The sequence below is a fragment of the Nerophis lumbriciformis genome, linkage group LG12 (genome assembly GCF_033978685.3).
Source record: "Nerophis lumbriciformis linkage group LG12, RoL_Nlum_v2.1, whole genome shotgun sequence".
NCBI classification, from domain to species: Eukaryota; Metazoa; Chordata; class Actinopteri; order Syngnathiformes; family Syngnathidae; genus Nerophis; species Nerophis lumbriciformis.
This window is the reverse complement of record NC_084559.2, coordinates 28,472,396-28,544,484: the sequence shown is the minus strand read 5'-3', so window position 1 is coordinate 28,544,484 and position 72,089 is coordinate 28,472,396. Positions and strand designations below refer to the sequence as shown.

The window sequence follows — 72,089 nt, the reverse complement described above, 5'->3', positions numbered from 1 at the left end:
AGGCAAAATGGAAAGAATCACAGTTTGTGAGTGTAAAATGTGCCCATAGTGGGGAGGGCATATGCAGCGTGGGGCCCCCATAGAGGGATGGAATATGGGTATGGATAAATGAGAGCGGAAGGAGACGGGCTGCCAGGAACATGGCGGTACATGAGCTGGGACTGAGGTATTCTCACCCTGGGGAGGAAGGCTCGCTGGTGCAGCACTGTCTGCTGATGAGAGTCTGATTTGTCAAAAAGGGGCGGAGCACAGGCGGAGTGGGCGGAGCGGGCTAGCGTCTGCTGGGCGGCAGGAACCTTTGCAGGCGGCGGCCTGAGGGCGTCCCACTTCTCAGTCTGATAGAGCCACGGATGCTGAGGGATGTTTTTCAGATGCGTCAAAGCGGCCTGTTGGCTTCCGTAACCCGGTCGGATAGGGGCGGGCCGTGCGAGTTGCGTCGACTTCGGAAGAACTTTGACGAAACCCGGGTCGGATGTGACTTTGATAGACGAGTAAAAAGGATGCATGAGGTTGATGTCGCCTCTTTTTGTCTTCCGGTCTTTAATGTAAGCTTTGACTTTTTGAGGGCTGAGAGGAGCTCTGCTTCTGTTCTCTCCTGCTGCGTCCTCGCTTCGGTTGACTGTGCTGAAGGAGGTCAAGTCAGGTTGGCGTTCACCACCTGCAGGGGTATCCTCTGATGAGACGGAGCACGGGGAGGCGCTCCGGGAAGACGAGGAGGAGGACGGAGGGTAAGGCGAGCCGTCGGAGGAGATGCACTTGTGGCCGGAAGAGGACGGGGAGCAGCGGATGACAGAAGGCCGGTCTCTCTCCTCTCTGTCCTCGCCCTGTGGAGTCCCTTGAAGGCTGGCCTGGGCTACTCGCTTCTTTTTCTCCAGAGGAGAGATGACCTCTCCGGCCGCCGATGACAAGTTCGCGGGCCAGGGGGTCGCCGAAGGGCCGTGCACCAGGCGGGGAAACGTGTAAGAGGTCAAGGGCCGGTCTGGCTGGGAGGAGTCCAAATGGTGTCTTTCGGCGGCACCCGGCCAGGGATTGGACTGATGAGGATGACTGGCGGCCTCTGGAATCCTCTGTAAAACAACACACTTATCATCAGAGGAGGGATTCATGGCTCTCTCCAAGGATCTTTGAAGAGTCGTTCAAAAGGCCGGCTCTTGTTGTGTTTCTTTGTGAGAATTTTGTTCACAAGTTACAAGGTTTTATCATCACTGATAGCAAATACCGTATTTTTCGGACTATAAGTCGCAGTTTTTTTCATAGTTTGGCTGGGGGTGCGACTTATACTCAGGAGCGACTTATGTGTGAAATTATTAACACATTATCGTAAAATATAAAATAATATTATTTAGCTCATTCACGTAAGAGACTAGACGTATAAGATTTTATTGGATTTAGCGATCAGGAGTGACAGATTGTTTGGTAAACGTATAGCATGTTCTATATGTTATAGTTATTTGAATGACTCTTACCATAATATGTTACGTTAACATACCAGGCACCTTCTCAGTTGGTTATTTATGCCTCATATAACGTACACTTATTCAGCCTGTTGTTCACTATTCTTTATTTATTTTAAATTGCCTTTCAAATGTCTATTCTTGGTGTTGGGTTTTATCAAATAAATTTCCCCCAAAAATGCGACTTATATATGTTTTTTTCCTTCTTTATTATGCATTTTCGGCAGGTGCGACTTATACTCCGGTGCGACTTATACTCCAAAAATACGGCACATTGGGCGCTGAATAATTCTAATATACTCCAATTTATACTATATTTGTGGGGAAATATGATTAGAATTTACCTGGATTCTGGTTTTATTGTAAACATTTCACAAGGTGGTACCTTTAACAGAGAGACAGGGATATGCAAAGTGCAGCTCGGGGGCCATTTGCGGTCCACAGCTATTTTTTTTTACCAGCCTGTGCCACATTCTAAAAATACTATTACTAAAAAAAAACATTAAAGATAAAAAATTGGAACAAAAGAGCAAATTGGAGTTATGTAACAAGAAAAAGTTGACGTTAACTACACAAAGTTGACATGGAAGCAGTTTTTTTTCTTTAAAAAATGTACAAACTATTCGTTTTGAAAATGAAAAATATCATAATGGGCTATGCATCATTAGTGGGATAAGTTTGGACATCCCTGCAGGGAGGTTATTTTGAAATGTTTCTCACCTAAGAAACTTTGTGGCACATTAAAAATCTACACACGCTACAGATAACCTCCATACAAATACATTTTACTGAAATGAAAAATAAAACAACAACCTCAAAGACACTTTTTACAGGTTTAGAAAAAACAACAAATATGAGTGTAAAAAAAAAGTGACTACAACAGTAAAATAAAATACAACCAAAAGAAACAGACAACAGTTGAAAGATTATAACGTAATGTATTGCTGACTGTGAAAGTTAGAGACGTGCCGATCAGAGTCGGACAATTTTTGTGAAAAAATTGACTGATGCATTTTAATGTCGATCACAAACAGTAACACAGTTGTTACTTTTAGTCCCCCTGCTGACAAGCCACTCGCAGCTAATTATGTGTCTCCATACACAGTGTGGAGCCGCTACCTTAAACCAATAATAATCACCTGCATTTCTTAGCATATTAAGAATCATTTTCATGTACATTATCACCGGAAGATGAGGCTAAACATGTGAGCGTAAGCCAGAAGCTAAGCTAACAGCTAAACTAGCTTTAAACAACACCAATGAATAAGTTAGTAAACTTTAAGACAGGCCTGGGCAATTATTTTGACTCGGGGGCCAAATTTAGAGAAAAAAATGTGTCTGTAGGCCGGTATATTTGATTTTTAAGAACACTAATACAAAACCTCACAATAATGTCTGATTGAATGCTAAAAACATTATGACAAACCACCTTAAAAAACAGAATGGAATTTTTTTTTTTTTTTTACTAAATGAGACACCCAGAATGTACATGAAAATAAAGAATGTGGGATTTACAATATTAACTATGAACGATAAAACACTGAATATTGACAACATATGAACATATATACTACATATTTTACAATCGAGCGAAACGCAACAAAAATGCAATAAACACCGCGAAATATGAACGCAAAGGGTAAAAAAAAACAATCTGATATATCTGATACATCTCTAAGCTTTAGAACTTTGTTGTAAAAATCTCCTTCCGTGTCTGTCCCTGGCACCCGCATTTCAGGCTGGCTGCTCTGGAAACACTCTGTGGAAACGCTCCCCACCCACACTGCTTGGTGCCTCGTCTGAGCTGCTGTGACGTAGATTACCATAGTAACTAATTAGATTACCATGGTAACTACTATATCATGCAAAAGCGCAGATTCCAACCATTGAAAAACTTTGTATAGTTCAAGACTTATGGTAATTTGAAAACATGACTGCACATCATAATGGCAGCTACAGTTTCCATCTTAAAGATCTAAAAAAATTATTTAGGAATGTCCGGCGGGCCAGATTGAAAAGCTTAACGGGCCGCATGTGGCCCCCGGGCCTTAATTTGCCCAGGTCTGCTTTAAGAAGTTTAAACTGTGGAAAGTAAGCATTTGTCAACATGAAGTTAACATATACAAACCCCGTTTCCATATGAGTTGGGAAATTGTGTTAGATGTAAATATAAACGGAATACAATGATTTGCAAATCATTTTCAACCCATATTCAGTTGAATATGCTACAAAGACAAGATATTTGATGTTCAAACTGATAAACATTTTTTTTTTTTCAAATAATCATTAACTTTAGAATTCGATGCCAGCAACACGTGACAAAGAAGTTGGGAAAGGTGGCAATAAATACTGATAACGTTGAGGAATGCTCATCAAACACTTATTTGGAACATCCCACAGGTGAACAGGCAAATTGGGAACAGGTGGGTGCCATGATTGGGTATAAGAGTAGATTCCATGAAATGCTCAGTCATTCACAAACAAGGATGGGGCGAGGGTCACCACTTTGTCAACAAATGCGTGAGCAAATTGTTGAACAGTTTAAGAAAAACCTTTCTCAACCAGCTATTGCAAGGAATTTAGGGATTTCAACATCTACGGTCTGTAATATCATCAAAGGGTTCAGAGAATCTGGAGAAATCACTGCACGTAAGCAGCTAAGCCCGTGACCTTTGATCCCTCAGGCTGTACTGCATCAACAAGCGACATCAGTGTGTAAAGGATATCACCACATGGGCTCAGGAACACTTCAGAAACCCACTGTCAGTAACTACAGTTGGTCGCTACATCTGTAAGTGCAAGTTAAAACTCTTCTAGGCAAGGCGAAAACCGTTTATCAAGAACACCCAGAAACGCCGTCGGCCTCATCTAAGATGGACTGATACAAAGTGGAAAAGTGTTCTGTGGTCTGACGAGTCCACATTTCAAATTGTTTTTGGAAACTGTGGACGTCGTGTCCTCCGGACCAAAGAGGAAAAGAACCATCCAGGATTGTTATAGGCGCAAAGTTGAAAAGCCAGCATCTGTGATGGTATGGGGGTGTATTAGTGTCCAAGACATGGGTAACTTAAACATCTGTGAAGGCGCCATTAATGCTGAAAGGTACATACAGGTTTTGGAGCAACGTATGTTGCCATCCAAGCAATGTTACCATGGACGCCCCTGCTTATTTCAGCAAGACAATGCCAAGCCACGTGTTACATCAACGTGGCTTCATAGTAAAAGAGTGCGGGTACTAGACTGGCCTGCCTGTAGTCCAGACCTGTCTCCCATTGAAAATGTGTGGCGCATTATGAAGCCTAAAATACCACAACGGAGACCCCCGGACTGTTGAACAACTTAAGCTGTACATCAAGCAAGAATGGGAAAGAATTCCACCTGAGAAGCTTAAAAAATGTGTCTCCTCAGTTCCCAAACGTTTACAAAGTGTTGTTAAAAGGAAAGACCATGTAACACAGTGGTGAACATGCCCTTTCCCAACTACTTTGGCACGTGTTGCAGCCAGGAAATTCTAAGTTAATTATTATTTGCAAAAAAAAAATAAAGTTTATCAGTTTGAACATCAAATATCTTGTCTTTGTAGTGCATTCAATTGAATATGGGTTGAAAAGGATTTACAAATCATTGTATTCCGTTTATATTTACATCTAACACAATTTCCCCAACTCATATGGAAACGGGGTTTGTACATACACGCGCGTATTTCATTTTTTAAACTTGATTTTACTTGGAGGGGGAAAAAACAAAATTTGATTTATTTGTGTTTACTTTTGTCAATTGTCTGGGAAAACCCAATAAATAAATGTTTAACAAAAACACACATAATGAGCTGTTAACATAATACCTCACAATCGTTTCCTCTGTCGGCCGGGTTTCTTTTCCCCTTCCACTCCACTTTGTTCATCTTCCCTTCCGAATTCCTCTTATAAGGCTTCCTTGGTTTGCTGAGAAGCAGAGGTTTGTCATCTTCTCCTTTCAGGTGCCTTTCAAAGGGCAACACCAGCCTGCAGCATGACCCACATTGTCTCATAAACCATTTTATTTCATGATAAAAGTCATCAGCGTGGAAGAGATGAATGCATACCTCTCGTAGTGTCTGCGGGTGCACGTAGCCGCACTGGTGCTACCAGGACTCCCGCCCAGCTCATCGTACACTTTCTTCCACAGGCGCCGTGCCGTCACCTGTTGATGACATTACCTTGTCAAAAACGTCACCATGTTTATCAAATAAGCATTCGTGCAGTACCTGAATGCACCATCATAAAAGCTCACTTATTTTTACACTTAAAATTAAATATTGATGTTAGCGTATGTTTTTTGTTTTTTTTTACACTTGTATCATGGCCTTCTTAAAAGGTTTTTGAATGAAATGAAAGGTGTTAACAGTTTGATCCTCGGTTGGACTTGAATATAATTTCCCTTCGGAAAATTAGTTTACGGGAAAAAAAAAAAAAAAGAAAATCAACCGTCAAGGCAAGGATTGTGTTTGACCTTAAAGCTACTATATATCTGTCGTCTACAGCAGTGGTTCTCAACCTTTTTTCAGTGATGTACCCCCTGTGAACATTTTTTTTAATTCAAGTATCCCCTAATCAGAGCAAAGCATTTTTGGTTGAAAAAAAGAGATAAAGAAGTAAAATACAGCAGTATGTCATCAGTTTCTGATTTATTACATTGTATAACAGTGCAAAATATTGCTCATTTGTAGTGGTCTTTCTTGAACTATTTGGAAAAAAAGATATAAAAATAACTAAAAAACGTGTTGAAAAATAAACAAGTGATTCAATTATAAATAAAGATTTCTACACATAGAAGTAATCAGCAACTTAAAGTGCCCTCTTTGGGGATTGTAATAGAGATCCATCTGGATTCATGAACTTAATTCTAAACATTTCTTCACAAAAAAAGAAATCTTTAACATCAATATTTATGGAACATGTCCACAAAAAATCTAGCTGTCAACACTGAATATTGCATTGTTGCATTGTAATGAATGGAATAGCCTACTTGATTTGATGTTCAGTTTATGAACTTACATTCATATTTTGTTGAAGTATTATTCAACAAAATTCAGGATTTTTTAATTGTTGCTATTTTTAGAATATTTAAAAAAAATCTCACGTACCCCTTGGCATACCTTCAAGTACCCCCAGGGGTACGCGTACCCCCATTTGAGAACCACTGGTCTACAGTAAATGTCAAACTAATGTGCTCATTTAAATATGGTATATAGTGTGTAAATAAATGCCTCCCAGCATTCAAAAACACCACAAATTGATCATAAATGAAAGTGTAAATGCATATATAGGTATGTCCCACTAATAAAGACAACAAGAAATATGAAGTTAAAATGCATCTGATGGTCCACAAGCCATTTCCCACTTGCAGTATCCTTGTAAACCCAGCAGATGGTGCTGTTGTAGCACAAACAAAGTACTTTTTCTTTTGGTGTGTAATTAAACTAGTTTTGGAGGGAGGTGCCTATTGTTTGTCTGTTGACTTCGATTGATTGATTGAAACTTTTATTAGTAGATTGCACAGTGAAGTACATATTCCGTACAATTGACCACTAAATGGTAACACCTGAATAAGTTTTTCAACTTGTTTAAGTCAGGGTCCACGTTAATCAATTCATGGTAAACTCTGTGTCCTGTTCTCTATTGTTGGAGGCAACACAGCATTCCACCCCAAGTTACTTTGAATAAATTGGAAGAACAAAAAGCACATAAATAGACTGCAAGAGACAAAAATACTGTTGTTTTTCTGGTATGTATAGTACCGTGCAAAAAGGCCACAGTGGACACATACAACTAGAGTGCAGACCTTTGCCAAGACCAAACTGTGGACGATGTGCAAAAACAAAACAAACCGTGAGTGTATTTGTCTGCGTGTTAGTTAGTTAGCACACTACTTACTGATTTATGGAGATTGTGACATTTTAATTCTTGTAGTTGACCATCCTGACTCAAACAGAACAAACCGAATTTGCTACTTTTACAGGTACCGACCAAAGCCGGTCAGTACTACCGCGTACCGACTCACGTAAAATCTAATCATATTTTGATACTTTTGTTTGTAAACTCGGCTCAAGCACTTGGCCGGGGAACAAGCTGCCATTCAAGAGCATACTTGCCAACCCTCCCGATTTTCCGGGGAGACTACCGAATTTCAGTGCCCCTCCTGAAAATCTCCCGGGGCGACCATTCTCCCGAATTTCTCCCGATTTCCACCCGGACAACAATATTGGGGGCGTGCCTTAAAGGAACTGCCTTCAGCGTCCTCTACAACCTGTCGTCACGTCCGCTTTTCCTCCAGAAAAACAGCGTGCCGGCCCAGTCACATAATATATGCGGCTTTTACACACACTTAAGTGAATGCAAAGCATACTTGATCAACAGCCATACAGGTCACACTGAGGGTGGCCGTATAAACAACTTTAACACTGTTACAAATATGCGCCACACTGTGAACCCACACCAAACAAGAATGACAAACACATTTCGGGAGAACATCCGCAACGTAACACAACATAAACACAACAGAACAAATACCCAGAACCCCTTGCAGAACTAACTCTTCCGGGACGCTACAATATACACCCCCCACTACCACAAAACCCCGCCCTGCCCACCTCAACCCCGCCCCCCACCACCTCAACCCTGTCGCCCCCCCATCTCCCGAATTCGGAGGTCTCAAGGTTGGCGGACTCAGCCGGACTGCCTCAAGGTTACAATTTTCCATGCCAACAAAGCAAGAAGAAGGCACTCAAAAGTACAGTAGGGCTCCACAAAATGTGCTAGCGCGATTTTAACTTACATTGAATTCGCCATAGACGTGATAAAGTATGCTATATTAGCCATTTTACATGGCGATTTCAACACAAACAAATTTGGTCAAGAAAACTACAACTAAGATGAATGTTAGTGTGTATTAAATACGTACAGTTTAATCACTTGTAAGACTCAACAAAAGAAGAGAATGGCACATTCAACTTGATGGCAAAGACTACTTTCTGACTAAGGCAACACACTGTAGCTTATTCAATACTGCCATCTCAAGTCTTGGAATTGCAAATGCATGCAAAGTCTACAATATGATACTGCACAGTACAGTACTTGCAAATGAGACACAGAAGTGTAAGAAAATAAGATGATAAATGGACAGAACAGCTCAATGTTAAAAATAAATGGACAGAAAAAAAAGATTTTTACTTTTGTGAACAATTAATATTTATTAGCACATTTGAACACTGTAATGTAGCAAAAATGAATACGGTTGTGTGCCGGTATCGATTCCCATGTACCGGAAATCTGTACCGTATTGATTCAAATGCAAATGGTACCCATCCCTGATTCCTAGAAGTATATTTATCCACATCCTCATTTAAATGATATTGACAGGATCTGACTATGTTTGTGTTGGACACCAATGCAACAAGGTAGTCTAAAATAACTTAAAAAAACAAAACATTTCTATTCTATTTAACTTATAAAATCAAGATGCTTTGCGATGAATGTTGATTAAAAATCAACAGCACATAGTCTGTAAATAAAAACTAAAATATTATCATATTTAAATGCATTTTTCTCAAGCTGTCCAATGTAAGAGAACAACTTTTTTGAAAAAACAACAACAACAAAAACGCTGAAGAAGACTGCAGATGATGATTTTAAATCTCTCTTAAAAACATACTTTTATTCCATGGCTTTTAACACTGAGTGATATCCATCCTGCTATGGTGCCCCATAATACACCTGCTGTGAACCTGTTTTTATGTTCTATTTATTTTAGTTAGTTATTTTTTATCGTGCTCTGTTTGTGTTGTGTTGTGTTTGCTCGGTTCTCGTATTATCTTTTAACCTGCCCATTGTACAGCACTTTGGCTACACCTGTGGTAAATTTTAAATGTGCTTTATAAATAAAGTTGATTTGATTTGATTTGATAACAGTCGAAACATGTCAGGTTAAAAATTCCATCTAATTTACAGAAAATATTGTATGACTAAAAGAACATTTAAAAAGTATATAAAACTACTTTTTGGACATGTAACTAAAAACAGGAAGTACGGGATGTATAATATTGTAGCAATATGCATGTTCAAAATTAACTCACATTTTCACTGCAAAAACTGAAATCTAAGTAAGATTAAATATCTCAAATAAGGGTTATATTTGTTTATTTTCTGTCTGATAAGATAATTCTTCTCACTAAGCAGATTTTATGTTAGTGTTTTACGTGTTTTAAGGGTTTTGGTCCTAAATGATCTCAGTCAGATATTACAGCTTGTTGCTGAGATTTGATGACCTATATTGAGTAAAACATGCTTGAAACTAGAATATCAACTGATGCAAAGCTGTGTCATCAACACTCACAAGTATAAAACTACTTTTTTAAAGTAATAATTTCTTACTTCAAGCATGAAAAAAAATCATGATGCCGAGCGCATATAATTATGTCAAGATAATGGCACTAGCATTTACTTAATTTAAGAATATTTTTCAATATATAGAGAAAAAAGATCTGTTTTTTTTCTACCAAGAAAAATGCACTTTTTATTAGTGAGAATATACATATTTTAAGGTATTTTTGGGTTCACTGAGGTTAGCTAATTTTACTTGTTTTGGAAAGTCTTGACAAGCCAAATTTTCTTGTTCTATTGGCAGATCATTTTGCTTAGTTCAAATAAAATACCCCTAATTTTTGTATTTTTTTTCTTGTTTTTGAACACTGACTTTTTGCAGTGTTGGGAGTTGTCAGAAATAATACATAAAAAAAAAAAAAAGATGTTCCATGCAGGTGAGTTTGAGAACAAGAAGTGGTTACCTGTCACCGAAACAGCAATGTCATGCTCTTTATGCAGACTATTGTGTTTAAAAATGTGAGGAAATAAATACAATGGTACTCGCACATGCATTGAGAGGTGAAAATGTGTCTAAGGTTGTTTGCTGCAGAAAATGATACACCAACACATGTGACTTTCATGATCTACTTACTGAATTGTAGCCACCTAGTGTCTCAACTGCCTTGTAGATCATCCACAGGTTGACTGAGAGTAGAGAAATACATAAGTAGGAACATAAGTATAGATTGTGTCTTTACTGTGTTGATCTGACTTACTTTGTTTGAAGCCCAAATGTGGGATCCTTTCAATGGGCGAGCCTCTTTTCTTCATGAAAGAATGCAGACTCGATACAAACGACTTCTCCTCCATCTGCTGCACGCCGCCTCGCTGTTCTTCCTCACATCCGTCATCCACCTCAGGAGGCGTCTAATTGGGAGAAAGCGTTAGGAAAGTTTTCTAAACTTTAAACAACACATTGCATGAATGAAAGAATACAGGGCATTGGCACAACATTTCATAGTTCTGGACCTAAAAATGATGTCTCCGGGTAAAATGTTCCCCAAAGTAGACATAGTAGGGATCTTAGGCTTTCTTTTTAACGAGTTTCAGCACATTTTGGAACACCAGCTTAGAGCTCCAAAAGGTGGGCTGGCCCGCATCAGCCTGCTGGCGTCACCTGCAGAAGACTGGAGGGCAATTTCATATTACGTAGTTTGCCTTTTGGTGGCATCTTCATGCCAAATCCTGGTACCGTATAAGTCGCTCCGGAGTATAAGTCGCACCGGCCGAAAATGCATAATAAAGAAGGAAAAAAACATATATAAGTCGCACTGGAGTATAAGTCGCATTTTTTGGGGGAAATGTATTTGATAAAACCCAACACCAATAATACAGTGTTTTTCAACCACTAGTGTGCCGCGAGCTACAGTCTGGTGTGCCGTGGGAGATGATCTAATTTCACCGATTTGGGGTAAAAAATATTTTTTGCAAAGCAGTAATTATAGTCTGTAAATGATGTGTTGTTGTTGAGTGTCAGTGCTGTCTAGAGCTCGGCAGAGTAACCGTGTAATTCTCTTCCATATCAGTAGGTGGCAGCAGGTAGCTAATTGCTATGTAGAAGTCGAAACAGCGGGAGGCAGCGTGGAGGTAAAAGGGTGTCTAATGCTTAAACCAAAAATAAACAAAAGGTGAGTGCCCCTAAGAAAAGGCATTGAAGCTTAGGGAAGGCTAAGCAAAACGAAACTAAAACTGAACTGGCTACAAAGTAAACAAAAACAGAATGCTGGACGACAGCAAAAACTTACTGTGGAGCAAAGATGGCGTCCACAATGTAACATCCGAACATGACATGACAATCGACAATGTCCCCACGAAGAAGGATAAAAACAAAGTAGATGCGGGAAATATCGCTCAAAGGAAGACCTGACAATGCTCCAGGAAAATACCAAAAAAAGAGAAAAAGCCACTAAAATTGGAGCGCAAGAGAAGAACTAAAACACTACACACTGGAAAACAGCAAAAAACTCAAAATAAGTCACGGCGTGATGTGACAGGTGGTGACAGTACACCTACTTTGAGACAAGAGCTATATTGATGCATGCTTGGTTATGCTTTAAAGTCATATCCAACAATTGCGACAACGACTTTTTACTGTCAACTGAGTTTCGTTGTTTAATGATTTCTGCTGGTGGTGTGCGTCCGCATTTTGTCAACACAAAAAATGTGCCTTGGCTCAAAAAAGGTTGAAAATCACTGCAATAATAGACATTTGAAAGGCAATTTAAAATAAATAAAGAATAGTGAACAACAGGCTGAATAAGTGTACGATATATGAGGCATAAATAACCAACTGAGAACGTGCCTTATATGTTAACGTAACATATTATGGTAAGAGTCATTCAAATAACTTTACGGTAATGTGTTAATAATTTCACACATAAGTCGCTCCTGAGTATAAGTCGCACCCCCGGCCAAACTGTGAAAAAAACTGCGACTTATAGTCCGAAAAATACGGTATTTACACGCACAATTTGGAGGCATTCGCAATATGTCTGCCAAATGCATTGTTGCATGTTGTAGCATTACAACTAAAAAAAAGGGGTCAGCCTGCATACATTTTCCAATATGAGGAAAGTAAGGACCTCTCCTGTCAAATTGACCCGCACAAAAAGGGACGGACCAAGCGAGAGAAGTGTAATTTGCTAATATTTGAATGATTGTGACTTCAAGAATAAGTGTTTCAGTCGGAGTCAGAATGGGAAAGTTTGAAAAGACCCAAGAGCATCCTCCAGGGGAGAAAGACAGAGTCAGAACCTGTTGAAAAACTGAGAAAAAAAGAGCAGAAGGTAGTAAAGAACAGGGATGTCCGATAATATCGGACTGCCGATATTATCGGCCGATAAATTCTTTAAAATGTAATATCGGAAATTATCGGTATCTGTTTCAAAATTATCGGTATCGGTTTCAAAAAGTAAAATTCACGACTTTTTAAACGCTGCTCAGTACAGAGCGCTAATAAACCTTAAAGGCACTTCCTTTGCGTGCCAGTCCAGTCACATAATATCTACGGCTTTTCACACACACAAGTGAATGCAAATCATACTTGGTCAACAGCCATACAGGTCACACTGAGGGTAGCCATATAAACAACTTTAACACTGTTACAAATATGCGCCACACTGTGAACCCACACCAAACAAGAATGACAAACACATTTCGGGAGAACATTCGCACCGTAACACAACATAAACACAACAGAACAAATACTCAGAACCCCTTACAGCACTAACTCTTCCGGGACGCTACAATATACACCCCCCGCTAGCCCCCACACCCCCCGCCCACCTCAACCTCCTCAAGTCCCAAATTCCAAGCTGTTGTTTTGAGGCATGTTAAAAAAAATAATGCACTTTGTGACTTCAATGATAAATATGGCAGTGCCATGTTGGCATTTTTTTTCCATAACTTGAGTTGATTTATTTTGGAAAACCTTGTTACATTGTTTAATGCATCCAGCGGGGCATCACAACAAAATTAGGCATAATAATGTGTTAATTCCACAGCTGTATATATCGGTATCGGTAATTAAGAGTTGGACAATATCGGAATATCGGATATCAGCAAAAAAGCCATTATCGGACATCTCTAGTAAAGAAAGTAGTATTCTATTTTGCATCCTCTTCTCCTGTTGTTTTCCTCAAGATGCTTGAAGAAATGCTGAAAGAGCGCGAGGAAACACGGGCTACGGTGTCTATGGAAGAGAAGGTGGAAGGTGATTTTGTTATATTTTTTTGTTTTGAAAAATGTAACTGGGAGCAAGTTGCAAAGAGCACCTTCAAGTGATCAAAATAATGTCTTTATTATTATGAGAAATGACTACCGGATTAATTTTTAGAAGGAAAAAAAACAGCATAAACGCATCCGGACGCTATAGGTCCTTAAATGTGAGGGAAGTGTCTTGGGGCGGTATAGCTCAGTTGGTAGAGCGGCCGTGCCAGCAACTTGAGGGTTCCAGGTTCGATCCCCGCTTCCGCCATCCTAGTCACTGCCGTTGTGTCCTTGGGCAAGACACTTTACCCACCTGCTCCCAGTGCCACCCACACTGCTTTAATGTAACTTAGATATTGGGTTTCACTATGTAAAAGCGCTTTGAGTCACTAGAGAAAAGCGCTATATAAATATAATTCACTTCTCTGTAAAAAAAAAATGCTCTTATTTTTCTATATTATATTCTTGCTGCATCTTTGACACATTTTAGGGCCCTCAACTCTGGGTACTAAATTTACAATGTCACTATTTGTGGTTGGCAAGAAAGGAGAAATGAAACAAGGAGATCTTGCAGAAAATAAAACCCTCTTCCTTGAAGAGGCGCGTCGAAATGAAAGTGCACAGGTCATTCCGAATGTGAGGCCGCGGCAAGTGTTGCCGGGCAGAGATGAGCATCTTTGACCGTCAGTTATGTTGCTATAGTGAAAAAGGATGACAATATTCAAACACGAAACCTCACATCGCAAATCAGATCGTCACTTTCGATTGATTGGATGTCTGAAAAACCGCCGTCGATATTTTCGTTTGACTCAGCTCATGCAGACTGTTTTTTTTGTGTGTTTTTTTTTTTTGGCTTCTATGGCTGCTCAAGGTGGTTTCATCTTGAATCAAGTTCCTCTCTGTGGTTCCTGGTTCCGAGAAGTCGGCCTGTGCAGTGAGTAATAGCGAAGGTGCGGGCCGCTGGCCGTGCTTCGACTGAGTCAGCCGTCATCTGCTGTTTCCAGCTTTGACGTTTCACTGTTTGAACCCTTTGGCGGTGCTTTTCTCTCACGGCAGATGAAGCCTTCTCTGAGAATTCTCTTGTGGTCTGCTCGCGAGTGTGGAATAGTGGCTGTGAAACCGTAATTGTGTGTATTTGCATGTTCTACACCAGGTGGACTTCTGTTTCCACTCATTGATTTCTCATCAGATTCACAACGTTTCCTGTCACAGCGCTCCTTCATTTCCCGTCCGTTTATCAATCCATCTATCTGTTGCTGCTGCATCATACTTCACTTTCAGTTGATTCGTGTATACCGAAACAAATTGTTCAATTATCTTTTATTATTTGCACATCATGATTTGATCGCAGTACGACGGTGTACCAACACTGTGCGCCACAACAAGATTATTTGGGGAAGTTTGACATTATATTTCTACCAGTGATGGAGCAGGAAGGAGCCAAGAATATGTTTGCGGTTAAAAACAATAAGTGCATTGTCATTCATTAAAGACATTTTAGAGGCGCTTATTCTCGCAAAAAAAAGGGAACCTCACAGATCGCTGCATCTGTCCATCCATTTATTACCTTTAAGAACGACGACCGAATTTGGTACTAATGTAGGGACGAGTGTTGTCCCGATACCAATATTTTGGTTTCTTTTCAGTACTTTTCTAAATAAAGGGGACCACAAAAAAATTGCATTATTGGCTTTATTTTAACAAAAAATCTTAGGGTGCATTAAACATATGTTTGATATTGCAAGTTTGTCCTTAAATAAAATAGTGAACAAAACAAGACAACTAGTATTTTAATAGTAAATAAACAAACAAAGGCTCCTAGTTAGTCTGCTGACATATGCAGTAACATATTGTGTCATTTATCATTCTATTATTTTGTCAACATTATTAAGGACAAGTGGTAGAAAATGAATTATTGATCTACTTGTTCATTTACTGTTAATATATGCTTACTTTCTCTTTTAACATGTTCTATCTACACTTCTGTTAAAATGTAATAATCACTTACTCTTCTGTTGTTTGATACTTTTCATTAGTTTTGGATGATACCACAAATTTGGGTATCAATCCGATACCAAGTCGTTACAGGATCATACATTGGTCATATTCAAAGTCCTCATGTGTCCAGGGACATATTTCCGGAGTTTATAAACATAATACAAGAATTTAAAAAACGAAAGAAGATTTTGTGATGCTAAAACATATCAATGTAATCATAGTAGTATCGACTAGATCGGGGGTCGGCAACCCGCGGCTCTAGAGCCGCATGCGGCTCTTTAGCGCCGCCCTAGTGGCTCTCTGGAGCTTTTTCAAAAATGTATGAAAAATGGAAAAAGATGGGGGGGGGAAAAATATTTTTTGTTTTAGTATGTTTTCTGTAGGAGGACAAACATGACACAAACCTCCTTAATTGTTATAAATCACACTGTTTATATTAAACATGCTTCACTGATTCGAGTATTTGGCGAGCACCGTTTTGTCCTACTAACTTTGGCGGTCCTTGAACTCACCTTAGTTTGTTTACATATATAACTTTCTCCGACTTCTTAGGACGTGTTTTATCCTTTTTCTGTCTCATTTTGTCCACCAAACTTTTAATTTTGTGCATGAATGCACAAAGGTGAGTTTTGTCGATGTTATTGACTTGTGTAGAGTGCTAATCAGACATATTTGGTCACTGCATGACTGCAAGCTAATCGATGCTAACATGCTATTTAGACTAGCGATATGTACATATTGCATCATTATGCCTCATTTGTAGCTACATTTGAGGTCATTTAGTTTCCTTTAAGTCCTCTTAATTAAATTTATATCTCATGACACACTATCTGTATGTAATATGGCTTTTAATTTTTTGCGACTCCAGACAAATGTGTTATTGTATTTTTGGTCCAATATGGCTCTTTCAACATTTTGGGTTGCCGACCCCTGGACTAGATATATGCTACTGTACTTGGTATCATTACAGTGGATGTTAGGTGTAGATCCACCAATGGCCGGAAGAGTTGGTGCTGCAGGGAATTTGTTCTGTAGTGTTTATGTTGGGTTGCGGTGCAAATATTCTCCCGAAATGTGTTTGTCATTGTTGTTTAGTGTGGTTTCACTATATGGCACATGTTTATGACAGTGTTGGCGTTGTTCATACGGCCACCCTAAGTGTGACATAATACTACCACCAGGTAGGAATGGTGTTCCTGGGATTAAATGCGTCACCTTTTCTCTTCCAAACATATTGCTCGGTATTGTGGCCAAACACCTCAATTTATGTTTCATCTGACCACAGAACTTTCCTCCAGAAGGTCTTATCTTTAACAAAAATTGAGCTGTTTGGCCACAATACCCAGCATTATGTTTGGAGGAGAAAAAGTGGGGCCTTTAATCCCAGGAACACCATGCTTACCGTCAAGCATGGTGGTGGTAGTATTATGCTTTGGGCCTGTTTTGCTGCCAATGGAACTGGTGCTTTACAGAGAGTAAATGGGACAATGAAAAAGGAGGATTACCTCTAAATTCTTCAGGACAACCTAAAATCATCAGCCCGGAGGTTGGGTCTTTGGCGCAACAGGACAATGACCCCAAACACACGTCAAAAGTGGTAAAGGAATGGCTAAATCGGGCTAGAATTAAGGTTTTAGAATGGCCTTCCCAAAGTCCTGACTTAAACATGTGGACAATGCTGAAGAAACAAGTTCATGTCAGAAAACCAACACATTTAGCTGAACTGCACCAATTTTGTCAAGAGGAGCGGTCAAAAATTCAACCAGAAGCTTGTGGATGGCTACCAAAAGCGCCTTATTGCAGTGAAACTTGCCAAAGGACATGTAACCAAATATTAACATTGCTGTATGCATACTTTTGACCCAGCAGATTTGCTCACATTTCCAGTAGACCCATAATAAATTCATAAAAGAACCAAACGTCATGAATGTTTTTGGTGACCAACAAGTATGTGCTCCAATCACTCTGTCACAAAAAAATAAGAGTTGTAGAAATGATTGGAAACTCAAGACAGCCATGACATTATGTTCTTTACAAGTGTATATAAACTTTTGACCACGACTGTGTGTAATTCTCTACATGTAATTATTGCTTTCCTGTTACGCAATATTGTCCGAGGTTGTGTATGTAGGGGGAACCACACGCACAGGTGATGTCAGTGCGAAAGGTGGATGCCACTGACAGCTCAGATGTCGCCACTGAAACCACCTGCCTGAGAAAGGTAACGTACTAATCTGCGTTTCTCACATTCAGTCAGCAAAACAACAAGTCGTTTTGCAGATCAAATTGTTCAGTTAAGTTTCAGTTTATTTCAAACATGCATATACAATACACTAGTGCATCACACAATTACGGTTGTTTCAATACAGCACGTCCGAAAAGGAGTAGGAAGAAACAGAGCTTATTCAATCCTACCCCTTTTTCATACCATAGCAATTTTATCCTATTTCCTTGTTCTCTGTAACAGAACAGTGAACAATAGATAATACATAAATAATATACCATAGTAAGCATACAAATATTTAAATAATCTTCGTCTCAATAAAAAAAGGGGTAAAAAAGGTTTCAAGATGTTTATCATAATTCTTGTTCTGTGTACTTTATGAACATTTGTAGTTTGAACAGTCTCTTAAACTTAATCATATCGGTGCTTTGTTTGATTTCTTTACTTAATCCCTTCCATAATTTAATTCCACATACTGATATGCTAAAGGTTTTAAGTGTTGTACAAGCATACACATGTTTTACATTAGATTTTCCTCTAAGGCAAGTGGTTCTTAACCTGGGTTCGATGGAACCCGAGGGGTTTGGTGAGTCGGGCTCAGGGGTTCGGTGGAGGTCAAGACACACCCGACTCATCGTGTAAATAAAAACCTTTCCCTATCGGGCGTATTACGGATACGGCAACAGCAGAAGTCACACTGATTTGCAGGTGTGTAATTTGTTGTGAGTTTATGCACTGTGTTCGTTTTGTTCTTTGAACAAGGTGATGTTCATGCACGGTTCATTTTGTGCACCAGTAATAAAACATGGTAACACTTTAGTATGGGGAACATATTCACCACTAATTACCGTATTTTTCGGAGAATAAGTCGCACCGGCCGAAAATGCATAATAAAGAAGAAAAAAAACACATATATAAGTCGCACTGGAGTATAAGTCGCATTTTTGGGAGAAATGTATTTGATAAAACCCAACACCAAGAATAGACATTTGAAAGGCAATTTAAAATAAATAAAGAATAGTGAACAACAGGCTGAATAAGTGTACGTTATATGACGCATAAATAACCAACTGAGAACGTGTCTGGTATGTTAATGTAACATATTATGGTAAGAGTCATTCAAATAACTATAACATATAGAACATGCTATACGTTTACCAAACAATCTGTCACTCCTAATCGCTAAATCCCATGAAATCTTATACGTCTAGTCTCTTACGTGAATGAGCTAAATAATATTATCTGATATTTCACGGTAATGTGTTAATAATTTCACACATAAGTCGCTCCTGAGTATAAGTCGCACCCCCGGCCAAACTATGAAAAAAACTGCGACTTATAGTCCGAAAAATACGGTAGTTGCTTATTAACATGCAAATTAGTAACAAATTGGCTCTTAACTACCGTATTTTTCGGACTATAAGTCGCAGTTTTTTTCATAGTTTGGCCGGGGGTGCGACTTATACTCAGGAGCGACTTATGTGTGAAATTATTAACACATTACCGTAAAATATCAGATAATATTATTTAGCTCATTCACGTAAGAGACTAGACGTATAAGATTTCATGGGATTTAGCGATCAGGAGTGACAGATTGTTTGGTAAACGTATAGCATGTTCTATATGGTATAGTTATTTGAATGACTCTTACCATTATATGTTACGTTAACATAGCAGGCACGTTCTCAGTTGGTTATTTATGCCTCATATAACGTACACTTATTCAGCCTGTTGTTCACTATTCTTTATTTATTTTAAATTGCCTTTCAAATGTCTATTCTTGGTGTTGGGTTTTATCAAATACATTTCCCCAAAAAATGCGACTTATATATGTTTTTTTCCTTCTTTATTATGCATTTTCGGCAGGTGCGACTTATACTCCGGTGCGACTTATACTCCGAAAAATACGGTAGTCATTATTAAGTACTTATTAATGCCTTATTCGGCATGGCCTTATTATAACCTTAACCCTGGCTCTAACCCTCTAACCCTAACCAAATAATTCTAAATTAAGTCTTTGTTACTTAGAATATGTTCCCCATACTAAAGTGTTAACAAAAACATATACCTTTGTCTTGAATTTGAAAAAAAATAACATTTTATTTTTTACTAAAGAAGGGTTCGGTGAATGCGCATATGAAACTGGTGGGGTTCGGTACCTCCAACAAGGTTAAGAACCACTGCTCTACGGTTATATTTCTCCTCTTTTGTTGAGAAGAATTGTTGTACATTCTTGGGTAGCAGGTTATAGTTTGCTTTGTGTATAATTTTAGCTGTTTGCAAATGCACCAAATCATTGAATTTCAATAATAGTGATTTACTAAGTAAAGGGTTTGTAAGTTCTCTATTGTGTATTTGTGTCATCAAAAAAGAATCATTCTCATTTCACAAGATCAACCAAGGCGTATGGTCAGTGCTTCCAATTTGGACACTTGAAATTGGGCAAAAAGGGAAATGAAAATGTGTGTGTGTAGTCATGTCCAACTGTAAGCGATGGAAATAAGGACAACACAAAACTTCTTTTTTTTTATTACCTTGTTTGCAGTCGGCCTGTCGTCTTCTTCACTGACCACCGTGGCACTGGGGTCCTCGGGAGCTGAACGACAACAACCACATGCAATAATGTCAAATGATACAACAGTAGTTGTCGTAACATCCCCATGGCTGAAGTATGAACATATTGTCGAAAGCCTCTGATATGAAACCACATGTATGAAACCACTTCCTGCTCTTGAACAAATGTGCAGCACTGTATGATATTTGGTATATTCATTCAACGCAGCACGTACACAATGGATTATTTATGAGTCAATACCTTTATCTTTGATTGACACTGTCACTTATTTTATTTGACATTTGTGTTTTTGTAGTTGTTTCTCGATCGGACATGCAGACTATTCAAAATACCAGTGGACCAAATTAAGGGACAGGGAAACAATGTTTTTCTTTGGATTTTAAAATGAATACGTTTTTTTTTTGTTTTTTTTTGAAGCGTCGCCTCCTGCTGCGGTATTTCTCTATCGTTTGTGCGTAAAACCAATATGCTCCTTTTGAGATCGCTTGCTTCCTGTGCTGCGGCTTCAAATTCAAATTCTGCTTTCAATACAACCGCCGACTTCTCTATTTCATGTACACTTTATTATAGATATACTAAATATATTTCACATGCTGACAGACGTCTCGTGCTTAAATGAGACCGATTTCAATCATCTATTGTATACTGTAACAAACCATGTCAACTTTGTTGATTTATTCTTATACTTAGTGTTATCAATTGAGTACAGGAACCGAACAAATGTGTTCATTAAATAAGCTCTGCTTCTTCCTACTCCTTTTCACACATGTTGAAATGGGGAACTGTAAATATGTGATGTACCATATTCTAATACATGCATGTTCAAAACAATATAATACCATGTATTTTTTTGAAATAGATATAAAAAAAATTACATTATTGTGCAGAATTAGTAAAAAAAAATTGCATTTATCCAAATAATTTTTTTTTATAAATACAGCACTCATGACCAAACATGTACACACATGTTAATATATCACACAGTGTAAGTCAAGCTTTTCTTAGAACACAATATGTTGTGATAATGATATTTACTGTTCATTAGTAAGTATAGTTCAATTCAAAGTGATTCTTACCCATCTCCAGAGGTCTTGTAATGGGCGGCGTCTCTTGGTATTGTGACAGTAATTCAAGTTGCTGCATTGACAGACGCACAAAAAAGTGCTTTCCCCAAGGCTCACTCCCATTGGCTGACAGCACTCATACAATATGACATATTATCTCATGACATGATTTCCTTATATTTTGAATTCCTGCACTCTCTATACACCGACATGCTAAGACAATTTCCTTATTTGTATTTCACATGCTTTGGTAAAAAATTTTTTTGCATGAAATGAAATAATAATAAGGCTGTGAATCTTCGTGCAGAAAACGATTCGATTCTTGGGGTAACGATTCAATTAAGAATCAATTCTTAATTCAAAATCATCCATCCATTTCTACCGCTTATCCCTTTCGCGATTGTGGGGGAGGCTGGAGCCTATCTTAGCTACAATAATAAACAATACTTTTTTAATAACATTGGGTGCCAGTTCTATGATTAACTACTAACACAACTGGTTTTGTTTGATAAAAAATTCTACCCAAACATTGGCTGGACAGGACAGATTGTATTTGTTTTATATATATATATATATATATATATATATATATATATATATATATATATATATATACACGCATATGTATATACACACAAATATATATATATATATATATATATATATATATATATATATATATATATATATATATATATATATACACACACACATATATATATATATACATGTATATGTATATATACACACATATATATACACACACAAATATATACATATATATATATATATATGTGTGTATATATACATATGCGTGTATGTATATATATATATATATATATATATATATATATATATATATATATATATACATATGCAAATGAATACTTAGGCTTGCCAAAAATTGGACAGAACTAAAATATTACCAACCAGCCTCTGGTCCAAAGTCAGCATTCACGGTATAGAAAATGGATGGATGGATAACATTACCATCATTTTATTAATAATAAATTAGCAAAATGAATGCAGATCAATCCATCATCATTACTAATATGATTAAATATTAAGCATTTCCGTATAATAATAGCACATGCACTATGAACAAAAAATGAGTAACATGTCCATATTATTAGGACAATATTACACAATACATAAGATTTATTAACTACTACCAATCACTGGGATCAATGATGAATTTTAAAATTAAGTAAAATATTTTTTGACCAGTATATATATTTACTCTTAATGTGCTTGGTTTTTTTTGGTTTTTTTACACTTTAAACTATTTATTGAAATCTATTTCCCCCCCAACACTTTACTTTCTTTCTTTCACACAGGAAGTGAGCTTAATTTAAACATGTAAAAGTTATGGTGTGGATCAATTAGCATTAAAAGACACTGAGAATGGAATTGTAAATATGTGCAGTGCCATATTGTAATTACATGCATGTTCAAAACAAATTAATACCATACAGTTTTTAAATAGATACAATATAATATTATTTTTACATTACTGTGCACAATTACTGTATTTTTTTTGCATTCATCAAAAATACATTATTTTAATAAATACTGCAATACAACATGTTGTGATAATCATCTGTGCTGTTAGTAATTTCAAAGTGATTCTTACCCATCTCCAGAGGTATAAACATTGCTTCTTCCTACTCCTTTTCAGATGCGTTGAATCGTGCAAACATACCCGTTAAAGGTGTCTGAAACAAAGTATAACCATAACATTAATGTGGATGAATATTTAGAAATAAAATTTTTTTGATAACATTAACATGTTCAAGGTGTTTAATAAAAAAAATAAAATTAAAAAATATAAAAATAATAGCATATATATATATATATATATATATATATATATATTAATATATATACGTACATATATTTTAGTATATATATATATATATATATATATATATATATATATATATATACATATATATATACACACACATACACAGTCGTGGTCAAAAGTTGGGTCTTGGGCGCAGTTGGGTGTTCCAACAGGACAATGACCCCAAACACATGTCAAAAGTGGTAAAGAAATGACTAAATTAGACAATGCTTAAGAAACAAGTCCATGTCAGAAAACCAACAAATTTAGCTGAACTGCACCAATTTTGTCAAGAGGAGTGGTCAAAAATTCAACCAGAAGCTTGTGGATAGCTACCAAAAGCGCCTTATTGCAGTGAAACTTGCCAAGGGACATGTAACCAAATATTAACATTGCTGTATGTATACTTTTGACCCAGCAGATTTGGTCACATTTTCAGTAGACCGATAATAAATTAATAAAAGAACCCAAACTTCATGAATGTTTTTTGTGACCAACAAGTATGTGCTCCAATCACTCCATCACAAAAAAATAAGAGTTGTAGAAATTATTGGAAACTCCAGACAGCCATGACATTATGTTCTTTACAAGGGTATGTAAACTTTTGACCACGACTGTATGTATGTATGTGTGTGTGTATATATATATATATATATATATATATATACCGTATATATATATATATATATATATATATATATATATATATATATATATATATATATATATATATATATATATATATATATATATATATATATATGTGTTCTGTATTAAATCTATTTTTAGATTTAAAAAGGAATACATTTAATTGTGATTAATCTGATTAAAAACATTTGACAGCACTATTATTAAAGGGGAACATTATCACAATTTCAGAAGGGTTAAAACCATTAAAAATCAGTTCCCAGTGGCTTATTTTATTTTTCGAAGTTTTTTTCAAAATTTTACCCATCACGCAATATCCCTAAAAAAAGCTTCAAAGTGCCTGATTTTAACCATCGTTATATACACCCGTCCATTTTCCTGTAACGTCACATAGTGATGCCAACTCAAACAAACATGGCGCATAGAACAGCAAGGTATAGCGACATTAGCTCGGATTCAGACTCGGATTTCAGCGGCTTAAGCGAAATTGAATAAGAAATTGAAGCTATTGAGCCATACTGGTTGTTTACTGGTAGTTATAATCTGCAATTAAAGTGAACTACGGTAGATTATATTTATATAGTGCTTTTCTCTAGTGACTCAAAGCGCTTTAACATAGTGAAACCCAATATCTAAGTTACATTTAAACCAGTGTGGGTGGCACTGGGAGCAGGTGGGTAAAGTATCTTGCCCAAGGACACAACGGCAGTGACTAGGATGGCAAAAGCGGGAATCGAACCTGGAACCCTCAAGTTGCTGGCACGGCCACTCTACCAACCGAGCTATACCGCTCTTCTGCTCTAGGTAAATATAATTTGTGGGTTTAACTACCGTATTTTTCGGAGTATAAGTCGCACTGGAGTATAAGTCGCATTTTTTGGGGGGAAATTTATTTGATAAAACCCAACACCAAGAATAGACATTTGAAAGGCAATTTAAAATAAATAAAGAATAGTGAACAACAGGCTGAATAAGTGTACGTTATATGAGGCATAAATAACCAACTGAGAACGTGCCTGGTATGTTAACGTAACATTATTATGGTAAGAGTCATTCAAATAACTATAACATATAGAACATGCTATACGTTTACCAAACAATCTGTCACTCCTAATCGCTAAATCTCATGAAATCTTATACCTCTAGTCTCTTACGTGAATGAGCTAATTAATATTATTTAGTATTTTACAGTAATGTGTTAATAATTTCACACATAAGTCGCTCCTGAGTATAAGTCACACCCCCCGGCCAAACTATGAAAAAAACTGCGACTTATAGTCCGAAAAATACGGTACAGTCCAATTATTTAAATCCTGGGGGGTTTTTAATCGTTTGTTCTTTCTCGAAAAGGCAAAACATTGTGACAACATGCTTTCATTTTGTCGCCTTCAAAAGCTATATTTGACACAGGCTGACTGCTACCAGAATTTATGTCTCCTATTTTTAAGGAAGAGAAAATGATCACTTCTTTAAAAAGTCTTTCAACAGGCCTTTGTCCAAAGGCTAAAAATATGAGCTCAGGACAATGCAGAAGCAGCAATTTGTAATAAAAGCATTTTCACTGTCGGGCCAGAAAACCTGCAAGGATGTCAGCTTCGGAAGAATCAGGTCATTTCTGACAGGCCCTAATGTTTTAAATCCAGATTTTTCTCAAGACCACAACGAGCTAAGGCACGCACACACACGCACACAAAAAAAGCACATATTTCCTCTGCATGCGTTTGATCTGTGACAGAAAGGGGATGCCCTCTACTGCAGATACACAGTGACATTTCAAATTAATCATATTAGTCAAAACCATACCAAATTTGTGTTGTATCAACCATCTTACAGTAAAAAGGGGTTTTTCTTTCTCACTTGTTTTGGTGATATTTTCTGCACAAGCATGCATTTATATGACATTCTTATTGACGCAATAGAAAGTGTATTTTAAATTGCACATGATATGCATATGGATTTTCCCACTCTGTCTGCGTAATTTTAATCACTGTTTCATGATATTTGCTGGAAATACACAAGTCTTTTTCAACAACTAAATGACTCTGGCGTTGCGTGCGAAGATACTGAAGAACATATTGAACACTTAACTGGGTTCTTGTCTTAAAATGAGTCACCTTCCTGGGAATTGAAAGCACTTTAGTTCATATTCCTGTCAAGGCCGCAAACTGACAATGTTTTTTTCCACGATAAGACCTATTATATGGAGAATGAAAATATCAAAAAAATATTAAATCTCTGGTTACGCTGTAGGACCTGAAATATTTCAACAATGTAGTTTCTAATTATTTTGTTGATTGCAGTTTACAGTCGTAAATTTAGCATCTACCGTATTTTTCGGACTATAAGTCGCAGTTTTTTTCATAGTTTGGCCGGGGGTGCGACTTATACTCAGGCGCGACTTATATGTGAAATTATTAAGACATTACCGTAAAATATCAAATAATATTATTTAGCTCATTCACGTAAGAGACTAGACGTATAAGATTTCATGGGATTTAGCGATTAGGAGTGACAGATTGTTTGGTAAAGGTATAGCATGTTCTATATGTTATAGTTATTTGAATGACTCTTACCATAATATGTTACATTAACATACCAGGCACGTTCTCAGTTGGTTATTTATGCCTCATATAACGTACACTTATTCAGCCTGTTGTTGACTATTCTTTATTTATTTTAAATTGCCTTTCAAATGTCTGGTGTTGGGTTTTATCAAATAAAATATCCCCAAAAAGTGCGACTTATATGTTTTTTCCCTTCTTTATTATGCATTTTCGGCCGGTGCGACTTATACTCTGGTGCGACTTATACTCCGAAAAATACGGTAATTAAATTAGAAAAATGTCAAAAATCTCAATATTGTAAACAACCGGTTCACGCTCTATTTATTACCTGAATACTAAAGGTATGGGGGGGAAAAAACACCTATATTTATTCAAATTCTGAATCGTTTCATTATTTTTTTTAAACATTTTTCTCTGAAAAAAAAATAAAAAAAATCATGCGTTTAATTTATCCTTGCAATTTAATCATCTCAATACATTTTTTAAAGTAAATTTTTTTTAGGTCATACGTATGCAGCCAAGAGGAGCTTTGTAACCTCTACCTTATTTTGACAAGGTTTAATTAGAATTTTTATACAAAATTATATCATAGAATTGTGTTGAATCGAATCGGAATCAAACCGTGAATTGTAAAAAAAAAAAAGGTACTTACTGTGTATGGTGTTGCTGCCACTGGAGCCTTAATCCCCTCAGCGACACACCCTGGGGGTCAATACAATTCGATTTAATCTAATTTATTGAGATGTGTGAGTACAAACGACATTCAAATGAGTTGCTATACTTCAGTCAGTCACAATTTATTAATAAAGCCCTTAATGATTCCCGGGCGTGGCCACCACTGCTGCTCACTGCTCCCCTCACCTCCCTGGGGGTGAACAAGGGGATGGGTCAAATGCAGAGGTTAATTTCACCACACCTAGTGTGTGAGTGGTACTTTTACTTTTAACTTTAATCACAAGTGACTCAAAGGGCTTGACAAACCACACTGACAGCCAATGATCTGAACCCACAGTTCACTCAATAGAGTCGTTTGGAAAAACTCGACTCCTTCACAAATGTCACATCTCTACCAAACTAAGACCTGGGTCCACGAGCCCAGTTAGGAATCGCTGTTGTGAAGGTTCATCTAGGCCAGGGGTGTCCAACGTGTGGCCCAGAGCTGGATTTTCATTCACAAAAATACAATGACAGATACAGTATATTGCCAAAAGTATTTGGCCACCCATCCAAATGATGAGAATCAGGTGTGCTAATCACTTGGCCCGGCCACAGGTGTATAAAATCAAGCACTTAGGCATGGAGACTGTTTCTACAAACATTTGTGAAAGAATGGGCCGCGCTCAGGAGCTCAGTGATTTCCAGCGTGGAACTGTCATAGGATGCCACCTGTGCAACAAATCCAGTCGTGAAATTTCCTCGCTCCTAAATATTCCAAAGTCAACTGCTTTATTATAAGAAAATGAAAGAGTTTGGGAACAACAGCAACTCAGCCACCTAGTGGTAGGCCACGTAAACTGACAGAGAGGGGTCAGCGAATGCTGAAGCGCATAGTGAAAATACTTTGTTGCAACAGAGCTCCAAACTTCATGTGACCTTCCAATTAGCCCATGTACAGTACGCAGAGAGCTTCATGGAGTGGGTTTCCATGGCCGAGCAGCTGCATCTAAGCCATACATCACCAAGTCCAATGCAAAGCGTTGGATGCAGTGGTGTAAAGCACGTGGCCACTGGACTCTAGAGCAGTGGACACACATTCTCTGAAGTGATGAATCACACTTTTCCATCTGGCAATGTGATGGATGAGTCTGAGTTTGGAGGTTGCCAGGAGAACGGTACATTTCAGATTGTGCCGAGTGTGAAATTTGGTGGAGGAGGAATTATGGTGAGGGGTTGTGTTTCTGAAGTTGGGCTTGGCCCCTTAGTTCCAGTGAAATGAACTTTGAATGCTCCAGGATACCAAAACATTTTGGACAATTCCATGCTCCCAACCTTGTGGGAACAGTTTGGAGCGAGACCCTTCCTCTTCCAACATGACTGTGCACAAATCAAGGTCCATAAAGACATGGATGACAGAGTCTGGTGTGGATGAACTTGACTGGCCTGCACAGAGTCCTGACCTGAACCTGATAGAACACCTTTGGGATGAATTAGACCAGAGACTGAGCTTTTGGAAGAATGGTGGAAAATTCCTAGAAACACACTCCGCAACCTTGTGGACAGCCTTCCCAGAAGAGTTGAAGCTGTAATAGCTGCAAAAGGTGGACCGACATCATATTGAACCCTATGGGTTAGGAATGGGATGGCACTTCAAGTTCATATGTGAGTCAAGGCAGGTGGCCAAATACTTTTGGCAATATAGTGTATATTTGTTACATGAGCTGAATTGTCACCTCCAGCACAAATCCAAGATGTGGATGATTTGTTCAGTTAGCATATATTGATTTATATTCAGGGGCAGACACAACCCGCTGACCACATTTTCTTACAATTCCTTATTTTTTTGTCCTAATTTGTGCACTTTAAAATACACTAAAAATGCTGAGTCAATCATGATCGTTTAGACAGCTCCCCACTCCTTTTCTATTCATCCACCCATTTCCTACCGCTTGTCCCTTTCTGGGTATTTGGGGGTGCTGGAGCCTATCCCAGTTGCACTCGGGCGGAAAACAGGGTGTTTGTACCGTGGGACAAGTCGCCACCTCATCACAGGGCCAACACAGATAGACAACATTCACTATTACATTCACACACTACGACCAGTTTTAGTCAACCAACCTATCCCCAGGTGCATCTGCGCAGACTTGAGTCCGAACAACAAACCTGTCGGCGAGGTTAGGAGAGGCTTTTATAAAGACATAGCAGAGTTACTAGTGATTAGCAGTAACAAGCTACATGTAGCTAAGCTACGTAGCCTAACAACATTAGCTTAGCTACTTTTTTAGCAAGTAGCTTTTCCTTTAGCTTAGCTTCTTTTAGACCCATGTAGCTTACATCAAAGCTACAAGCTACAAAGAGAGAAAATGGTCTGCGAATCCAGGCCAAAAAAAAAAAAAAATTACCTGGATAAATGAGAACACACATGATGACTGGTTGGTGTTTGTATGATGAGTCACAATTGGCTAAAGTTAGGGCGAAACACTACCGATTGACCAATCAGAGACAAGATAAGGCGGGTCATCGAAACTAGTAAACAAAATCATAACAGTCGTGCACTTATTGTCACATGACAACGAGGTACGCTTTAAGCCAGGGGTGTCAAACTCATTGTAGCTCAGGGGCCACATGGAGGAAAATCTATTCCCAAGTGGGCCAGACTAGTAAAGTCATGGCATGATCACTTAAAAATATAAACAATTCCAGGTTGTTTTCTTTGTTTTACTTTGGCCAAAAATAGAACAAGCACATTCTGAAAACGTCCAAATCACAAATAATCCTCTGGACAAAACACTTCAAGTTTGTTGGATATTCTGAGGAAATTGGTGCATACTTGCCAACCCTCCCGGATTTTCCAGGAGACTCACGAAATTCAGCGCCTCTCCCGAAAACCTCCCGGGACAAATTTTCTCCCGAAATTCAGGCGGAGCTGGAAGCCACGCCCCCTCCAGCTCCATGCGGACCTGAGTGACGTGTCAACAGCCTGTATTCACGTCCGCTTTCCCACAATATAAACAGCGTGCCTGCCCAAACACGTTATAACTGTAGAATGATCGAGGGCGAGTTCTTGGTTTCTTATGTGGGTTTATTGTTAGGCAGTTTCATTAACGTCCTCCCAGCGCGGTAACAACACACAACAACAGCAGTCATGTTTTATTCTACCGTAAAGCAGTTCGTCTGCTGTAAACAGCAACGTTGTTGTAATATATTGAGTTGGAGGCAATAACCAGGCGAGGTGATGAAGTACGTCTCTTTACTGTAGACTTCAGAACAGACTCACACACTTGACGTCAGGTGCGCAACACCACGTAAATCGTTGGCCAACCAAAAAGTAACCCCAGTACGCTATAGCCAACATTCACCAGGAGATGGCAACAGACAAAGATAGATCACTCTATTTTATTCCTCCCCTTTTAGAAATGTAGAAGTTACTCAAAATAAATAAACAACCCAACCAAAAAATGCAGCAGCTTAATTAAAAAACTGTACTTAAGCCACATTCTTTTTTTTTTTCTTTTTTTTTTTTTTAGTACTGAACTCTTAACCCTCATTTGTAAACAATAACATGCTTATTATACAAACAGTATTTGTACAGCTTTAACACAGATTTGTATACTGTCTTCAGAGATTCAGTTTTTTTGGTGGTACTCGAAACCTTTCTGGGTACCTGCGAAAGGGTGTTCAGCATGGTTAGAAAAATAGTGACAGAGAATAGAACAAGGATGGACAATTCAACCCTTAACTCAACAATGAGTAGATGAGTGTTGAGATTTTAAAATCTCCTGATGATTGAGGGAACCCCCCCTCATGAAACAGGCCTGTAGAGATGAAATAGTCTTGTGATTTTTTTCCCACACATACATATATTGCGCTCTACTACGGTATCGAGCACTATTTTTTGGATAACCTTATTAAGACATATATATATATATATATATATATATATGAAATACTTGACTTGGTGAATTCTAGCTATATATATATATAATAAAATAAATATATATATAGCTAGATTTCACCAAGTCAAGTATTTCATATATATATATATATATATATGTATATATAATAAAATAAATATATATATATAGCTAGAATTCACCAAGTCAAGTATTTCATATATATATCTATATATATATATAGATATATATATGAAATACTTGACTTGGTGAATTCTAGCTGTAAATATACTCCTCCCCTCTTAGCCACGCCACCAACCATGCCCCCGCCCCACCCCGACCACGCCCCACCTCCCGAAATCGGAGGTCTCAAGGTTGGCAAGTATGAATTGGTGCAGCTTCAAAAACACAAGGCTCAGTGTATTTACAAAGCCAGGATTCAAACTTTAAGTCACAGTCTTTCTGGGATTGAACAAAAAACAACATGTAAACTCTTTGAGGTATCAAATCCTTCCTTATCAATCCAGTGCTAACTCAACAAACCGTAAGAAACGGATGTAAAAACTATTCAAAAGGGTTAAGTTCACTTTTCTTGTGTTTGACAGAGACATTTTGGGGTAGTAATGGTGCCAAATAACGATGTGTTCGAAGCAGAAGACATAACATGGCAGGTTTTAAGTTTCATGTGGGTCGAGGAGGAGGAGCCACAGTCCCCCTTTACTGCAGGAGTGGGCAATTATTTTTTACTGGGGGCCGCATGAGCAACCTGAGCACTGCTGGAGGGCCACAACGACAATATTTCAATTAAATTTTGCTCAAATTATGTTTGATATACCGTAAGATAAATAATAATAATAATAATAATAATTTCATTTAACCTAACTTAACATTATACAAAAGCGGATTGCTTTTGATGGTTTTATTTTTAACACTGTCTTACACAACACTTCCTGATGTATAATACAATGCAAAAATGTCAATTTCTGTCACTTTATCCTGCATCCTCTTTAAAAGTCCAACATTTTTCCCCGTCAGATTTGGACAACCATCTGTTGTCACACCTGCCAGCTTGTCCCATTTCAGTCCTAACATGTCCAAACACGCATTTACCTATGTGAACAAGTCATTACCTGTGGTTGTCTCTTTAATTGACTGCATGGCTGCCATCTCCTCCGTGATTTGAAAGTCTGCAGTTATCCCACGTAAGAAGATGAGCAGCTGGGCGGTGTTACGTACATCGCAGCTCTCATCCAAAGCCAGCGAAAAACAGTCAAAGTCGGCCGTTTTGTTCTTCAGCCGAATGCCCAGGTCTGCTTTACTGTGTACCTCTTGCTTGCCTAGCAGAATTGCTATTGTGACATCCAGTGGACACATTTAGATCAGCAGTTTCTTTCGTTAAAAAAAAAAAAGCAGCTCATTTTTATACTTGCAAACTCATCACGCGGGCCGAAAAATAACCTGTTTGCGGGCCTGATTCGGCCCTGTATGTACGTTTCATGAAAATGGAGATTAGATTTTCCTTCAGTGATGAAGACGACATCCAGGAAACATACAATGATGCGTGTCCTTGGCCATATTTACACAAATGTATGCGTTGAGAGCAAACAATCCCAAAACCTTAGTTTAAAAAAACCATAACTGCTCTCTTTATCTAAGGCGTCCAACACATTAAAGAGAAGACACATTAAGGTGAGTTGAGTTCATGGAAGGTTTTACTGCACATAGCCATGTTCCCAAACATTGTTTTTTTGTCAAGATATAGATAGATGCTGTTTCTAATACAGTAGGCAGAGAAAATAAATACCATTATAGAGGTGGGCCAAAGAAAAGGCAAACTAAATAAATACAAACAATGAGGTGTGGGGGCCCCTAGAGGTAGTTGTAGGGTGTCCCCAGCTAAATGATAGATATTTAATAGTAACGGACCCTTATTGGGTCCATTTGTACACTCTGTTACATTAACATTGATATTATACATTTGGGGCCGTAGATAAAAATGCGGTTAAATGCAGCTTTTTCCGTATAGCTTCCCCTTTAGCTTAGCTACATTTAATGGAGAGTAACTTGTAGCTGAGCTTACTACATTTTCCAAGTAGCTTACCCATCACTGAGTTACCCAAGTGGAACCAAGAAAGCAAACAGTTTTTCTTAAAGAGGACCTATTATACAAAACCAACTTTTCTTACCTATTGGTACCTGCTGTTGTGTCTTTGGACTCTGCAGAAGACCTGCAAATTTGAAATGAAATGGAAGCATGACAGAGATATTTATAAAACAATCTGGCTTTCCTTCATACTTCCTCCCAACGAGCCGTTTGGAATTTGCCAAATTTGTGACAACATTGGATATCTCCATATTTGGTAGAAGTTAACCAGAAGAGTTTTGCGCGAGTTCGCCATTGTAGTCTGAGGTTGTAGTCAATGAACACATTTTTTCTCTATCCTCTTGTGGGGCAGACTAGCTCATACATGCACATGCATCCTCCGGTGTTGCCATTTCTAATACTAAGTCGCGTATGGTTCTAACTTACGTCAGTAGACTCGCTATAGAAGCGTTAATACTTTAATGCAGTGATTGTTAAACTGTGGTACACCGAATAATCCCTTGATTAAAGTACAGTGTTTTATTTTCCTATATTCAAACACAGTGTTACTGTTCAAACTGTGTATTGTTTCAATGGCCAAACTATTAAATATACTTGTAAATAAAACATCTGCCTTGTTTGAATAAAAATACTTAAATGTAATTTAATGTTGGACATTGTGGTGGTGTTTTCTGAGGTGGAACCACGGATTTAATGAATGGGAAAAAAATGGGCACCAGCAGAAAGGGCACATTTCTCATGCAGGGCACTTGAGCACCACGCGGGTGCATGTGGTGTGAGATTCATTTGCAAGAAATAGGTTGAAAGTTTATGTTGTAGAGTAAGTGTTGGAAATGTGCAGCGTTCTCATACACATATACTGCCAGTCCATCAACATGAGGATGTGTGGAAAACACCATGACATGGAAACAGGCACACGCTCGTTATGTCGTATTCAAGTACTTCAAAGCAGGTAGTAGACGTAACGAGTGTTTTTCAAGTGAAATGAAACCAATTCACTGCTGTGTAAAGTCCCCGGGTCGTATCTCATTCCAGGAAGCTGATTGAAGAGGTTTTATCTAAACAGCTGGGTTCCTGTTAAACTTCTGAAAATCCCTTTTATTTTTGTGGTAATCTAAATGTGAAAAGATATGACCACAAAGTGTATTTATTTGTTTTATTACAAAGGATGCATCACAATAGACTCTTTTCATGATAAACAATGCTATAGTCCAAATTTGGTTTCTTTTGGTCAACAGATTGCTAATCATACTTTCATACGCTACAATGTTGTTCCAAAATCAAATACATTTTGTGATCTTCTAAAATGTCACAGAAGGCTTTTTTTTTTTTTGTTCCCCCTAGTCAGAACTGGCCTCATTACAGCAACGAAACATCTACAGATAAGCCTAAAATGATTCATGCAGTGCAAATTTAGGGTTAAAGTGATTTTTTTTCATTATATGAACATGTATCTTTTAGATGTACGAAGTTGAAATAAGGAAAAAAACACTTTTTCCATTTTGAAAATGTATTCTAAAATGATCCAGGTAACTTCTAGCATATACTAAAACATTATTACATTTCTCCAGGACATTGATTAGGTCTGTATTGAGAATGTGGTTTTAAAAAAAGCAAGATATCAAACAAATACAATTCACTTTAACTCAAAATTTGGATGAATAATTTAGGCTTAAGTGCATGAAAAAACATCCTGATTTAAACATTTTCGTCTCATAGCTCGTATTAGAAAAGATGATTGAAAGGAAAGGACACGCGCATACCAAGGTAATTGGGTATTCAGTCAGCACCACCTCACATCAAAACAGTCAACCACCCAAAGGAGAGCATAAAATGTCTTTTTTTTTTTTCTTTAAATATTCACTTCAACCAGTCTGAAACAGTTTGAAATGCATACATGATCTAAGGTCAGTCACATCAAAGGGACATTTGGTCATGTGAAAAAAAAAAGTCAACAATAAACAAAATATATAGGATTAAGTTCAATTAGTACCGCCATCTTTGAATATGTTTTCCTGGATCACACAGGAGATGCTGATGTTGCTACGACAAGAATAAAATAATACCTGACTGATAAGTCACTTTGAATGGGATGAGGACCGGAAGAACAGTTTATGCTGACAATTGTTTCAGGTATCAAAAAAAAGGCTCTAGTCACATTTAGAGGTAAAGTGATAAGGGGTGGTTTACCTTTTTTAAAACACGTACATGGAGCTGGCTTGAAATGATCATCAATTTGAAATGTTCTGGCCCAAGTTTGCTGTCCATTCGTTGGTCCGTCATGCGGGAAGTTCCCTGTGTGATCTCGAGACGTGTGCAGGCTCACACCAGCTCCACATAGTTGGCTGGGAACATTCCAAAATGGCCGTCGGGGCCGTAACCTCTCCACCATCCCTCGTCTATCATCTCGATGCCTGTGATGATATCATCGGGATCGAAGGAAATCTCAGTGTCGTCGGCTGGGGAATAAAAAAATTAAGACTTTTCAGTGTTTTCTTTCTTTCTTTAAAATGAGTTTTTCATTATCTTTAAAGCCAAACAACATTGGTGTGATTGGCAAAGGACAAAAAAGTAGGAAAATGTGTAATTAGTGGATGTTGAGAACAACTCCCCAATCGACATCATGAGAACATTCCTGTTATTTACCTCACTGTGGCGCCACACCGGTAAAACATGACTGACTGCTACAAATAAACACTACATCTGACCATCCATCCATCCATCTATTTTCTACTGCTTGTCCATTATGGGGTCGCGGGGGTGCTGGAGCCTATCCCAGCTGCACACAGGCGGAAGGCGGTGTACACCCTGAACAAGTCGCCACCTCATCACAGGGCCTACGTCTGACCAATGTTGACTAAATATCAAGACTGACTTGGACATGGAGTGTGTATATGATTGCAACTCCACCTCCTCTTGACAAAGATAGCAGATGACAGGAGGGCTCACTCCATTTAATTGTATTTTCGCTTCGGGAACAAACGCTGCCGGGTGCTAAACCCGATGCCCCGAGTGAACTCTCTTAAAGGCCTACTGAAAACCACTACTACCGACCAAATCTTAACATTGCAACACATGCCAATACGGCCGGGTTAGCTTACTAAAGTGCAATTTTAAATTCCGCGCGGAATATCCTGCTGAAAACGTCTCGGTATGATGACGCTGGCACGTGACGTCACGGATTGTAGAGGACATTTTGGGACAGCATGGTGGCCAGCTATTAAGTCGTCTGTTTTCATTGCAAAATTCCACAATATTCTGGACATCTGTGTTGGTGAATCTTTTGCAATTTGTTCAATGAACAATGGAGACAGCAAAGAAGAAAGCTGTAGGTGGGAAGCAGTGTATTGCGGCCGGTGGCTGCAGCAACACAAACACAGCCGGTGTTTCATTGTTTACATTCCCGAAATATGACAGCCAAGCTTTACCATTGGCCTGTGGAGAACTGGGACAACAGAGACTCTTACCAGGAGGACTTTGAGTTGGATGCGCAGACGCGGTACCGTGAGTACGCATGCAGCTGCGGCTTCCAAACATTTGATCGCTTGCCCGTACGTGCATGCCGCTATATGCATGTCACGTACGTAACTTTGGGGAAATATATGTGCTGTATGAACTTTGGGGAGGGGAACGGTACTTTAGGCTGTGGGATTGAGTGTGTTGTGCAGGTGTTTGAGTTGTATTGGCGGGTTATATGGACGGGAGGGGGGAGGTGTTTCTTATGCGCGATTAATTTCTGGCATATTAAATATAGGCCTGGTTGTGTTGTGGCTAATAGAGTATATATATGTCTTGTGTTTATTTACTGTTTTAGTCATTCCCAGCTGAATATCAGGTCCCACCCGCCTCTCACAGCATCTTCCCTATCTGAATCGCTCCCACTGCCCTCTAGTCCTTCACTCTCACTTTCCTCATCCACAAATTTTTCATCCTCGCTCAAATTACCGTATTTTTCGACGTATAAGTCGCACCTGCCGAAAATGCGTAATAAAAAAGGAAAAAAACAAACAAGTCGCACTGGAGCCCGGCCAAACTATGAAAAAAACTGTGACTTATAGTCCGAAAATAAGCGATCTGAGCAAAAAAAGTAAAAAAATAAAAATAAATAAAAAACAAAATTCTAAATGTTTTTTATGCAATTAAAAAAGAAATACAGCAAAGGCAGCATTTGTCCCAAGATGGGCAAAATGAAATGAGAATTGCAGCCTACCAGCCTGGTAGTCGTACAAGGCCCGAGCAGAGATGCTTTTCTCGGTCGACTCGTTAGCAGTCACCTCGGAGTTCTTCTCTTCAACCTACAGGATAACTGAATGAGGTCATGGCCTTCATAATACACTTTTTTTGCTGAAAATATATAAAGACCTGAGCAGGCTCTTCATATACAGGGTCCTCGGCACAGACAGTGGCAGCTGGCATCTCCTCTGTTCAAAAAGGTAAGCAAATATTTTTTGTTATGTGTGTCTACCACAAGATGGCAGCAGATCCTAACAACTGCCAGAGAGGCTCATGAGAGGAAGTGCGATTGACAAATGTTTATAAAGCCAATGAGAGGCACGGTTTAGTGGTGAAGACTACAGCTGGTGCCCCACCTTTCAAGTGCTCCTCAGGGGCCGCCTCCTGCACTTCATACTCAGGGGCCGCCCCCTGCGCTTCATATTTAGGAGCCGCCTCCTGCGCTTCAAACTCAGGGGCCGCCTCCTGCGCTTCAAACTCAGGGGCCGCCTCCTGCGCGTCATACTCACACCTGGACTGTCCATCATCCACATCTGGTTCTTATCCCCCAAAAACACAAGCACAGACATGCATGGACACTCAGAAGCTCACACAGGATGGAACCCACCACCAGTAACAGACATGAGGGCATTGATGGCCAACAAAAATGTCCAGATTGATTGAAACGCACAATGGGAAGTTGATTGTACAACGATGACATGAGCAATGACAGAAATAAAAAGCAACTAAAAAGCAAGGAGCTTGAGTATGGTGTGTGTGTGTGTGTGTGTGTGTGTGTGTGTGTGTGTGTGTGTGTGTGTGTAAGCTCACACCTGCAGCATGGACAGGGGACGCGGAGCCTGCCGGCACAGGGGAAGCTTGGCGCTGAGGAGAGCTGGCCTGCTCAGGTTGGTACGTTGGCTTAGAAAGAAAAGGGCTTTGCAGACGCCCTGAGTGGGGACATCCCAATCATGCACAAGTGCAGGAGAAAAAAAAGAAGGAGACATGATGGAGACAGACACGTAATCATGGACAGGTAAGAGCTCTACAAAAGAACACAGGTAGAAGCCTCCACTACTAGAGAGTGGAAAAGAAGGAGTGACTGACATTTAAAGCAACGGCGGCGTATACGGTGAGGATACCTGGTTGGGCGCTCGCGGGGGCACCAGAGGGCACATTTGACTCGTCGGGAGTTATTCCCCTCTCTCTCTGCTTGAACATCTCTCTGGGGTTCATAGCTCGCTGAGAGATGAGAGAGGCTGCCTCCTAAAGAGAAACATGGCTATTAAGACAATAAACAATAAAACAATACATTTACAGTGGAACATCTCAAAACCATAAACTGGTTGAAACAAACGAGGACTTAGAAAGTTGTTGTGCATCTCAAAAAGCGAGATGTCGGCATGTTTCAATGGCTTACCTTGGCTTGTGTGTGCTTGGCCTTTTCTTTGACTCATACTACAAATGCCAACACAAGTAATGATAAGCCAAAGTAAAAATATGAGGGCTAGGGAAGTGACTTTTTTGTAAGGTGGTACACAGATCCTTTGTCCTGGCTGCTCAGTACAATATGACAAAGTTGAGTTCTCTTTTTCCGATAGTGGACATATGTTTACACTGATTTTTCAGATGCCTCAATTACTTAAAACATTGCCTGTACAGTCACTAAAGGTTTTATATAGCCGCATAATCAATACACTTCCTTAATAAAAGTCAATACCCAGTAACATATTATTGTTGTTTGAAGAAAATAGTAGAGGGAAGCAGAGGTTCCACTATACATATATTTGTTCCACAAGAAGGAAGTAGTAGTGAGAAAAGCCCCCTTGAAAGATAAACACAGAAGAGAGCACTTTTGAGGCAAGGGGCGACTCACGTTGGCTTTTTCCCCTGATTCATCTCGCCTGACCGCATTCTTCTGGTCTGCCTGGTTCTCTTCCTGCTCCTCCTGATGGTGGCGACATTCATGTTGACTCTACTGATATTTGCATGAAAGCCCATGCACAAATTGCACGGACTTAGTTACAAAGTCCCCTTCAGTGGACATTTGTGTGTTGCGTAACAAGACCATTCCCCCCCCCACAAATTTGTAACAAACCAAAAACAAATATACAATGCAAGAAATGGTTGTTCTAGGACTGGGTCACACCAAGGTGCCTTTTTATTATGCTGATCCAATAATCAGTGTCCTTGAGATTGTTTTTGACCACCAAATGAAAAAAAAAATGGATTAACTCCCTCACTTGTGATTTTTAAGGATCATGGTGTCATAAAGACTTAGACAAACTTTAAAGATCCACAAGGGAAATTGTTCCACACAGTAGCTCAGTTACAAAGGATGGAAAGGATAATGCAGGTGTAAAATAGACGAAAAATGTACCGTAGTAGCAATATAAAATATAACATATGTAATATATACATACATCTATCTATCAATCAATCAATCAATCTTTATTTATATAGCCCTAAATCACAAGTGTCTCAAAGGGCTGCACAAGCCACAACGACATCCTCGGTACAAAGCCCACATACGGGCAAGGAAAAACTCACCCCAGTGGGGTGAGTTTTTTTGAGTATCTATCTATCTATCTATCTATCTATCTATATATATATATATATATATATATATATATATATATATATATATATATATATATATATATATATATACATACACATATATACACATACATACATACATACATATTTATTTATTTATTTATATTAGGGCTGCAAATCTTTGGGTGTCCCACGATTCGATTCAATATCGATTCTTGGGGTCACGATTCGATTATAAATCGATATTTTCGATTCAACGCGATTCTCGATTCAAAAACGCTATTTTTCCGATTCAAAACGATTCTCTATTCATTCAATACATAGGATCTACCCCAGCAAGCAGAGTAGTAGATTTTTGTAAAAAGCTTTTATAATTGTAAAGGACAATGTTTTATCAACTGATTGCAATAATGTAAGTTTGTTTTAACTATTAAATGAACCAAAAATATGACTTATTTTATCTTTGTGAAAATATTGGACACAGTGCAAGTGTAAGCCACTGTGACACTACTGTTCATTTTTTTTTATTTTTTTATTTTTTTTTTTATAAATGTCTAATGATAATGTCAATGAGGGATTTTTAATCACTACTATGTTGAAATTGTAACTAATATTGATACTGTTGTTGATAATATTCATTTTTGTTTCACTACTTTTGGATTGTTCTGTGTCGTGTTTGTGTCTCCTCTCAATTGCTCTGTTTATTGCTGTTCTGAGTGTTGCTGAGTCGGGTTTGGTTTTTGAATTGGATTGCATTGTTATGGTATTGCTGTGTATTGTTTTGTTGGATTGATTAATAAAAAATAAAAAAAATAACAAAAATTAAAAATTAAATCGATTTTTGAAAAATGAGAATCGATACTGAATCGTACAACGTGAAAATGGCGATTTGAATTCTAATCGATTTTTTCCCACACCCCTAATATATATATATATATATATATATATATATATATATATATATATATATAATAAAAGGGTATAACTTCCTTCCTCGAGGACATTATTATTTATATTTATATATATATATATATATATATATATTTATATATATATAATAAAAGGGTATAACCTCCTTCCTCACGGACATATGGCCTCTGACACGGCCGTAGCTCGATGAACCTAGCCCATGTAAACGCCCACTCCTTAACAGAGGACAACTTTGTTAGCCCCCCCAAAAAAGAGAGGCTTCGCTAAACATCTTAAAATAAAGCCTGGAGCTATGTCAGCTATCTGTCAGCCAGCTACAGATGTGAAAGCTGTAAGTTTTATCTTTTTTTTTGTGAATATGCTAACCTTGTGTGATGTACCAACGTGACTAAGTTTGTGTCCTCGCCCTTTCCCTAATGTTATGTTGTAGCCGCTGTATGGCGTCTATTACACTGGACAAGTGCAGAGTTGTGTGTATATGTAGACATGCAGCTGTACACAACTGAGCTGTGAGAATGAGGGGATACATACAAGCGCGCAAAAGTGCTTCTCGTACTTTCTGACAAACACCACACATTAGCAAAAAAGCTACACACAAAAAAATAGCATGTTTTTGGTAGCACCGACTAAAATCACTTTTAAACAGTAGTCCGCACACAATGAATACACTACTGTTGGAAATTTAACAACTTGAACACAGGTGTCAAACCCTAACCCTGGGGATCACATCTGGCCCGCCATTTTATGTGGCCTGTGAAAGCATGCAAATGATGTGCGACAAAGGTTGGGCAATGACCATCGATGAGTCTTACAATCCGATGCTTGTTAAACTGTCCAAATTTTTAAACATCGATTTCTATTTCTGATGCACATTCAATAGATCTCATATCTATCTCCATACACTGTGTGCAATTGCTCCCTTAAGTCAATAATTCTCCAATGAGGTAAAAAAAACACGTGTCTTTTTCAGGCACGTGTGTCAAATTCATGGCCCGAGGGCCAGATATGGCCTGTCACATTGTTTTATGTGGACCGCGAAAGCATGAAAATAATGTGCATAAATAAAGCACTTAATTTTTCTAACTAAACAAATTAGGCTTTTTTGACAGAAAAATTGCATGTACCGTATTTTTCGGACTATAAGTCGCTCCGGAGTATAAGTCGCACCGGCCGAAAATGCATGGTAAAGAAGGAAAAAAACACATACAAGTCGCACTGGAGTATAAGTCGCATTTTTTGGGGAAATTTATTTGATAAAACCCAACACCAAGAATAGACATTTGAAAGGAAATTTAAAATAAATAAAGAGTAGTGAACAACAGGCTGAATAAGTGTATGTTATATGAGGCATAAATAACCAACTGAGAACGTGCCTGCTATGTTAACGTAACATACTATGGTAAGAGTCATTCAAATAACTATAACATATAGAACATGCTATACGTTTACCAAACAATCTGTCACTCCTAATCGCTAAATCCCATGACATCTTATACGTCTAGTCTCTTACGTGAATGAGCTAAATAATATTATTTAATATTTTACGGTAATGTGTTAATAATTTCACACATAAGTCGCTACTGAGTATAAGTCGCACCCCCGGCCAAACTATGAAAAAAACTGCGACTTATTGTCCGAAAAATACGGTACTGTGTAAAATGGCATGTCTTTTAAACTTTAATATCTGTTCACGGAAAAAAACATAATATTAACTTATATTCCCCCCAAAATTTGTCAAGATAAAAAAAATATATATCTGTTTATGATTTCAAAGCAAGTTAACCATTTTGTAAAACATTAAAAAAATCAATAATCAAATGCATAAGCAATTCCATCCATCCATCCATTTTCTACCGCTTGTCCCTTTTGGTGTCGCGGGGGTGCTGGAGCCTATCTCAGCAGCATTCGGGCAGAAGGCAGGGTACACACCCTGGACAAGTCGCCATCTCAAATTGCGTAATAATATCATTAGGCGATGATATATTGAAAATCAATTGTTACATGCGGCCCTCTGAGAGCAGCTAGTGCTGTAATGTGGCCTTCAATGAAAATTAGTTTGATTATAATCACTGGAGGACGAGGCTAAACATGTTACAAGCAAGCAGAAGCAGGCATGCATTAATCTACTTGTTCATTTATTGTTAATATCTGGTTACTTTCTGTTTTAACATGTTCTATCTACACTTCTTTTAAAATGCAATAAGCACTTATTCTGCTGTTGTTCGGATACTTTATTTAAGTTTTGGTTGATACTACACATTTGGTTATTGATCCAATGCAAGTAGTCACAGGGTCATACATTGGTCATACTTTAAGTTCTCCCATGTCAAGGGACATATTTCCTGACTTTATAAAAAATTAAAAAATAAAGACAAAAGTTTTGAAATGATAAAAAATATCAGTGTAATCATTGTAGTATCGACGAGATACGGCTCCTGCTCTTGTTATCGTTAACAGTCGATATTTGTATCGACCCCCACATTTGTTTACATTTTGCTGTGAGCGGTTAGCTACCGTGTGTAGTGAAGCATGTTTAGCAGGTCCTCGTCTTATGCAGGATGATACTTGTAAAAAAGGTAGTTTATTTGAGGCGTGGTTTAGTGATTTAGAAGTACCGGTAGCTAAAACACTGTGGACGGATGTTAGCTACTACCTAGCTACCAAGCAATGTTTTAAAGAACCGCAAGCAGAGTTAGTTTTAAAGTAAAAATACGTCCATTCTTACTCTACTGTCTTCATGCTGTATCTGCTTGCAAGTGTTGTGTGTGTGTATGTTGACTAACATGCGCCTCGGCTGATATTACCAGCAATATCACCACAGCGCGCTGTCATGGCATGAAAAAAATGTAATTTGCAAAAAGGTATTTTTCAAAGGCAGCATATTTTGAATTAATATATACCGGTATACCGTACAACTCTAATTTAAATACTACTTGAAAATAGCCTCGTGAGAAATGTATGTACACTTTTGACACTGCTTCTTAAAAGAACGAAATCGAGAATCACTGGGAACCAGAATTGAAACGAGGAACAGGGATCGGAACTGTCCAAATCCATACCTTGGCCAATCCTGTGTGTCAATAAAGCATTTCATCTTTCTTGATAAATGCATTTCAATCTTGACAGAAAAACAAATGTATCGCATACAAATGCAACTCGATATTATTTAATGCTACAAGCTATTCCAATATTTTTTTTGTTATTGGAACCCTTTTTGAAATGAATTCTAAACTAGTTGAACTTTAATATCTTCTTGTCATTTTGACTTGTGATTCCAAAGCCAGTTTTCTGTCAGTTTGCTGGTAAATTGTGTAATAATATCATGAAACGACACTTTGAGGGCTACCGTAATTGCAATGTGGCCCACGGAAAAATGAGTGTGACGCCCCTGCACTAGAACATATAAAAGATTAACTGCTGCGGTCATCCAGTTGAAATTTTGGTTCGGTTCCTTTTTTCACATCCAAGAGCATTTATTGCCTAAAATAAGAGCAGGCTGAGACTCACCCTGCGTTGTTTCTGTTGCTCTCGGCTCTCCGCCTCCTGCTTCTGCTGGTACTTCCTGTAACACAACAACCGTTTTAAATTAGGCCCATTTGGATTTGAAAAAACAATCAATTCTCTCACTGGGTTTCTCCTTACTTCTGTTGCTCAATTTGAACAGCCCTCTCTTTGTCCCGTTTGTCCCTCTGTACTGTCTCCTTGACTTCCCGGTCTTTACGCTCTTTCTCCAGGTGCTGGCGCTCCTCCTCCGCCTTGCGCCTCTCCTCCAAGCGACGTCTCTCCTCCTCTTTCTGGAAGCCAAAAGAAAAGACATGGACAAATTATTCCTGTTCTGGGAACGACAATTCTTGTTAAAAGGGCAAACAAATGCAATCTGAGCCATGATGTATTTTATGCAGTATTACAATACTGTTGTCTAAACACATCTCTGATACAATAGGTTGTAGGTGAACACCTGATGAGCAACAGTACCTCTGCCTGTGCCCAGAATGTATCCTTGTTGGTCTTCCTGATTTCTGACATAGCGTTGGTCTTCTGGTACACAGAACCCTAGAACAAGCACAACTAACGTGAGTGAAAAAAGGAAAAAACACATTGGAATGCAACCTATTCTGTTATCAAGTTTAACTGAACACATATCAGAATACAGTACACATTTGTGATGACCACCTAAACCTTATTCCAAAAGGGAGACTATTCCACCGACTACACTTTCAAACACTGTGCGTAATTAATAAAGTAGAAAGACGCACACTCAAAAGGCGCACCAGACAGATATGAGCTAAATGTTTTCAAATACAGGTGCACACACCTGTAACTGTAACAGTAATCGATACACTGCAAAAAGCTAGTGTTTAAAAACAAGAATAAAAAATACAAAAATTAGGGGTATTTTATTTGAACTAAGCAAAATTATCTGCCAATAGAACAAGAAAATTTGGCTTGTCAAGACTTTCCAAAACAAGTAAAATTAGCTAACCTCAATGAACCCAAAAATACCTTAAAATAAGTATATTCTCACTAATAACAACTGTACTACTATACGGGTACGTATGTTCTATTGTTTCATTGAAAATAAAACGGCAAAGTCCATTTGGCTGTCATCTGTTTTAATTATGAGACACAATTGTGTCAAAGTCATGATTTTTTTTTTTCATGCTTGAAATAAGAAATTATTACTTTTTAAAAATTAGTTTTATACTAGTGAGTGTTGATGACACAGCTTTGCAACAGTTGATATTCTAGTTTCAAGCATGTTTTACTCAATATAGGTCATCAAATCTCAGCAACAAGCTGTAATATCTTACTGAGATCATTTAGGACCAAAACCCTTAAAACAAGTAAAACACTAACATAAAATCTGCTTCGTGAGAAGAATTATCTTAATATACAGAAAATAAGCAAATATCCCCCTTATTTGAGATATTTAATCTTACTTAGATTTCAGTTTTTGCAGTGTAGATTACCAAAATAATTGATAGCTGCAACCCTAATTGCTTATTTTAAAATCAAACCAAACTTTACACTTCTTTAATTTCTCCTGCAGTCAATGTAGCCTGCAAACGGTAACCCCTTTCTACTCTATAAGGCCAGGTGGCCTCCAACACAATCTTTTTGATACATGATAAATAAATTGACAATTGTTTTTTTTCATCACAAAATCAGCAAAGCAGTCTTGTGGAATATTGACGCCCATTAAATTGACTAACACAATTAAATGTGTTTAAGTGTGAACATGCTGGCATGGTGCAGAGAGGTTAGTGGAGATGGAAGCATATACAGTACCACGGGACCCTGAGGGCCGCTGTCCTGGAAGCGGCTGGAGGCTTCTTTGTGGAAACTGTAGTTGGCTCCTGAGGCTTTGGCCACCTTCTGCATGATCACCTCAGGTTCTACATCCTCTTCGGCACGGGCGTTTACTGTGACGTGGGCCCCCTGAAATGCATAAGCGCAATTTAATATTAAACAAATAGTCGCTGGTCTTATCCATCCAAGCGCTTGTTCTATGAAATATATGACACAGTCTTTTTCCACAGACGCCCCTCGAAAGGTTGAACTCAGCAAGTTTTAAACACAAGCAGATGTATATTTAAATAAGCGCAGCATTACCTTAAGAAAATTTGCCATGGAGCTCACATGATTCGCACAAAGTCCTTTCCTGGAATCATTCACTCCTTCCCCAGTCTAAGACACAGAGAAGTGATTTGCCATGACAGGTTTGTGTACAGGACAGGAAAAATGGTGGGAGTACCGCACTGACCCAATTGATGAGGACATATTTAGGCAGACCAGAGTTTGGATCCTGGACCCGGCAGAAAGCGTACATTATTTTTCCACTGTTTAGCTCCTCCACCAGCTCCTCCAGCCCTCCGTCTGATACACAAACATTGTGGGAATAGTCAAATGGCTGCTGTGGTTGGTTGTGCAACCGGGAACATTTTTTCCCTTTGCAAATGATGGTTGAGACAGCAGAGGCAAGCGGATCCTTTGTGCTGATCTTCCAGCACAGCGGTTGCACGCTGACAGAGACATTTCAGCACAAAGTTGATAATGTGTTGATTTAATAGGAAAGCGATGACAACATAAAAACGGATACTCACCTCCCTTATCTGCCAGGCGGATGTCATTACTGTTTCCCTCATAGGTGAACAAGACCCTGAGGAGATGATGTTGCAATTAGCTGTTAAGTGCTGTTTCTACGCCTCCAAAATCAAGTTGTCGCCAAGTTTGTTGTATGTTTCTCCTGCATGTACATTACTTAAAGGGGAACATTATCACCAGACCTATGTAAGCGTCAATATATACCTTGATGTTGCAGAAAAAAGACCATATATTTTTTTCCAAACTCTAAATGGGTGAATTTTGGCGAATTAAACGCCTTTCTATTATTCGCTCTCGGAGCGATGACGTCCCAACATGGCGTCACATCGGGAAGCAATCCGCCATTTTCTCAAACACCGAGTCAAATCAGCTCTGTTATTTTCTGTTTTTTCGACTGTTTTCCGTACCTTGGAGACATCATGCCTCGTCGGTGTGTTGTCGGAGGGTGTAACAACACGAACAGGGACGGATTCAAGTTGCACCAGTGGCCCAAAGATGCGAAAGTGGCAAGAAATTGGACGTTTGTTCCGCACACTTTACCGACGAAAGCTATGCTACGACAGAGATGGCAAGAATGTGTGGATATCCTGCGACACTCAAAGCAGATGCATTTCCAACGATAAAGTCAAAGAAATCTGCCGCCAGACCCCCATTGAATATGCCGGAGTGTGTGAGCAATTCAGGGACAAAGGACCTCGGTAGCACGGCAAGCAATGGCGGCAGTTTGTTCCCGCAGACGAGCGAGCTAAACCCCCTATCGACCCTAGCTTCCCTGGCCTGCTGACATCAACTCCAAAACTGGACAGATCAGCTTTCAGGAAAAGAGCGCGGATGAGGGTATGTCTACAGAATATATTAATTGATGAAAATTGGGCTGTCTGCACTCTCAAAGTGCATGTTGTTGCCAAATGTATTTCATATGCTGTAAACCTAGTTCATAGTTGTTGGTTTCCTTTAATGCCAAACCAACACATACCAATCGTTGGTTAGAAGGCGATCGCCGAATTCGTCCTCGCTTTCTCCCGTGTCGCTGGCTGTTGTGTCGTTTTCGTCGGTTTCGCTTGCATACGGTTCAAACCGATATGGCTCAATAGCTTCAGTTTCTTCTTCAATTTCGTTTTCGCTACCTGCCTCCACACTATAACCATCCGTTTCAATACATGCGTAATCTGTTGAATCGCTTAAGCCGCTGAAATCAGAGTCTGAATCCGAGCTAATGTCGCTATAGCTTGCTGTTCTTTCTGCCATGTTTGTTTGTGTTGGCTTCACTACGTGACGTCACAGGAAAATGGACGGGTGTACCGGTATATAACGATGGTTAAAATCAGGCACTTTGAAGCTTTTTTTAGGGATATTGCGTGATGGGTAAAATTTTGAAAAAAACTTTGAAAAATATAATAGGCCACTGGGAACTGATTTTTAATGGTTTTAACCCTTCTGAAATTTTTATAATGTTCCCCTTTAAAAACTACATGTACCAATAGGATAGGAGCCAAGTACCACAATAAACAAACACATAACTGACTCAGGCTGTGTGCTGTATGGCGTCCCACAGTGCAAATGCAGGTCCAATGCATCATGGGAGTGTGAAATGGTGGCAGCGCCGACTCTTCCCACATATTTAACTAGTGGTACATGTTGTGCATGTGCCTTATGGTGCCCAGTTACAGTTCTTATGTCATGTAATGAGTTGGAGGTATGTGGACAGCCTGTTACTTCCTGTCAGAATGAAGCCATCTGCTGCCGAGATGATGCAAGAACGGACAGTCAGATAGATCATCTACCCACAATTTTGGATAAGACATTGGACAAGATCAAGCAGATTTACACGTGGTGCGCTACAGATGGCTGCGAGCGTGGCTGTGCGATGATAGTATGTTGTGTAAATCTCACTTCCCACTTGGGGATGGGTACTAATTCCCGGTTCGTGGGAATTCCGTACTTTTGTGTGTGTTAATAAAATGTTAATTGTTTGATGGTAAAATTGTATTTCTTAATGTGGCATTTAAAAACTAGCTGATTATGATAACTTTGCTGTCCAGTTGGTATATCTTGTTTTCTTTTGACAAATTGATTCTCATTTGCAATGCAGTCTCAGTGTTGGCGTTAGGAATCTTCAAAATGGGGATCCCATCAAGTCATAAAAATGGGGTCCCACATTAAATTTTTGGGGTGCCACTTTTTTGTAACCGTTTTGAAAACAAATGATAAATGTATGCATTATCCTGTTATATCTCACATTCTATATTGTATAAACGTTACTTAATTCATTAAAAAAATAACACAAAAGACAACAAATGAAGTATTTGTGATCAATAAAATTTTCAACAAATCAAAATTCAAGAAACTGTACCGGAAAGTGCATTACTTTGAAGTCGACCAATAACAAATATTCAATAATTTGACCCGGCAAATATACTGTATTTTCCGGACCATAGGGCGCACCAGATTAGAAGGCGCACTGCCGATGAACGGTCTACTTTTAATCTGTTTCCATATATTAGGCGCACCAGATTATAGGGCGCATTAAAAGGAGTCACATTATGATTTTTTTTTTCTTCTAAATGTAAGAGACTTCCTTGTGGTCTACATAACATGTAATGGTGCTCCTTTGGTCAAACTGTTGCATAAATGATGTTTTATATATCATCTTCGAGCCGATTTCTGACAGTCGCTTCCGGATGCGCCGTTTTGTGGGTGGTCTTATTTACGTGCCTCCACTTTGACAGGGTGCATTTAAACTAGTAATTAATGAAAATGAGTAAAATTAACTGTTAACGGTTAGTACTATTAGTGGACCAGCAGCACGCACAATCATGTATCCCTTGCAGACTGTATTGATATATATTGATATATAATGTAGGAACCAGCATATTAATAACAGAAAGAAACAACCCTTTTGTGTGAATGGGGGAGGGAGTTTTTTTTGGGGTTGGTGCACTAATTGTAAGTGTATCTTGTGTTTTTTTATGTTGATTTAATAAAAAAACAAACAAAAACAAAAAAACGATACCGATAATAAAAAAAACAATGCCGATAATTTCCGATATTACATTTTAAAGCATGTATCGGCCGATAAGGTCCTTTTTAAAAAAAATAAAAAAATAAAATAAGATAAATAAATTAAAAACATTTCCTTGAATAAAAAAGAAAGTAAAACAATATAAAAACAGTTACATAGAAACTAGTAATTAATGAAAATGAGTAAAATTAACTGTTAAAGGTTAGTACTATTAGTGGACCAGCAGCACGCACAATCATGTATCCCTTGCAGACTGTATTGATATATAATGTAGGAACCAGAATATTAATAACAGAAAGAAGTGAAGTGAAGTGAATTATATTTATATAGCGCTTTTCTCTAGTGACTCAAAGCGCTTTACATAGTGAAACCCAATATCTAAGTGACATTTAAACCAGTGTGGGTGGCACTGGGAGCAGGTGGGTAAAGTGTCTTGCCCAAGGACACAACGGCAGTAACTAGGATGGCGGATGCGGGGATCGAACCTGCAACCCTCAAGTTGCTGGCACGGCTGCTCTACCAACCGAGCTATACCCTTTTGTGTGAATGAGTGTGAATGAGTTTTTTTTGGGGTTGGTGCACTATAAGTGTATCTTGTGTTTTTTATGTTGATTAAATAAAAAAACAAACAAAAACAAAAAAACAATACCGATAATAAAAAAACGATACCGATAATTTTCGATATTACATTTTAAAGCATTTATCGGCTTTTATCAACTCACTGAATCATTTCGTACCGTATCGTTCTAAAAAAATAATAAGAATATGGTCTCTGAATCGTATCGGCAACCACAAAGTGTGAATCGAATCGAATCACTGTTTAAAACTAGTAAAAACGCTGACGTTCACGTGCACGTCAGGTTGACAACGACGCCAAACTGTGCAACAGGAAGTTGGTAGCGGGTTCTAAAAAAAGAGTCAAATATTTCATTTTTCAAAATAAAACAAAAGGCAACACCCAAAAGCAAATTTACAAAATGTTAAGTGGAGAAATATACTACTAAAAAGGTGTGATTAACTCAGCCTAGCCTACCCTTTATCGTCGAATTTGACTTATTATACGGCAAAACCACACCATTGTTGACAAAGTAACCTAACGCAAATAGCAAAAGTAAATATGTGCTCAACACAGCGGACAACTTCCCGTTACTTTGACGACTAAAGTGCTCTATAGTAGTCTTTGCTAGCCAAACGAGATTGCGGACGTAATGTCCCCCTTACAGCTGTAGCGTGTTAATGCTCCTGCTTACCAGTTGGTGTCGGATTTTTCATTAACGACTTCTTTATACGCCGCTGTTAAAGCAGTGCCGTTTTTGCTGAGGTTAACTGTCATGGTGATGCAGCGTTGAGCTAGCCAGCTAGCTCGCTATCCTATCCGGGATGCGCCCTTCCTTGTCGGAGGCGTGTAATGACGCTTGCTTTCAGCCGCCGGCAACTGCACTGCCAGACGGGAAATGACACATTATCGTACCGGAAGCGTTAACGCATGTAGTTTTGAAGGACATTGCCGATTTAAAATTGCTCAAGACCAATTGATTTTAGTAACATCCCCACAGACCGTGTATTGTGTACTCAATAATGCAGTTTTACCTTTAAATAAACAGCACCGTTGGACAAAAGCGGCCTCAAAACAGTGCCCCCACTGGCAGTAAGAAAAACACTAAACACATTGCATCAGTAGGTGCAGTGACGAATGTATCATGTTTATGTTTGCTAATGTTGGAGGGGTCAAGTATGATTTTAGTCACTTATTGAGCGTACGTGGGTGGAATAATTGCACATATACCGTAGTTACCGTACGCCTGGCAACGCTGGCTGGGCAGGAAACTCGCGTTGCTAATGGCTACAGCCATGGTGGTGGTGTCATGTGTCCGTGGACAGCGCGGGGAAGCGGGGCTTGTCTGCCTTTGTTGGCGTATAAACTATGACAATACATTGGTGCAAGTCTCTGTTTCTGGTCATTCAACACATTGATTAAACATGTTCGGGATGGTTGTAAAATAGACTGAAGGCCCGCACTTCCGTTAACTACATCAAAAGCTCTGACTTGAGTGAGCAAATCAAGCGCACCCATGTATGCCCTGCAGCCGTACGGCTTCCATGCACTTGACTAAACTTGTTCCAAAAATTTTGCAGCGTCATTTCCAGTTATACTGCTTTCATGCAGCGTCATCATTTCCAATTACACTGCTTGCAAATACACACAAAACGCCAATCGAAAACAGTAAATTGCTGTATTTTATTCATGTCAATAGTAAAAGTGAAGATGTGGATGTTTAAGATTACAATTCAAGCACAATTCCATAATTTAAGATGCAGCCCTGAATTAATAGAAAGAAAAAAAAAACTTTTTCAGCTTCACAAAGGAAATTGATCAGTAATAATTGTTTTGACACTTTTGATATTTTCTCTGTGTATATATAAATATATATACTATACTATATATATATATATATAGTATACTATATATATACATATAATATACTATATATACATATACACACACAGACATGTGTATATTATATATATATATATATATAATTTTAAGGCTAAAAGTTTCATTTTAGGCAGATGGATCCCTGATACCTGGCAAGTGGCTGAGAGAAAGTTGTCTTGTGTGCAAAAGCACGCTAAGCTGCCTATTGAACACAATAATAATGGATTTAGGCTGCATCCAATCTTTTCGTTAGTGGAGCTTTAAAGAAAACAGCCAGATTAACAATGTACACAAAGTCGGGACCAAAAGAATGACCTTTACTTCAGTGTAGCTTTTCAAACCGTTATACTGCCATTTGGAAACATTTTCATTCCACTACCAATGAGAAACTATATTTGCAATCTAAAATCTAATAAAGCTACTATAGTTTCATGCTTTGCTATGGACCATTTTGGATGGGTTCAATGATGCATTTCCCCCTTTATGCTATTAATTAATTCCCTTTATATTGGCAGCATCAGCACATTGACAAAAACAAAAAATAGCACATCCTAACTAGTTTATCCAACAGTAACATTGGTATTATATTCAAACTAACATTATTTTTTTTGACACATTCCAATCATGATCAGATGATACGAACATGAAAAGGCTAAAACTAAATATTTTAAAAAAGACAACACAAATGTTGCAACCAGACAAACTGCTGAGGTTTACCACAAAAACATATACTTGTGCAGATGAGTAGTTATGATTATGAGCTTTACATCACCTGAAATGTAAAAAAAAAAGTCAAACTAAAATTAACTTACCCTGAAAAAGCATTACTTCAGTTCCACTTTAGAGCATCAACAACACAAAAGCATCAGTAGCATGTACGTTGTAAAGTTTTGTTCATAAAATAAATGTAAAGGGTGCAAGGAGCCAGTGGTGGGCCCCCTGACAACAAGATGAATACTTTCGTAAAACAACAAATATCAGGACTGATCAGTACATTATCTTGATTCATGAACGTTGCAGTGAAACTGTAGTAAAAGTATTTTCTCTCAACACAGGTCACTGCTTATGAAAGGCTGATGATTGAGTTTGGCTACCTGAGTAACTGTACTGAGGAGGAAACACATAGCTTGGCCATGTGCAGGAGGATCCAGCAATATGAAATATGTTAGGGTATATGAGCAATGACAGTGTGAGAAAATCCTAATTGTAATCGGAGCGTTGCAGTCCCTGCAATTACACAGGTCGTAATTCCAAACACAAAAGGGTGATATTAGATCAGTCCTTTGTTGTTGCATTTTCACATTGTTTTGGGCTAGATAAGAGTCAGTAGGTGCCATGTGATCAGCTGCTGGTAATGGCACGGCACCATTAATGTGTTGAACTGGGAACATTCTGTCTCAATTGCACGTAGACCGAAACGTTAGAACACAGAAAGGCCACTAAATACATGGAGATACAGTAATAGAAGACATACAGTGGAACACAGGCTGTACCCCAAAAATCAAGGCGGTAAAACTTTGCGAAAATCCATCCGGCGTTTTGCTCACCGAGCAGTAAAACAAAATGACAAGGAGTGAGTGATGTGTGTGATGGCGGCAATAATAATTGCAGGAGTAACAGTTTAAAAGTCCAGGCTGTGAGTTAAGTGTCCGCTATTCTGTAAGGGAGTGCTTCCAGGAGCCCCTTCAAGTCCTGATGGCATCCATACACGCATAACTTATCCACAAGGTTGGCTGTTGTCTAGCTTGTTTTGTACTCCTTCGCTGTTCATTTGTCTCCGGTTTCAAAATAAACATGTTTTTCTTGTTCTCGTTTTGTATTTCCATTCCACAGGCAACCTCACATTGCATACTTCTGTGTCCATTCTCTTGCTAATTTGTTGTATCTGAAAAGACAAACAGCGTTTGGAAAAAAAGGTCTTGCAATCCGAGAGCATAAACAATATGGTAAATTTGTCATTAATGTGAAGAAAGTGCACTTACTTTTCCCTGTCGGCCTTGTATGTATGAGCTATCTCTGGTACCAAAGGGTCGTCAGGATTTGGGTCACAAAGAAGGGAGCAGATCGACAACAATACTGCGGAAAATCTGAATTTTAGTTTGATTCAAAACTCAGTCTACCCCATAATATCGCTAATGACTAACAGTAAAACTAAGTATTTGTTCAATTATTTATTTTTCAAGCATTTTCCATATATTTTTGGCCTAAATAAAGTCTTGAATTAGCGTACTTTATGGCTGAAATGGTGCACCGGATTATAAAACGCACCGCCGATGAGCTAACTGTTCTAGGGAGATAATGATTCTTAAAAGTTTTTAAAATGTTGCTAAATGTTACATTATTGTGTAATTTCCACATGTTTTTTTTTCTAAATTCTACAAAAATATATTTATTTCTAAAATTATTTTCAAAAAGTTTAGTTTTTTTCTATGCCATGCAGATCTTAAAAGAGAACTACAATTTTTTTTTGTTCACAATCATTACTAGAGACAAGAACACATGTCTTTTTTTTTTGTTAGGATTTTAAAGATGATAAAAAACGCTTGGAAGATGCGGCTAATGGGAGCCACTGTTGTAGCCTTCAAAGCCCTCTAAGGCAACTTCAAAACCCCCAGTCTACCCTAATCAACATTTTGTATACACCATGGGTCCCCAAACTTTTTGACTCGGGGGCCGCATTGGGGTAAAAAAATTTGACCTGGGGCCGGGCAATATATATATATATATATATATATATATATATATATATATATATATATATTCTGAGTGCGATGATGTCACGTTATCGATGGGAAAATGCATTTTTAGACCATATGATTTGCCTGAGCGACTAGGAGACCTAAAGAGTAACAAGCGGTAGAAAATGGATTGATGAATGGGCAAGAAAGGACAGATTAAAGAATAATAATAATAAAAAAATTAAAAATAAATACATTTGTTTTTTTAAACTTGGGACTTCCCGCGGGCCGGATTTTGGACGCTGGCGGGCCGCATCCGGCGACCCGTAGTTGGGAGAACCATGGTATACACACTGCGAGTCTGTATATAATGTAAAAACAGACATGTTAATAAAAATATGTAATATGTACTATATTTACCCTATTTTGATCTGACTTCCTTAGCGCATTGATTTCTGTTTCAATAGCAGCGCACATCCGACTTCCAGTATGTTCCTACTTTCGAATACAAAACGGTTGTATGTCTTCTAATCATGGCAGACTTGGTAACAAAAAAAGAAGACTACTATTTTTGGACAAATGAGGATTCACAACTTTATCTTTTTGAAGCTGAATAAACGAAGGATTAACTGCTGCTTCCAGAAGCGAGCATGAAGAAGAGGGTGACATGTTGGAGCAGACGGAAGGCGATAGTGAGGTGAAATCGACTCGAAGCTGCAAATGTGGAAATTGGAGACAAGCTATTTCTAAATAAATGTTGTGTTTTCCCCAAATAAACCAGAAAAAATGTACACAGCCAGCTGAAACAAAGAGACAACTGTCCATCGAGTGAGTCACACTTTATATTGATCATGATACACGCAGCATGTTGTGTGTATCATGACAGACAACGTACTGACTTAGAAGCTAGCTTATCTCTTGCTATAGTTAGCTTTTACGCCTAATACTGAAGTACGCCGTTACTACGCTGGAAAGAGAGTTCCTCAGTGTTTGCTCGAACAATAACAATGTTGCTACAGTTTGGTTTATATACAGGTTACGGAACGTAAATAAAGTATTGGTGACGGTTTTTGAATGCATTATTAAAGTGATTTAGCGGTAGAATTGATTGCTCTCATTGGCTGCATTGCCACCTAGAACGAGCCATTTTATACATGTTCGAATGCAAAAAAAACAACCTTTTGTCTTCTTGTCTCTCATAACAATTGTAAACGATAGGCAAAATTCCAAAAAAAAGTGCAGTTCTCCTTTAAGGCCTCACTGTTGGCTTTGTAAGGTAATGTTACCTCTAAACTAAACAACGTAAAGTCTAATCCACGTTTGTTCTCCTTTTATCCAAATAAGAATCAATAAGAGAAACGACAAAGAATCGAATCAATAAGCAGAATAGAAAGTGGAATCGGAACTTGAAAAATCTTATTAATTCACATCCCTTCTTGTTGCTGTCAAATTTGTGGAAAACAGGCAGAATGTGTCATCAACAGGCATTATCACGATATAACGATAGTATTAAAAGCACTAAAGTCCAGCGTTTGCGTCCTACGCCAATGGTGCATTCAAGGTGTACACTAAAGTCAGAATTTTAATTGGGGTCTGAAGGAGGAACTGGTAGCTGTGCCAGTGCCTGTCGAGGTGATCGGACTACAATTAGTCACACAGCTACTACTACGATGTGGGAATATTGAACATTTAATGAATTGATAATCATGTATTCCTCAACACCACGTTTGTAGATAAGGAGAGCAAGAGCCACCGAATAACATCTAATCGCTTTATTACAGTAATTAGTGCTAAGAATCTTTAAAGGGGAACATTATCACCAGACCTAAGTAAGCGTCAATATATACCTTGATGTTGCAGAAAAAATACCTTTTTTTTTTTAACCGATTTCCGAACTCTAAATGGGTGAATTTTGGCGAATTAAACACCTTTCTATTATTCGCTCTCGGAGCGATGACGTCACGTTGTGACGTCACATCGGGAAGCAATCCGCCATTTTCTCAAACACATTACAAACACCGAGTCAAATCAGCTCTGTTATTTTCCGTTTTTTCGACTGTTTTCCGTACCTTGGAGACATCATGACTCGTCGGTGTGTTGTCGGAGGGTCTAACAACACGAACAGGGACGGATTCAAGTTGCACCAGTGGCCCAAAGATGCGAAAGTGGCAAGAAATTGGACGTTTTTTCCTTTAATGCCAAACAAACACATACCAATCGTTGGTTAGAAGGCGATCGCCGAATTCGTCCTCGCTTTCTCCCGTGTCGCTGGCTGTCGTGTCGTTTTCGTCGGTTTCGCTTGCATACGGTTCAAACCGATATGGCTCAATAGCTTCAGTTTCTTCTTCAATTTCGTTTTCGCTACCTGCCTCCACACTACAACCATCCGTTTCAATACATGCGTAATCTGTTGAATCGCTTAAGCCGCTGAAATCCGAGTCTGAATCCGAGCTAATGTCGCTATAGCTTGCTGTTCTATGCGCCATGTTTGTTTGTGTTGGCATCACTATGTGACGTCACAGGAAAATGGACGGGTGTATATAACGATTGTTAAAATCAGGCACTTTGAAGCTTTTTTTAGGGATATTGCGTGATGGGTAAAATTTTGAAAAAAACTTCGAAAAAAATTAAATAAGCCACTGGGAACTGATTTTTAATGGTTTTAACCATTCTGAAATTGTGATAATGTTCCCCTTTAAGCAAATTCGAAAGTGGAATAGAACCGCAAAAATCTTACCAATGCCCTTCCCTACATGTCACTATCAAACTTGTGGGACACCGCTAGAATGTGTCGTCAACTTGTATTGTCACAATATAACAGTAGTATTAAAAGCTCTATTTCCTGCCAAATATACATCATTTTTGTTGTATATCGTCTAAAGGGCACAACCCTAATCTATGAAGTGGTTTATCTAATTACAGGTAAAGTTTGATACAACGCGGTCCAATATAAATCGATGTTCTATAAAATGGACCCCGAATTTTCGCCATTTTTTTCCCCTACCAGAGGCAACCGTGAATTACCATGAATTCATTAACGTGGATTTTAAACAAGTTGAAAAACTTATTCGGGTGTTACCATTTAGTGGTCAATTGTACGGAATATGTACTATTCTGTGCAATCTACAAATAAAAGTCTCAATCAATCAATCAAACTGGGTGGATTTGCACCAAATTATTGACTATTGATACTGTATCGACCTACTAGTGTCTAGTGCCCACCCCATTCTGTGATGTGGGAGCACAGTCCACCATTCACGTCACGTCATGTGGGCGGCTATCCACAAAACGTCATAGTTTGCCGGCAGTGTTGTATGTTTATACGATTGGAAGTATTTAAATTATGATACTGTTCAACTTGCATGTTATCAAATACATTATATGGAGAAAAGTAATAAAACATGTTAATTAGTTTTAAAAGCCTCTTTACTTCACATTAAAACAAGTGGTATAATTTACGACTGTCAATCTGGTTTGGGTTTGGACCCTTACAAATTCCTTACATTGCATCCATAATAATAGGTGTGAAAACGTATGGTCATTAAAATAAAACAGTAAGTGAAGATGCATTTAGCATTTCATTCACTCGGGATTAATGAGGCCAGCCTTGTCTTTGATGACTCAAATGAGGTAAAGTGAGTTCACAGTATTTACAAGATGATATTCTATTTCATTTTATAAACCAAGGGAGTACATTACAGTTGGACTGTGTTTAGTCAAGTGTACATTTAGATGCCAGTTGAGTGTCTAAATTAATGCAGGACAGACTTTCTCATAACAATCATAAAACTCAAACACTATGAAAGTACCGTAATCTGAAGACATAATAATTGCGGAATGCATTACACGTAGATTAGCATTTTTTGTATGAATAAGTCAAGAAAATTATATTTTAAACAAATACATATATATTTACCCTTACCTTTTGATACCGTTAGTGCAGGTGACCACTGTGATCTCAGTATATCCAGACAAATACTGCCATTGCTGTTAATATTAGGGTGATAGATTTTTGTCGTAAATGCAACCTATAATGTAACAAGAAAATTGTCATTTTACAGCAACACCAGTAATGGTAAGAATGTACAGTCAGCTTTAATAATAACTACGTCATCCTCTAAATTTACTCACTTTTGGTGGTTTGAAGGGATAATCTGTGGGGAAGTGGATGGTGAGGAAAAACACTCCATTCTGATATGGGCTGTCACTCTATTGACAAAAAAAACACGAGCAGTTATTGTCTGTGAAATATAATGAAGACATTTCAAAAATACAGCAGTAGCACTTACTGGACCCATTATTGTCGCCTGCCAATGAAACACTAAAAAGACAAAACAATCACAATACCGTATCAGTGTATCTGAAATTGTAAGTATAATAATAATTTGACAAGTCGCATTTTGATTTGGATACAACACCTGGTGGACACATATACAGTATTCCTAGATACATTGGGACAGCAATTGAACTCTTACAATCATCTCCAACTGGTCCAGCAGAGCACTGAGCAGGAGGGTCCCTCTGCAGGTCTGACAGCTCCTAATGGCACACAATTTTACAGTGACACAGCCATTAAGGTACTGTAAGCTTCAGTGTACACATAATGTTTTTAGTTAACCAAATAAGATGTATTTGTACATACAGCAGTACCTCAGTTTGCCTACAACTTTCGTGTGTTTCTGTGTTCTACAAAAGTTTTCGCAAAATGTCTGGTCAGGTTTTGGTATACACAGACTGCGCGTAACATACTAGCCTGACTAGATTTCGGCGGACCCTTGGAAACGGATTACTGATGCAAATAAAACTATATGGAGATGGCCGATTTTGCCTAAAATCTATATTGCAGCCTCCTGTGATAGCGATATATTGTTTGTTGTGTAAATGATAATAGATGTATTTAACATTGTGTTATAAATGCTCCTAATTTGGCTGCTGACAGTGTGTGAATGTGAATGTTGTCGGTCTATCTGTGTTGGCCCTGTGCTGAGGTGGCGACTTGTCCAGGGTGTACCTCGCCTTCCGCCCGAATGCAGCACCCCCTGCGACCCCAAAAGGGACAAGCGGTAGAAAATGGATAGATGGATGTATGCAGTAACATATTGCATCATTTCCTGTTGTATTATTTTGTCAAAAATGTTATTAATCTACTTGCTAATTTACTGTTAAGAGCTGGTTTCTTTTGGTGGAACAATGTTTCTACCTACACTTCTGTTAAAATGTTATAAACAGTTACTCTTCCGTTGTTTGGATACTTTACATTAGTTTTGGGCGATACTACAAATTGGATATTGCTCCAAAATATGTTTTCTCTTCTCACTATGATAGGGCGTAACCATCCTTGCCCAGGCACACCCTCCTGGTTTTTTGGAGTATAAATATTTGGGGTTTTGGCACCAACCATTGGGACTTGATCCGACCAATTTAAGTCTATGAGCACGAACTAAAGAAGCCTACTCGGATGAGTGGCAAAATGTCTTCCAAGACAAATCAAGCAGTCCAGTTGCGAACGATTGAACGCCCTGAGATGACAACGACCTGGATGAATGAGAACCTTCATCGGTATCCAATACCAAGTAGTTACAGGGGCAGTATCGGTCATACCGATGCTGATATTGACACTAAAAATTTGCAAGATCATTGAATGATTAATTTTTTTATCACAATTATAATCGGACAAAAAACACAGGATGGTGGTGTAACTATCAGTTTTTTCAAATTATTTTCTATTATTGGCTCTGATTTTAATTTGTTTTTGCCCTAAGGCCTCCTGTGCCCAGAAACCTATTTCCTGAGTTTGTAAACAATATTGTTTGTAAACAATAACAAAAAAAATATTTTTTGATAGTAAAAAATATCGATCTAATTGCTGGGGTATGAGTGGATCAAATTAATCAAATTACTTACACGATAGTTGCAGCCTAATTTTGATGCAGTGTATTTCTGTGTCTTTGGAAGTGGGAGGAAGCCGGAGTACCCGGAGGGAACCCACGCAGTCACGGGGAGAACATGCAAACTCCACACAGAAATATCCCGAGCCAAAGACATGCACCTGGGGATAAGTTGATTGGCAACACTAAATTGGCCCTAGTGTGTGGATGTGAGTGTGAATGTTGTCTGTCTATCTGTGTTGGCCCTGCGATGAGGTGGCACTTGTCCTTCCGCCCGATTGTAGCTGAGATAGGCTCCAGAGCCCCCCGCGACCCCAAAGGGAATAAGCGGTAGAAAATGGATGGATGGATGGTATTTCTGTGTCACTTAATCCAAAACAAAAACACATTTGAACTAATACCTCAGACAGTGTGAGCATTATCATCATTTTTTTACATTGTTGCCATAGATCAGTGTTTTTCAACCACAGTGGGTTGCCGTGAGATACAGTCTGGTGTGCCGTGGGAGATTATCTAATTTCACCTATTTGGGTTAAAAATATTTTAAGCAAACCGGTAATTATAGTCTGCAAATTATGTGTTGTTGTTGAGTATCGGTGCTGTCTAGAGCTCGGCAGAGTAACCGTGTAATACTCTTACATATCAGTAAGTGGCAGCCGGTAGCTCATTGCTTTGTAGATGTCGGATACAGCGGGAGGCAGCATGCAGGTAAAAAGGTGTCTAATGCTTAAATCAAAAATAAACAAAAGGTGAGTGCCCCTAAGAAAAGGCATTGAAGTTTAGGGAAGGCTATGCAGAACAAAACTAAAACCGAACTGGCTACAAAGTAAACAAAAACAGAATGCTGGACGACAGCAAAGACTTACTGTGGAACAAAGACGGCGTCCACAATGTACGTCCAAACATGACATGACAATCAACAATGTCCCCACAAAGAAGGATAAAAACAACTGAAATATTCTTGATTGCTAAAACAAAATAGATGCGGGAAATATCGCTCAAAGGAAGACATGAAACTGCTACAGGAAAATACCCCAAAAAAGAGAAAAAGACACTAAAATAGGAGCGCAAGACAAGAACTAAAACACTACACACAGGAAAACAGCAAAAAACTCAAAATAAGTCATGGCGTGATGTGACAGGTCGTGACAGTACACCTACTTTGAGACAAGAGCTATATTGATGCATGGTTGGTTATGGTTTAAAGTCACATCCAACAATTGTGACAACAACTTTTTACTGCCAGCCGAGTTTAGATTTGATGATTTCTGCTGGTGGTGTGCCTCCGGATTTTTTCCAACGCAAAAAATGTGCCTCGGCTCAAAAAAGGTTGAAAAACACTGCCATAGATTGTGCAGGTATCGCTCATGAAAACAACAGCACAAAGGAAAAACTTCTTATAACGTTTTAAAACGCAAATGCAAACAGAGACACCTCTCGACCAGTGGGTCTTAACCTGGGTTCGGTGAGTTGGCCTCAGGGGTTCGGTGAATTGGCCTCAGGGGTTCGGCGGAGCCTCCGCCGCGGTGGTAAAGACACACCCGACTCATCGTGTAAATAAAAACTTCTCCCTATCAACGTATTATTGATACCCCCAAACAATGTTCCCTCTAATTTTCCATATGCGTGAGCAAACGTAAAAAGTCCTTGAGCATTCAGTGGAGCACATGTGAGCAACGTCAGACATGCACATGCACTGTGGTCACACCAGCAGCACACCTGTCTCAAACCTGACTAAATAACAAGTTAAATGTTTTATTATTATAATCAAATGACAGCAGTCATTTCCATGAGAATATTTTCTAATATAAGTGTTTTGGCCTACTTAGAATAACAATAACAAAAAATATTGTTTTTCATGAGCTGTGCACTAGTATTGTATGTCTGGGTGGGGGTCCTGCGTTGGAAATAATGTGTACCCCTTTCAGATATCGCATTTAGTTCCCACTAAAACATTCACATGTTGCACAATGAGATGTAAACATGGGATCATGTGTACATTCCTGTAACTTTGTTTGTAAAATATATCTTTATGAGTATTTCTTTAATATAATAACATAATTTCATTATTAATATTTATAAATTAAGATTACATTAAGAAAACAACATTTTATTTTTCACTAAAGAAGGGTTCGGTGAATGCGTATATGAAACTGGTGGGGTTCGGTACCTCCAACAAGGTTAAGAACCACTGCTCTAGACCATCCCATCCATCCATTTTCTACCGCTTATTCCCTTCGGGGTCGCGGGGGGCGCTGGAGCCTATCTCAGCTACAATCGGGCGGAAGGCGGTGTACACCCTGGACAAGTCGCCACCTCATCGCAGGGCCGACACAGATAGACAGACAACATTCACACTCACATTCACACACTAGGGTCAATTTTAGTGTTGCCAATCAACCTATCCCCAGGTGCATGTTTTTGGAGGTGGGAGGAAGCCGGAGTACCCGGAGGGAACCCACGCAGTCACGGGGAGAACATGCAAACTCCACACAGAAAGATCCCGAGGCCGGGATTGAACTCACTACTACTCAGGACCTTCGTATTGTGAGGCAGACGCACTAACCCCTCTTCCACCGTGCTGCCCTGCTCTAGACCAGTGGTTCTCAAATGGGGATACTTGAAGGTATGCCAAGGGGTACGTGAGATTTTTTTTAAATATTCTAAAAATAGCAACAATTCAAAAATCCTTTATAAATATATTTATTGAATAATACTTCAACAAAATATGAATGTAAGTTCATAAACTCAGTGAAGCACAAGCTCAGGTTTCTCACTCCAATGTCTGTCAAAAAGAACTGTGAAAAGAAATGCAACAATGTAATATTCAGTGTTGACAGCTAGATTTTTTTGTGGACATGTTCCATAAATATTGATGTTAAAGATTTCTATTTTTGTGAAGAAATGTTTAGAATTAAGTTTATGAATCCAGATGGATCTCTATTACAATCCCCAAAGAGGGCACTTTAAGTCGATGATTACTTCTGTGTAGAAATCTTTATTTATAATTGAATCACTTGTTTATTTTTCAACAAGTTTTTAGTTACTTTTATATCTTATATTCCAAATAGTTCAAGAAAGACCACTACAAATGAGCAATATTATGCACTGTTATACAATTTAATAAGTCAGAAACTGATGACATAGTGCTGTATTTTACTTCTTTATCTCTTGTTTTCAACCAAAAATGCTTTGCTCTGATTAGGGGGTACTTGAATTTAAAAAAAATACACAGGGGGTACATCACTGAAAAAAGGTTGAGAACCACTGCTTAAGACCAAAGTTGACCTTTAATTCAAGTAGATTTGTGTAGTCTGCGACTGAGTTCAACAGAACTATCCGGAGGTATAAAAATATACACACCTTGGCCAACCGCACTGGCCCACTTGCCAGTCCATAAATGGAAACAGCCACACTGGGGTTCAATTTTGGCAACCAGCGAGCAGCTGTCATTCAAACAACACTTGATCATGAAGTAACACAATAAAAGGCACATTCTGAGCAATTGTTCTTTTACAAAATAACCAAACACACTATTACTTTAGCCGGTGCATTACGTGGAGCGAATGAGGGACAGACCATAGCTGGATTAGCAACTAATACTTCAAACCTGTAATGATAAGATGAACATCGGGGTACTAGTTAAGGCTAGTTACTGTGCGTTACTATGGCAACACATACACCTTACCAGGCCATTACTGGTTAACTTTACGCTTGCCTTTGTTTGTGTATTACGAGGAGCACGGCTATAAGAAAAACGACATAGGGGAGGGGAGTCCTTCAGCATACATGAACAAGCAGACACCCGAAGCGGTCAAAGTAAGGTTGCAGATGAAATATACAACTAGAAGGAAATAAAACACTCACCTTCTGAATTCTTTTCAACGCCATTGCCCCAATGGCTGCGCTAGCAAGGTAGCCTGTCAGCTAACCGTTAGATATGAACATATACACTTTGGGTTCCGTGGTCGCGTAATTCCCAAATTACACCTTACAACGGGATGCGGAAAATCTCACCTAAACTAAAACCGCCTTTGTGTTTTGTTTTCTGGAACAACTTAAGTATCAAAACAATGAAAAGTACGGTGTTTTTTTTGTGTGTGTCTCCAGCTAGTCACGGAATTGACGAGGTATTTGCTAGCACCGCTGCTACCATTCTCGAGTTCTCGCCCTCCTGCAACCCACCAGACACAAGGCAAATATCGCGAGACTGGACTTGCGCCGCTCGGATAATTTAGTTGTCGATTTAAAAAAAACAAAAAAAAACAAATTAAAAACATTTATGAATTAAATCAGAGTAATAATTGTCACCTTTTAAAATAAATGATATCACTTTCATTTCCAAATAATAGCTCAGTTGTCGATTATTTTGCAAATTCAACATCCGAGTAATGTTAGAGACTTGACTCAGACTTTCTTTCATTGTCATTCAAATTTGAACTTTACAGTGCAGATAAGAACGACATTTCGTTGCATTGGCTCGTTGTAGTGCAGGGTAAAGGAGCAATACGGTGCAGAGTGTTTGCATTTACAAAAAAAAAAGGTGCAGATATAAATAGATTACTGTACAGATAAATATATAGCACTTTTGCAATGTATTTGGTAATGGGTGTATTCGCACCCACCTGCACAAATGTACTTCAAAATGTAACAATCAAAATAAATATGACTTTTTTTTTTGTTTACTAGGGCAGTGGTTCTCAACATTTTTTCAGTGATGTACCCCCTGTGAAATTTTTTTTAATTCAAGTACCCCCTAATCAGAGCAAAGCATTTCTGGTTGAAAAAAAGAGATAAAGAAGTAAAATACAGCACTATGTCATCAGTTTATGATTTATTAAATTGTATAACAGTGCAAAAATATTGCTCATTTGTAGTAGTCTTTCTTGAACTATTTGGGGGAAAAAAGATAGGTTTTTATTTATATTTATAAAAGATTTTTGAATTGTTGCTATTTTTAGAATATTTTGAAAAAATCTCACGTACCCCTTGGCATACTTTCAAGTAACCCCAGGGGTACACGTACCCCCATTTGAGAACCACTGTACTAGGGCATGCATATATAATATGCATTAGTTTGACCATTTAAATTCAACGATAATAAAAAGGAGATGCTTGGAAATAGCATAAAAATGCTCCAAAAACTTGGAAAAACGCGATTCATAGCGTTACTTTTTGGTGTAACCATCATGAGCGTCCTGTTGAGCTATATTTATTTTATATTTTGATAAATCATCATATTTATGTATTACTAAATTTAAATAGGTATTGATCAATCTTTAAGCTGTGTGTATTTGATTTCAGTTTGCTTTTGACATCTTATTTAGAATTGTAGTTGAAACTTTTACAACTTTGTGTTGCGCTCATGATGGCATAACCAAACTAGATTTCATTAATGATCTTATTTTGAATATTTATTCCCTTTTTTACATTTAGTATATTTAAATATTTATTTATAAACATTGAATACATTTCATATATCAATAAAATGCAATTGCCTTCATCTTATAGGGTAATGTTTAGTTACACCAAGTCATGAGCGTAACACTAAGCTTCATCACTTTGACTTGTAATATCTCTAATTCTGGTGGTGTTTTATGCTTTTTTCTTTTTGGAACATGTACTATAATAAAGTCCCATATAAAATTATGTTTCTAGCAATACTTTAATTTTGCCTTTGAAACTAACACTCCAATTTCCATTAGTGGAGCTGTATTGAAAGTAACACTCCAATGTCCATTAGTGGAGCTGTACACGTATGCATTCTGGGGGGAATTAAGGGGATTATTATGATGCGTTTAAGAGTCTTATGGCATGAGGGAAGAAGCTTTTTCGACTGTAGAACAAAATAAAATAAATAACATAAATCATATTAATTTCACATAATAAAAAAAACTTTATTTTTATAGCACTTTTCATGCAGAGGCAAGTTGCAACAGACTTAGACCAAGAAAAAAAAAGAATAGAATAGAACAGAATTTAATCACTTACATTTTGCTTAATATTCATCAGTTTACTTGTTTTTTTTGTCTGGTTTTGTATTTACTTTACTTTACTTTTTTTGTTCGGTTTGTACTTCATGAAGTTTTGCACTTGTTGTGTTTTTTTTTTTTTTTTCATTATATTTGGATATATTTGTTTGGTTTGTCTGCGATGAGGTGGCGACTTGTCCAGGGTGTACCCCGCCTTCCGCCCGATTGTAGCTGAGATAGGCTCCAGCGCCCCCCGCGACCCCAAAGGGAATAAGCGGTAGAAAATGGATGGATGGATGTTTGGTTTGTATGATATCCATTGAATAAGACTATGTATTATATTGAAGGGGGCAGGAAAATATAAGATTTTTCTTCATCCTGCTCCTTCTCAGGCATTGGTGTGTAAATGTGTGTCTAGTTTCTGAGGTTTAAAAGTCTATCGATTAAAGATGCACATCAATGAAGGAGATAAATTAAAAAATGAAATGAAATTAAACTTTACTGTTGTCTTACAAACAGCGAAATCAGTTGTTTTTTTCATCTGTGTATTGGTAAACAAATATATTTTAAAATATATGTAAAAATAAAATGTAAAAAATGCAATAATAAATAAATAAAATATATGATAGTGAGAATAACAATAGTAGTATTAGCAACAAATAAAATAGAAAACAACAAAATGAAAATTAGGGACCTGAGAAGAGTTTAACATGATCAGTAAAAAGCCTGATATAAATATTCGTTGCATTTTAATTTCCCCCCCCCCCATCCAAACATACATTATGATAATAATACATAATAATAAAGTGTATGAAAAATTTATAAAACATGTAAAAAATAGACATTTAAAATAAAAAATAATTATATAATACCTAAAAAATTTTCCTCATCTTGGTGCGCCTGTCATTTGTGTGTAGCCAAAAGCAACCGGTAGATGTCAGTGTTTGAAAAGAACATAGAGATTAAGGCAAACCAGGGTTAAATAATACACTTTGTCGTGCCAAATTGTGTATATGTATTTGAGGTCAAAGTTGCGCCACACTGATACGCCATGAAGTCAGTTATATATTTTGTATTTTTCACATGTATTTATAAACCATTGACCATGCAGTGGCTATAATTCAATACTCAATCATTATAGGCATATTAATGTGAGTCAGCTGCATGCTCTGGTTTCTGCAGACTCTTGTTTTTGTAAAGACCCATGAGTTTCCTTTATATGTGTTAAACAAGGGTGAAAAAAGAGCTCTCATTATTTTAGTGAGTGTGCATGAATAGGCCGCACTGTTCATTCTTCTTAAATGGCTGATTCAGTGTCAGGTTGAGGATCCTATCGTCAATGTGACACTGAGAGGGACCATTTTTCTCCCTTTGGAAAGCTGAAGATTCCTTCAGATAATATCGTATTGTTTGCTCATCTTTGCGCTCTCAATGACCCGCCTGTCCTCGGGGGCCTCGCTGTAATCAGATTCAACAGGCAGCAGAGGTAGCACTTTGGAAGGCCTTGTGTTGTAAAGTTTTGGAGCAGCTGTTTATCTGGTTTTCAGGCACACTTTGCTCGCTGCAAGCCTCAGTTCATATTGCCTATCTACCCTTGTGCCTTCTGGAAGCTTGGTTGTGAATATTCAAAACAATTTATTTATTTCTAACTGATAAAATATGTTTGGCCCTCGTGGGGAATTTCCCACCAACACCCAGAAAGTAACTTGAGTGTTCAGTTCTTAAACTGATGTATGAGCCAAGGTGTGAATGTGTCAGGACCAGGACGATACGGGTGGGGGTGAGAGCTCAGACGACCCCGTCTCATGATGGATATAGCCCGTAGTCTTGAAATTTGATACCACGTCTTTTTGGTCACATGAATCGTAACCAGCTTCACTGGGTAACAGAAAGCTTTTTCACGTTTTCAGCGCGAGTGTATTCTCCTCTCAATAGCACTTTTCCCATGATCGACCATGACAAGGCGTATATCTATTTTCCAAATTAACTTAAATCGGTCTTGTTAATGCTCAAATTATCCAATAAAAGCAGAAACAATTAATTCTGAGCACAAGCTCGGGCTCACAGTCCCCAGAGGTGTTCTACCTTGGACTAGTGTATCGGCTTTCTGAGGGCTCTCCCACAGAACAAAGATCCATTGTTGTCCCACACTGAGAGATATTTGTTCACTCCTCGTATCAATGGTCTTGATTTGATTATACACTCAGGGTATATGTGCAAGCAGCACTCATGTTTGCAGTGAAGTCAGCACTCTGCACAATCAAATAATTATTGGGCTAAGCAAGGGGGGAAAGGTCATTATGTATGAAACGATCTGTTTCATGGCTCATTTCCGCGGCTGTGATTTGATTTTGCTCGTCTGTGTTAAGGCGCCCTTTGACCCGACAACTTAATATCACTCCTTAAAATTTGACTTTGTTTATGTGATTGTGTGCACTTGATAATATAAACTCTGGCAAATATGGAATTACCAGATTTGAAGGATTTTTACTCAGTTGCTTAATTTTGTAGAAAAAAAGCAGATAGCAGACTTGACACCAAAATATAATCATTAAGAATGGCAACTTCATGCCTTTAAAGGGGAACATTATCACCAGACCTATGTAAGCGTCAATATGTACCTTGATGTTGCAGAAAAAAGACCATATATTTTTTTAACCGATTTCCGAACTCTAAATGGGTGAATTTTGGCGAATTAAACGCCTTTCTATTATTCGCTCTCGAAAAATCGGAAATGTTCTCTAATCCAAGTTAAAATGTACAACAATAACTCTGAACGGGATTTGAACAGTGGTGTGCCGTCAGGGCCAGCAAGGCCTTCTCTGCTGGCCAAACATAACCAGAAATCCTGATCGTATTTAAAGATAAAAGTAATTTTTTATTTACGTTCCCTAAATATCTAAAAATATTCATATTCTCTTCATGTCATATCCTTCCAGCGCTATTGTTTTTAGGTTATAGAGTTTTTATCCAATCAGAATTCAGCTAGTTTAAGTGAAGCGAAGTGAATTATATTTATATAGCGCTTTTCTCTAGTGACTCAAAGTGCTTTTACATACTGAAACCCAATATCTAAGTTACATTTAAACCAGTGTGGGTGGCACTGGGTAAAGTGTCTTGCCCAAGGACACAACGGCAGTGACTAGGATGGCGGAAGCGGGAATCGAACCTGGAACCCTCAAGTTGCTGGCACGGCCACTCTACCAACCGAGCTATGTTTATGTTGATATGCTATACAAATCCTCTCAATGGCCTTTAGAATCAACAATGCGGGCGTCCGTGCGCTGTAAGCGATCGGGGACATACAGTGATAGACAGTTGCGATAGCCAATCAGATCACAAGTTGTTGTCAGTAAGGCCTTCTAGCTGGCCTAAGGCAGATATATATTGTGATGTTATGAGCTAGGCAACATAAGAACTCCATTACCCAGCATGCCACAGTAGTGAAGTGCATGCGCAGTAGCCCCGTTTAGGTTAAACGTACACATGCCGGCAGCTGGATGTTTTTGATGAGCACGCTGTGGAGTAAACTTTAAGAACTCAGCCAACACGCCTTGTCTGCATCTTTTATGATTAGACAAGACAACACATATATTTGCAAGGCCATTTTCAAGAAGGATATTTAAAGAGAAACTACATCTGGTGAGACCATGTCGGCCAATCCCAGAAGTTCGAATGGGTTCTACAAATTGAGAGTTTAGATATTTAATTTTGAAATGTTTTCACGTTTGATATGTTTTTTGCAATTTTAATGTTGACAGTACCACATAAGGTATGTTTTAATTGCTGATGCGGGTTTATTGATTTTTAAATGCGCCAGAAAATAACCAGTTTTGTACACTGTTGAGGTGATTCAATACTCGGTAGTGCGTAAATGTGTTTCTGTATAGTATTGCTCCAGCAATGTTCATGTGGTGACATAAATAATGGTATTTTAAGAGGTAATCATTGGACACAGGACATCACTGAAGGCCTAGGTGGGAAACGCACAGCCCACCACTGGATTTGAACCTGGTACATTCTGCCTTGTAATCTAAGAGGGTAAAATGCTTGTGGAAATGTAAAGTAGACACCTCTAAATATGCCAACAAACTGTTTTACCCTAGTCAAATTCATACACGCTTCTGCACACGCACAAAAAAGTCGACATGAGGTAGCAATCATCCGAAGACAATTAGTGGAGAGAAGGGAGTGTGTGTCTCATAAGTTAACACTGGAATCAGTGTGATTTTAGTTTTTGGAGGAATGTAAGATGATTTACACTTCACTTAAAGAGGAAATAGTCACTAAATAGAAACCAATTAAAACAGGAGCTCTAAACTGCAGCAAAGGAATGATATTTGCACACTTAAATCAAAACAAAACAACTCACCATTGTAGCAAATTTGTCTTTTAGTCATGCAGGAATTTTAAGGCATTGAAAAGTTAAATAATTCAGTTCCTTTGCCACTAGTCTCCTCTATCTGATCATATGGAAAGCAGACAAACCACACATTATCATCATAAGGAAGTCGTATTCCTTTGTGGTGAAGTAATCCTTGCTGTCACTGCACACTGACTGATGGCCTTTTAAAATGTTTAATTGTGCTGTTCATGCAATATTGTGAGTAATCCCCAGGGCTGAGCCACAAGGCTGTCTATATAGCGTTGACTCACACATCTCGTGGTTATCAACCATCATCAAATATGCTCCAGCTGTTGGTTTTCCAAAGCCAACTTCAGGTTTTCCTACGGAGCTGAGCTTCCTTGGGAAACAAAAGAGGGATTTCCTCCGAAACAGACCGACTTTAGCAGCAGCACCGGCAAATAGTAGTGTTATTTAAACAGAACGTCTTTCTAAATATGAACTCGTCATCTGCAACACGAGTGCTGCAGACAATGAGGGCGGAAGAGAGACAGCATTCAAACATTTGTTTTTCTCTCTTGTGAAATACACGTTGAGTAAGGCACATAGTAAAACTGTACCGTACAGTTAAAAAAGCCTGTCCAATAAAAAGCAAGCAGTGTAAGTTTGAAAGAAAATCGCAGCAAAGCGCGTATTACAAAAAAAAATAACGCCTCTAAAGTTGAACCAAGTTTGGATGGCTGCCAAGCATGACGTCAAATGTCCAAAATATTGCATAAGGCTCACAAGATCTCATGACGGATT

At 38.3% G+C, this 72,089-nt stretch overlaps 3 protein-coding genes across 9 annotated transcripts in view; all 3 read right to left on the bottom strand.

Moving 5' to 3' along the window:
• The window catches only part of arid5a (AT-rich interactive domain 5A), a 24,159-nt gene extending 1,046 nt beyond the window's left edge, over positions 1-23,113 (bottom strand). Inside the window, exons 1-8 of the mRNA XM_061985786.2 lie at positions 23,059-23,113; positions 21,438-21,498; positions 20,321-20,382; positions 10,573-10,723; positions 10,449-10,501; positions 5,539-5,636; positions 5,299-5,458; positions 1-1,067 (exon numbers count right to left, since the gene is read on the bottom strand). The exon at positions 1-1,067 is cut by the window's left edge and continues 1,046 nt beyond it. Coding sequence (XP_061841770.1) covers positions 18-1,067; positions 5,299-5,458; positions 5,539-5,636; positions 10,449-10,501; positions 10,573-10,723; positions 20,321-20,382; positions 21,438-21,441 — 1,578 coding nt within the window. The 5' untranslated portion in view covers positions 21,442-21,498; positions 23,059-23,113 and the 3' untranslated portion in view covers positions 1-17. The remainder of the gene's footprint in view (positions 1,068-5,298; positions 5,459-5,538; positions 5,637-10,448; positions 10,502-10,572; positions 10,724-20,320; positions 20,383-21,437; positions 21,499-23,058) is intronic.
• Positions 23,114-34,279: 11,166 nt separating this feature from the next.
• On the bottom strand, positions 34,280-51,403 carry dbnlb (drebrin-like b). 7 transcript variants are annotated; one of them, XM_061986231.1, is made up of 15 exons: positions 51,216-51,401; positions 46,943-46,998; positions 46,603-46,715; positions 46,452-46,526; positions 46,128-46,277; positions 44,814-44,891; positions 44,481-44,632; positions 44,346-44,400; positions 39,226-39,297; positions 38,492-38,615; positions 38,183-38,299; positions 37,727-37,909; positions 37,500-37,558; positions 37,348-37,432; positions 34,280-35,596 (listed from the first exon to the last, which is right to left on the bottom strand). In XM_061986231.1, the coding sequence occupies exons 1-15, from the start codon at positions 51,296-51,298 to the stop codon at positions 35,460-35,462; spliced, it is 1,539 nt and encodes a 512-aa protein (XP_061842215.1). In that variant the 5' UTR covers positions 51,299-51,401; the 3' UTR covers positions 34,280-35,459. The 7 variants fall into 7 exon arrangements, with proteins under 7 accessions (XP_061842215.1, XP_061842216.1, XP_061842217.1 ...); XM_061986232.1 differs by lacking the exon at positions 39,226-39,297 and having other exon boundaries at positions 51,216-51,402; XM_061986233.1 differs by lacking the exon at positions 38,183-38,299.
• Positions 51,404-52,698: 1,295 nt separating this feature from the next.
• On the bottom strand, positions 52,699-65,154 carry ube2d4 (ubiquitin conjugating enzyme E2 D4). The gene is made up of 7 exons (XM_061986230.1): positions 64,836-65,154; positions 59,556-59,619; positions 59,370-59,401; positions 59,212-59,289; positions 59,003-59,108; positions 54,385-54,478; positions 52,699-54,287 (listed from the first exon to the last, which is right to left on the bottom strand). Exons 1-7 carry the CDS (start codon positions 64,857-64,859, stop codon positions 54,242-54,244), a joined length of 444 nt encoding a protein of 147 aa, XP_061842214.1. The 5' UTR covers positions 64,860-65,154; the 3' UTR covers positions 52,699-54,241.
• Positions 65,155-72,089: the final 6,935 nt, after the last annotated feature.

Bases quoted from the DNA above. Each gene is read 5' to 3' on its own strand.
- dbnlb (XM_061986231.1), bottom strand. From the start codon at position 51,298: ATGACAGTTAACCTCAGCAAAAACGGCACTGCTTTAACAGCGGCGTAT. The intron at 46,716-46,942 runs GTGAGTATCCGT...TTTGTGTATCAG, and splicing joins CCGCCTGGCAGATAAGGGAG to ACGGAGGGCTGGAGGAGCTG. The intron at 46,278-46,451 runs GTAATGCTGCGC...TATGCATTTCAG, and splicing joins CCATGGCAAATTTTCTTAAG to GGGGCCCACGTCACAGTAAA.
- ube2d4 (XM_061986230.1), bottom strand. From the start codon at position 64,859: ATGGCGTTGAAAAGAATTCAGAAG. The intron at 59,620-64,835 runs GTGAGTGTTTTA...GTGTGCCATTAG, and splicing joins CGTTGAAAAGAATTCAGAAG to GAGCTGTCAGACCTGCAGAG. The intron at 54,479-59,002 runs GTAAGGGTAAAT...GATTTTCCGCAG, and splicing joins TGCACTAACGGTATCAAAAG to TATTGTTGTCGATCTGCTCC.